Source organism: Dermacentor silvarum, chromosome 5 (assembly GCF_013339745.2).
Source record: "Dermacentor silvarum isolate Dsil-2018 chromosome 5, BIME_Dsil_1.4, whole genome shotgun sequence".
Taxonomy (NCBI): Eukaryota; Metazoa; Arthropoda; class Arachnida; order Ixodida; family Ixodidae; genus Dermacentor; species Dermacentor silvarum.
Genome location: NC_051158.1, coordinates 107,992,279 through 108,064,367, shown reverse-complemented (window position 1 = coordinate 108,064,367; position 72,089 = coordinate 107,992,279). Strand labels below are relative to the sequence as shown.

The window sequence follows — 72,089 nt, the reverse complement described above, 5'->3', positions numbered from 1 at the left end:
TGATGTTGATTCCTGCACAAACGGTTCTGTCGAGCGTTACTGGGCCATAATGCAGTCGGCCACAAGGTGGTCATTTGTTCGGGTAAATAAAACAGTAAATATTTTAATATCGGTGCTTTCACGTCTTCTAAAAGCACATACAACCGAGAAAGACAGACAGAGAGAGAGAGAAAGATAGAGAAGCTCTTTCTTCAAATACCGAGAATTCTGCCGGCGTTTATGTAGGCACCCAAACTCCAACCGTGAGTTTACGCACCAGCAACTGATAGAGGTTCGCCTGAAAAGCCATTGTGTGTTCATTACTGTCGGTGTTATGGTATGCAAGGTACAATAATACTTCAGTTTTTTTTTCATTTGTAAGCTACTGAGGGACCCGGAATAAAGTTGTAAATGTCATAATATCATCCATGAAGTAATGTAAACAACCCTACATCATTCCTTAATGAAAGGGACTACACGCACACTCTGTATTTCACAATGTTTTCCAAGCTATTTCAAGGCTGTTTGTCTAAGGTATTCGTATTCAATCGGGAAATTAAAGTGCTCGGATACCACTAGATTTAAACACTGTTCTTGCAGTATGTGTGAGAGAGAGAAAAAAATTATATGGGAACTGTGAGTGTTAGTATTCCGGTGGGGAATGGAGTCCAAATCGAAGATTCGGTAGAATCCTAAGTCGTAGATTTTGTAGAATAGTAGAATAAGATAGGCAGTTTGCTGGAACTGTGGTAATAAACGTTTGAAAAGTTCTGTATATGTGTTATGAGTATTGGGCTGAATTTCGTTTATGCATTTGTGTTGCAGAAGCTATACATCCCATAGGTAATTTTATTCCAATAACCTGTACGATGGCGGAGTGCTACTTGCGCTGGATTACAGTGTAGTCAGTGCCACTAAATGTCATCATCATCATCAACAGGCTATATTCATGTCCACTGCAGGACGAAGGCCTCTCCCTGCGACTCCAATTACCCCTGTCTTGGGCTTGCTGATTCCAACTTGCGCCTGCAAATTTCTTAACTTCACCACTCCACCTAGTTTTCTGCCGTCCTCGACTGCGCTTCCCTTCTCTTGGTATCCATTCTGTAACTCTAATGGTCCACCGGTTATCCATCCTACGCATTACATGGCTTGCCCGGCTTCATTTTTTCCGCTTAATGTGAACTAGAATATCGGCTATTCGCGTTTGTTCTCTGATACACACCGCTCTCTTCCTGTATCTTAACGTTAGGGCTAACATCTTTCGTTCCATAGCTCTTTGTGCGGTCCTTAACTTGTTGTCGAGCTTCTTTGTTAACCTCCAAGTTTCTGCCCCGTATGTTAGCAACGGTAGAATGCAATGATTGTACACTTTTCTTTTCAACGACAGTGGTAATCTCCCAGTCAGGGTTTCGTAATGCCTGCCGTGTGCACTCCAGCCCAATTACACTTTTAGTTTGTTTCCTCCCTCATGACTCCTACAATTAACTAAATGTATACTGAGGCAAACTGAAACACTAGAACTTCTACGACGGAGCGACAAGGTCAAGGAAGCGGTTCTCTCCTTTGCCCACGAGTTCAAGGGGCAGGATAATTATTTTTATTCAGTAATTAGCCGCATGGCGTATGTAGTAAAACGTAAGCAAACTGTACATGAAATAAACGCGCGCATCCTTGTACGATGCTCGGACTTCAGTAACGACTTGATGCATTTCCTGTTCTTTACCCAACGAGTATATTCCTCTCTCTGGGTCATGAGGCCCGCAATGCTTTATGCTTCTCGCGCAAAACTACACAGCGCAGCTGGATTTTCTTTTAAATCCATCGTCGTACCAGGCAGTACAAATGAATGCGAGTGACGTGTGCGTATCCGTCACCGTGCAGCTGCTTTAGAACGGGACTCGCATTTCTTGCTTTTGATATTATTCGATATGCGTAAGTAATGCGTGCAAATCGCGCACCCATGAAAAAGACATCGGATGGAACCAAACAATCTCCAATTTAAGGAGAGTGAGCAGAGACACATGCGAAATGTTTAAGCCACAAAGCGCTCGAGTATTTTGGCTAGCCGGGAGCCTACCGAGGAAACAGAAATCATCGAATATACTAATGAGCGGCAGCTCACATTCATGAGTCCAGTTCTATGCTTGACAAATTTAGACACTTGTGGTCGGATGCTCGTAGCAGTCAAAAATCCTGGCACGGACGGCACATCATGGCCAAGTTATGTGTTAGCAGTCTCTGATTGATGTTCCTAGCCCTGAACTTCCTTCAACGGCGAGTCTTCTACGTTGACGCTCGAAATGTCAGCAGTTCTTCGCCTACTCGCGTTTATGCTCCCCGCTGTTTAACAAAACGTGCATTGGAAGTACTTGTCAGCAAATGGAAATGCCGCCAAATGGGTGCGTTTTACGTCATGTGAATTGGAGTTGGAGCAAGTGTTACACTCACATACGCACTGAACTAATTTCTTCGCGTCCAAATATTTACACCATCGTGTCAGTTCTTCTGTGGCGAAGTGTTGAAATACGGGAGCCCAAACAGCTCGGGTTTAAAGTCAATCAGCGAGACGATGCATAGCGTAGCCCGACGCCGGTTCTCTTCGTCGATACGAGGGTCGGGAACCATAACCACCTGCATACCGGCGGCCAGAGCAGCCGTTACACCCATAGGCGAGTCTTCGAACACCAGCACCTGTGGTCAAAAGACGAGAGACATATTAACGTTTATTAAACCATAAATAATTTAATAGAACGGAGCCTCTATACGGTTTCCAGTGGGATTTATATGCGCGACTAACTATCTCAAAACAAGAATAAATTGTCCGCGGAACCTCTATGCCAAGTCAATGCTGCAACAACTGCACTTATTGTCAAGCGTTGAAGCGCTACTCGAAGAAATTGTGACTCTACAATAAAGCCACCGCGGTGTGCAACTACGTATTCTTATCGTTCTAAGCCCGTGTTCTTTCATCTTGCTAAAGTTTTTTTTTATAGCGCCCTATAGCCTTCTCCTGTCGCAAACTAAAAAAATACCCGAATGCAGTAAAAATACTGCAAATTGTATTTACGTAAGCTAACCAAAAATTCGAAAGGATGCAGGAGAAAATCTGCACCAAGCGAAAGAGCAGTTGTCAGCTCAAACGAGGAAGCTTACGCTGTGCCTGTAAAAAATGCTGAAATAAACAATATTGAGCTTCCTGAACAATTGGTTGCAATACACGTTTCAGTCACAGTGCGTCATAAAATTTCGTCCTATAATTGCACGCCACCTTTTCGGAAGGTGGCGTGTCAACAAACTTGGACGCAGCGACGAGAAAAATGTCCGGGTGAGGCTTCCCGCGCTTCACTCTTGAGTCTCCGCCAGAGCAGACCACGTGGTGAAAGAGGGCCACAATGTCTTGATGCTGCGTCATCTTGAGGGTGAATGAAGCTGGTGTCGAGCTGGTCGCAACGGCCATGGGGATGCCGTGAGCGTGTAGGTGGCGCAGCAGACGTTCAGCTCCTACATGCACATATTAGGTAGAACTTTGAATTAAGGTGTACTGAAGTTGCAGTTATCTATGATCGGTTATACTTGACGGAACTAATAGAACAGGTGTAGCCGCGAAGATGCCCACATATTAGCTGTGCGTGGTTTACTTGACCTTACTTTGTTTTTGTTTAATTTTGCATCGTTCTTTCTAATATGAGTGTTCACCAACAAGATCAAGACATCTGCTACATTTAATGGTCAGCGAGCTAACCGGAAAATAGATGAACGCCAGAGAAGGGGGCCGACTCAAAGATCAATTTTATTGTCACCTGCAGCTCATAGCGGAATAATCGCATTGCAAATACGCATCTATTTATTCACGGTACTTATTTCGGTGCGTATAAAAGTACCAGAATGTATAATAAATTGACGCCACTGATGTAGAGGAGCCGCTTGAGATTAAAACAGCTTAATCATTTGTGCAGGCCACCGTTTTCTTGAGTACTGATTCTGGCTTGGCCAGCGCGACGGTGAATAATGTCGTCTGTCGGGCATGTCTATAGCAGCTGTACAGTTTTCTGTGGTTCATAACCTTGACTGCAATGTTAGAACCGCTGGACGATCCGTTGAATCCATTAGGGTTCTTTCGTATCATGCGATGCGAATGTGATTAAAACAAGTATAAATGAATCGATAAGCAACAGCTGTCGTTGAAGATTAGTACTAGTTGAAGCCAGCGTTGGTGGCAAACGACAATGATGTCGTGTGGCTCAAATGACGGACAAGAATAAGAGGATTCGAGAAGCATAGCGTTTTGTTAGTCAAAAACATACGAAGAAGCAGACAATTAAGCTAAGAGAGCACAGAGAAAGTTATTTGTTATATTTAATTGAAATGCTTAGATAAGAAGACAACGGATAATGAAAGTTAATGCGACGGTAACGTATTGACGGTGGGGTAGGTACGTAGCCCACATATTTAGCATTACGCATTCGCTAGCTTACCACTTGCGCTTCCGTAGCGGTCATCCTCCCATGAACACTTTTCTGTGTTTGTGTACAGAATTAACGTTGGGAGTGCTAGCTAGCGCCACTCACGATGAAGGCACAGGACGTGGAACATCCTTTTCAGTAGCGGGCGTCCCATATTATAACAGGAATCCTAGGAGGAGGTGACCGGCTATTCGGATCAGCTTTGCTGCGTGGTCTTGGTCCAAACAATAGTCGCGGTGACTGTTCTATACCATTACATGGAACGCTCCGTTAGAGTGCTTAAGGATAATTTGGACTGTTCGGCAGTAATATGACAACATCATCATCACTGTTTGAGCTGTCGTGTCCTGTTGCTTTTGTCATCATATTCCGTTTGCGTGTTTTGTGCTGCAGACAACCTTTGTCATGCAAGCGGTAAAGACCGTTCAAGGCGTTCTTTCAGACCAAGAGCATAACCATATCTGTTGTTGACTTCGCGCAAATCAGCCCCCCCCCCCCCCCCTTTATAGATATTTAAGAATATTGAGAGTTTCTCGGACATGTCGGCCATAGCAGAAAAGGAGTGCATGCTGACATGTGACTCTCCGCGATACGCATATAAAATCTGTGCAGTTAAGTGGTGGCATGACATCGGTTGCTATTGGCACAACTTAAGCAGCATCTGCTCCAGAGTTCCACTGAATGACGTTACTAGCCCATCGAATATAAGGTAATAGGGAGCCGAACCGATGAGCTTTATAGGCAGCAGAGTGTTCAGCTTTAATTAAATATTTCGTGTAGCAAAAAATTGTGGTAGGACAGGGCTTGTCGTGGAAATCCTACTGAGGACAACTTTTATTCGCCGATCTGGTACCATTGCTGGATCTGTTGCGGGCACAGATATTGCATTGCAGTAGCGTGTTGCAAAATCAACCATTCTTGGTTCGAAGAGTGCATTACTAAGAGTCATTCGGTCGCCTGGTTGTTTGCCTGCTTTGCTCTAGGAAAATACACTTCAGCAGGCGTCACAGGGCCACGTATCTTCGGACCTCTTCATGTACGCCGGGTGAGCAGAAAAACTCTAAAATGAGCTCCTTCGTTTTCTTAGTGCCCTTCTGCTCAGACATCGGACATTGCTGTGGCACGCACAACACTTAACCGCGAAAAATTTAGCAACCTTCGCCTGTTGAAAGACTACTTGGGAGAGACGACAGAAACGGTATAAAATTCTTTTGTGAAAATTGATCAAGTGGCACATGGATCTCTTGCGAAGCGTTGTTGCGTCCACTTTTGCCCTGCATGCTTCCAAGGTAGTGCTATCTTCACAATAAGGCTCCTTCGATTGCAAGCTGTTAAAGTACACAATGGTCCGCTTTCGCCGTTGTCCCCGATTTTTGAATGGACAAAAATTACGGTCGGCGTTCGTCATCTACCCTTGGCATTGACCTCGCTGTTGGCTAAACTTTATTAAGTATTTCCCATTTCAATTGGGTCGCAGACTCTTTCCAAGTTTTGTCCGGCTCATTGGCTTCACGTGAGCTGAGCACTTTTACCACGATGATCATGTAAAGAGGTAATGTCATGTGTCACATACTTCACAGTCAGATTTCCCCAGAAAAGGCTAGGGAACGTTTTCACCTGATTTGAGTACATAAATGCAACTACCTTCAGTGAACTTAAGGGTAGCTGTAGCACCAGCAAGTGTCACATATCGACCAGTGACGAGCGCAGAAGCAACGTGTCTGTGCTAGTGTCTTTCTAGACACAGACCGCGTGTTCGAATACGTCACCCTATTCTTAATAGGATTATGTATTAATTACAGTCCTAATTAGTGAGAAAAAAAGCTCTAATTTTCTTGCCGCTTGTCCAGTATTTATGCCTGTGCATGTTGCAGCTGCGGTACCGAAAGACAATCGCGAGAAGTGCTGGCTCACCAGGCATGAGTTGTGCGGTATGGTAAACTTCCTCGCACATTCGATCCACTTCTTTCAAGAACTCGTCCGGGGTTAGCGGCAGACCAAGGATTTCGACAATTGTGCGAGCCGCGCAGGTGTCTGGGGTGCCCAGCACCCGCCTATTGAGCTCCCAGGTAAACGTTTTGCCGTAACGAGAGGCCACTCTCTCCGCAGCGTGCGTGTAGAGCTTCTCGGTGTCTTTAACAAAGAAAAGAGAGCGATAGCAGAAAGAGATGATTGCAAAAGCAGGATGCAGTAGGGTCACTCAAGATGACAGCACAAATGTACGGTGACTGGTCTGATTCAAAATGCAGGAGTAACTTAGTTCGCCCCAAGAGGCGTGCGGGGAGCTGATTCAAAGACCAAAGCTTTCGTAGCATTGTTTATGGATTCCAAAGGCATTACAGCGTGTGTTCTTCGCGAAGGTGCACTTCGTATCATATCAGGTCACGAAGGTGGCCTGATATGCGTAGAACAGCTAGTTCATGTGATAAATGTTTGTTTATTAATAGTGACGCTGCATAGTGATCTAAAGTGGCGGAACAAGCAACGCCTCAGCCTACAGCCAACGTTTTGAGATAGGAGCTTGCCGTTGTGGTAGAGGAAGTCGCCGTGTTGGACCGTTGTTTCATGCCCGATGCTTCGCTTTTGCGGACAATTTTGCTCGCGGCGTCTCCATTTTGCTGCGAACCTGTGCTCACATGGTATTACAAGAGGGCTTTTGCTCGTTGCCTTCTTCAAGATGTTGCATTGCGTAATAACGTTGAATAAGGCAAGAAATATCAGGCCTTTGCAAAATATTCATTCTTTACAGCGCAAGAAAGACGGAGACATACACAAAGACTGGGTACTCTCTTTTAGCTGAAAGCTTATAGGAGACATGCTGATGAAAGATATAACGTCCCAAAAACAACGCGCAAAATCATGCACATTTCTGTGTGAGCGAGCCATGTATCGCTCCAACTTAACAGGAGTAGGTTTTCTACACAAGACCTAACTTAATTTCGGTCATGGGGCTGCTGTTTTTTGTCACGGCAGAGTCAACAGTCTCATATTGTTTTTTTTTCTGAACTCGTATATTGGCAGATATTACGAATAAACCTTCTGTTGAAGATAAGCGCTAGTATCGCCTCTATGTTTATATGTCTGTCTTTCTGCGCTGTGAATCATTAATGAGAGTTACTGTGTCCAGTAATACTGTTAACAGTAATATTGTTGAGAAATTCGCTGTCAGAGCGAAGCGTAGTGCTACATCGGAGTGATAATCTTCAGTGCGAAGAGATGTGGCTTCTGGATAAGTACATCCTCCCATCAAACTTAATCTATAAATCTTTGGAAACGTTCAATAGGAACGCAAAAAATGCAATGTAAAAGTCATAGCGCAAACCGAGTGCATCCGTTTCACTGCACTTTGTGGAAGCTAGATTCGCGCTCCGCTGGTCACAACCATAGATTCAGCTGTAATCTTAATAGAATGGAAAATTCGGGTAGTTAGTTTACACTAAGCATGTACCGTTTCTTGTGTACTAAAGCTTCTTCTTTTCTTCCAATAAACTTCAGTTGAAAGTAGTAGTACGTGGTGTGTTTTTGTTGAGTTAGCGCTACTTAAGACAATGCTGAGCTTTGATATACATAACATGTTTACGTTTACATACATAAATTCAGTTTGACAGCTGGCCAATAAAAGCGCAAAATGAGGACCGTAACAGATTATTGCAGCAACATCAGTGCTAAGTGCGTTTTGTGGAAGCGTGTAGTTTTCGGTAGTAAGGTGTCGCTCACCTAAAAGCAGGCCGTCCAGGTCAAAAAGTACGTGCGAGACGGATTTGAAGGATGGCAGCGTGCCCTCGGGAGCATCAGCGCATGTTTCATCTCGCTTGTTCGCCGAACGGCTAGGACCTGCGATCAGTGCGAGCCATGGCTGGAGGCAGCCAGTACGGGAGACTGATGTATTGGTTGAAAATAATGATAACTACTGGAATTGGTTGTCTTATATATGTGAGCGACATTGTGCTCAGTGCCGAAGCAACACCAATACGGAATATTCTGAGTGTAGTTCCACAGATATGCACTAAAACCGGTTACCCTAGGAGAAGGTAAACTCCAAGAGCACCCGTTATGTGCAGTTTGGAATGGCAGTTGCAAAGAAGACAACACAAAACAGCAAAATTAATTCGCATGTTCTTTTGCTTCAAATGTGAAAGGTAAATGAAAACCTAGCCACATATGCAATATCAATGGCCAACGGACTGTCCTGAACTGAGCAAAATGATTAAAGCGACTGAAACTTCGTTAACATCGCTTCTTGAGCGCAGGAGGGGTTAGTTATTACCAGATGTCATTACTATATGAAGGCGCGGTGCAGCCTAGAAAAGAGAATGACAGTTGGTACGAGTCCATAGGCAAACAAGAGCAGTATTAAAGAACCGGAAGACTGAACAGCAGCAGTTAGCACATCTCACAAGACGGGATTGAAAAACTTGTCGGAAGGAGTGGATAAAGGTGTGTGGTGCAAATGTTTTTATGAGCGGATCCATTCCGTGCAATAGATGAGTGTACTGGCGTAGCAAGGTAAGTATGTTGTGCATGAAATTATGTTGTATTGGTGCAACTATGCAATGCACTTCATAGAGCGAAAAGTCATTTGCCGACATTGCATACTTGCAACGTATTCTTTTTACTAAAAAAAAAAAAAAAAAAACAGGAGTATTGATAGTGCCTGAGCCTACAGAAAAAATGGTTGAAAATATGAGTGCGGACAAGTTCTGTCATAAGCACAACGTGGTTTTCAAAGCCTGAATGCTTAGTTCATGAATATAGTGTGACAGAGTAAGGCCAGATTTTAGCAAACAGATATGCACAAGTGCGTATACGTGATGTAGGCTATTTTGATTATTGCAATACACCACAAAATGTTGAAATAGCTGCTGTGGAATTTCTTTTTTTTATTTCGATAGGTTGTTCGGGAGTGCCTTAAGTAGGCATATATGCACCACATTGAAAAAAGAAGCCTGCACAAACTGTTGCGAGCAGCTGTTCGCATGTTTTTGCCGCCTGGGTCAGAGCTTATATACAGATGCCTTACAGGCTCCTTCCAATGCGGCTCAAGAGCAGATAATATTGTGGAAAATGGAAATAAGTAAATAAAAGGTTTTGTAGCTGCACTAGAGATGGTACCTGTTACCGAATGCTAAAGAATGACGTTACATAGTTTTATGAAGAATATTTTAAACAACGATACACGTGAATGAAGATGGTAGCAATAGACAGCAAATTTGACTCATTACCTGAGCGGCAGATTCTCACACGTTGTGCCCTAACGCTTCCGTAGTTTTTTATTAGGTATGCTATCCAATTTATTAGGAGAACCAAGTTCAAAGAAAATGCCTTACCATAGAATATGCGCAGCACGTAGTCACGCGTTTTTTGACAATTTATTTAAAACAAAGCAAAATAAATCAATGTATTGACCAATCTACACAACACAGAACATTGCAGAGAAACAACAACGCAACAGACATTGCAGCTCAACAATTCCAGAAATAACATGTGGAAATACAGCACGTGTATGTTGAGACATTATCTTACGTGAGTTTCTGGTTGATAAATGTAAGTTCGTAGATATATAATATGGCAATCATTTCTTTCGTTAAGTGACCATGCTGCTTCTGCATTCCACATTTTTAATTTCTTACTTGCGTTTTCACTGCACATGGATACGGGTAAACTTTGAGCATATAGAAAGTCATGCTAGCTTGAGCTGAGAGCATTGGCGTTGTTCCGAAGTTATCAGGCCTGAATTTCATCAATATGTTGAGGCAGGGGGCTGCCCAACGTCGTTTCTCTGTGTATGGTAGGGTCAGGATTCAAAGCGGTCCACAAGCTGCCAGCGAGAGCAGTGTCCTTGACCTCTAGTACCTCCACACACGTGGTATCAACCGGTATGTCACGCGAGGAGTACTTCTAATGGTACAACGAACTGGCTGTCTTCGAGCAGACCAACAAACTTTGACGAAGTGCGTTACATTTTGACTATCAAAAATCCCGCCTTCGATTATTATTTCACAGCGCTGTGAACCAACTCAATAAAGCTTGTTGCTGGGCGAGTTGGTTCATACTTCGAGGAAAACAAATATACTGCGCAAGATTCAACCAAGGACGAATTGAGGGACACGGACAAGCTCTAACTTTCAACTAGCTTTATTCTTCGTCGTTCGTCATTATATACGCTTGTTTTCACATGCGCAAAAGCATGTAGTCACATTGACACAACCGTCCATTATATCAAGCCGCGCAAGAAACACTTCTCACAATCCATTAAAGTTTTGGATGTGTCACTAACGCAAGCTTTTCCTGTCACTAACGCAAGACGCTACTGCCCAGGAGTTGATGGAAGCCTTCTACATATCTCTGAGAGGCAAAGCTTGCATTAGTGACACAGCCGCATCTTTAATGGATAATGAGAAGTGTTTTGTGCGCGGCTTGCTATAATCGGCGGTTGTGTCAATGTGACTACATGCTTTTGCGCATTATGGGTGTATAATGACGAACGAGAAGAATAAAGCTAGTTGAAAGTTAGCGCTTGTCCGGGTCCCTCACTTCGTCCTTGTTGAACCAACTCAGAACTCTCGGAGGCGGTCTCAACTTCCACCTGCGTTTGCTACCAAGACCTAGCAGAGAACCATTCACCTAGCCCCTACAACATCCGTAGTTGTAAACAAAGCAAAACGTCTGCTGGCTTTGTTTTATTTACAACAGAAAAAGCTCCGACACGTTTCCGCTGACGTTTGGCTCGGGCCCGCTTTTTCTGACTTAATGCGAACCAGCTCCGCGTCGTTGAAATCCGAGTCATGTGCAATTGCAACTAGCCGATTGTATCATAAATTGGGAAGAACGGAACAGGATTCAGAAATTTTGCGGCGGCGGAATAAAATTTCGGCAATTTCCTCAGAAGATTAAACTAGTGAAAGTGATGAGCTAGGTTAACTATTGTCTTCAAGCTCCTCGGATGGTTTTCTAACAATATGCTCGGGCGATCTGTTCGAGTGGCGCAGAACTCAAGGCAGGTACTGCCTAGCGTGATTCCTTGGAGCGGAAACAGCGCCCTGGCAACGCCTAGGTATCTCACAAAGCTGATGTATTGAGGAATGCCACCACTGGCGTTGTAGGCTTCGCGGCTTCACGATGCACGAAATGAGACCGAAGGAAAAGCGTCAGCGTTTAAGCTTGAAAACTGCTGTGCATTCCGCTCTGACGTCTGCATGCATCAGGTGTGGATTACTAGTGTTCGTGCTAAGCACACAGGTGCTGAGCAGGGGAGTGAATGTTTGTGGCCACAACCGGAGGGCAGAACGCTGCCCTGGCTCCGTTGGAAAGCTGACTGAGACGAGCGATGCAGTGCGTACTTGACCCTATCAATACGCAGGACGAGTGGTGTTCACAAGTTATTGCTGCCGCATTTTTGTTAAAACTTGTGTACACCCCGCTTTTGTTCCATTTGTTGATCTGCGAACCTGTCGTTGTAATCATCCCGTGGTGAATTCTTACCATGTATGACTGATTATTCGTCACGGTGCAAGTACTCTACAGCAAAAAGCTGTCTCCTGTTATGGCTGTTGGGGTCCTTTTTTCTCTTTTTTTAGCCACGTGTCATCTTTTTGTAAACTCTGTTCTTCATGTAGATATATTTAGTTATATATGCTGCTCTGCGAACCTGCACTGAGACTGTTCGCAGTCTGGGCACAAGGGTCTCTGCTTCCGTGAATTTCAAGCGGTCCTGAAATCTCGCCATTGGTGTGATGCCAGAATGTGTATAAAATTGTGCACTTAGATCAAACACAACCTTTTGTTTTCTTTTTTTAAGGGGGATTGAGGAAGACTTTTAACCAGGTCGCAATAAACAAAGAGCGACGACAGAACGAGATGGAAAAGCCGCTGTTATGATGATGGTGCCGACATTGATGCGATTAGCATCGAATCAATGTAGCGACATGCCCTATAGCTAAATTCTTCAATCCTGTGTAGCCGACTACTTCAATTTATTGTTATAGACAAGATCTTCACTGCCCTATAGCTCAACGCTTTTCGCTAAATGCACGCTTTGATCCTATTGTCTTCATTTCTCTTTTCCCACTGTCGGCTGCTTCACATGACAAGTTGCACAAAGCCAATGGCCGGAGTTTTCTATTCCGAAATCGCCTATTAGGGCGCATACCCAGGTGCTCATACCTAGGACCCAAGTTGGCAGGAAATGAACTAGCAGCGGACATCACACCGAAAGGTACGTGATGTTCCCATAGAACGCATATAAAGGGCGCCCATCTTAAACTTTTTCATAGTGATCAGTGAGGGGTGATTCCACGAGAGATCAACACGGGTCCAAAAATTAATATTTTAGATTTCATTCAATATTTTATATTTTGTGCGCATATCACTCGAAAGTACGAAAGTGAACTTGCCTTCTTTTAGAAATGGATACTTTAGGAGAAAAAAAAATATCGAAGTTCTTCAGGTTGCAGGCGCCATTTTCATGCACCGGGCATTCTTGCAAATTCACAACAATGTGAAATACAAAATATTACGGCTACAAAGAATGCATTTTCTTCTGTAAAATGTATACGTAAAGAAGAGTCAGCAAGCGTTGTTTGAGGCTTCTGTGCAAAACGGAAGTGTTTTAGAAAAAATTCTTAATTTGCTACACTTCTCGAAATTTGCTATATTTACGAATTTTTATCTACTAAACTAATGTATGTAGCCTTTTGAAATTTGGTGGGCTATGAGACCTTAACCTGTTTAAGGATTGGGCTGAATATTGTTGCTGTAGCGCAAATTTCCATTTTTACAGTTTGCCTCAAATGTGAAGTTTTGAAGAAAATGAACACTATTTAAAAATCAAAATAAAAAAAACCCATCGTTAATTTTTCTCAAAATTTCGTAAACCGCTGTCCACAGACACTGGAAAAAGAACATTAAAAAACATCTTGCATTATTTTGTTTTTAATGACAATATATGTGGTAGAAATGAGAGCTTCGCCAGGATGCAGCAAGGTGCTAAGAAATAGGGACATTGGGGTAAAAAGAACGTCCATTAGCCTCTGACTTGCCTAAACTTGGCCATGATTGCGACAAAAGGGCAGTTTTAGTAAACTAGTATTACGATTTGCAAGCACGTAGTTCTCGAATGCCTAACTTTCTGACGTAAATTGTGCTGCTGGGACATCATTCGCGCCCATAATTTGTTAGCGCTTTCAGATGATGCTCTTCTAAAAATCGTCTATTTTGAACGAGTTGGTAGAGTGTAGAAGAATGGGCAGTGGGTCCGTGGGAGGCGGTGGCAAACAGGTGGTAAAGCGAAATACTTTGAAAGTTGCTGGCGGTGTGGCCGCCGCCTTATGAGGAAGCTTTAGCTTGGGTGCTCCTATCTAAGTACATGTAAAACGAGAATTCGTTTTTCTCGGCAACCACTGCACCACATTTGATGACGTTTGTTGCAGTTAAAAGAAAAGTGAAACTATAGTGACTGTTGGTTGCGATTTTTTTATTTAAGTCGTCAACTGTTTAATAAAATTGACAAAATAGCAGAGCTTCAGAAAACGAAACTATCAAATTTACAACTCTAACTCGGCAATGAAACATGATATCACAATCTTGTAAACTGCACCAAATAGTAAATCTAAAGTGGACAAAATTGCTATATTCTACATGGCTTTAAAATAGACTACTATTTTGTGTGTAGAACTTGTGCAAAATCCTTGTAAACAATGTAACAAATTCATGTAAGAAATAAATTGGCATATCAAGTTTGTCTGCTTTGAATGCTCTAATAGATGCCGTTCACAGGTCTGCGATATCTTTTATATAGGTGCAGAGCTACGAATTCGTAAACTTTGTGGCTCTATTTTTTTCAAACTTACCAATTCTTGAAAATTCCAGTTAAAATAATGCAGGCCAGAAATCGACATTTCGCGTCAGACAGTCACTAGAATTTACCTTTCTCTATCATGTGCAAGAAATTTAAGTAAAATCGGCCCACTGGTTATCCCAGAAAATCGTTTCTGCGTTTTACATGTATTTGAATAGGCGGCATCAGAGTTGGGCCTGAGCTAAAGCTTCCTCTTAAGAGCAAGCTTTATTAGATTCGCTACATTAGATCTGCGTGATCGGGCCCTCTGGATCAGTTGGTCTTATTTGAAAATGCGGAAAGAACCGCCATTACTGCAGTGCTTCGTAAACTGAGGACGTGTTCTCAGCACGCTATCATCCATTCGGATTTGTCAGCGGTGCTCCAACAATTATCCCGTACGTGCACTGTATGGCAGTAAGTTCGGCCGACAGTCATTGATGTTAGCTCAGGAGCTCAGCAATAGGCATTTCATTGTGAGGTTTCAGTGGATACCACCACATGTTGGACTTGCAGGCAATGATGCAGCAGATTACATTAAGAGTGCCAATGAATCACCCCTTATATAAAGACTTCTCAGCACTTTGAATATCACCTCACCATCCAGGAGTGGTTTAAGGAATCCGTCACGCAGAAGCTATACGCTGTTTCATAGAGTAAGAATTAGTTCCGCGAACACCCCCCCCCCCCCTTCCCTGTTAACGCGGAACAGTTCATCTGTGCCTGCCAATACTTCAATAAAAACAGAAACGCTCTACTTGAGGCTTCGCACAGAAGACAATTTCCTTAAGAGTGTGCGGAACAGGTAATGTTTCCCAAAACTCATAAATTTCTGAGAGAGGAAGTGTCGCGTCTCTTCCCACGTGTTCAAACCCCTTTTTAAAGAGGCGGCAGAAGAGAGCAACCGCTGGCACTATCTGCCAGCTAAATCAGCCCTAACCAACGCCACCGCCCCCCCCCCCCCCCCCACCCAACTACCGTATCTTAGGTTATACTGTATAATGACGTTGCCGACGGAGCCATGGCGAGTACGTTTTTTGAGACCTTTACCTGCCGTAAATTTTGTTACTTGTGTACATGCACAGGGAGTTCACCGTTAAACCTGCAATTATCTGCGCTGCAAGCTACGCACACTTGTTAAATAAAATGAGCCTTGTAAAGGTTGCTCTGTTGACGTTAATTACTCACATTCAAGAGAATGTGTATTGTACTAAATGGTATTTTATGCATAAGTACTAACCATAAGGGTAAAATTACCCTTTTGTCGCAATCATGGCAAAGTTTAGGCAAGTCAGAGGCTAATGGACGTTCTTTTTACCCGAATGTCCCTATTTCTTAGCACCTTGCTGCATCCCGGCGAAGCTCTCATTTCTACCACATATATTGTCATTAAAAACAAAATAATGCAAGATGTTTTTTAATGTTCTTTTTCCAGTGTCTGTGGACAGCTGTTTACGAAATATTGAGAAAAATTAACAATGGGTTTTTTTTATTTTGATTTTTAAATAGTGTTCATTTTCTTCAAAACTTCACATTTGAGGCAAACTGTAAAAATGGAAATTTGCGCTACAGCAACAATATTCATCACTATCGTTAAACAGGTTAAGGTCTCACAGCCCACCAAATTTCAAAAGGCTAGATGCATTAGTTTAGTAGATAAAAATTCTTAAATATAGCAAATTTCGAAAAGTGTAGCAAATTAAGAATTTTTTCTAAAACACTTCCGTTTTGCACAGAAGCCCCAAACAACGCTTGCCGACTCTTCTTTACGTATACATTTTACAGAAGAAAATGCATTCTTTGTAGCCGTAATATTTTGTATTTCACATTGTTGTGAATTTGCAAGAATGCCCGGTGCATGAAAATGGTGCCTGCAACCTGAAGAACTTCGATATGTTTTTTCTCTGAAGTATCCATTTGTCAAAGAAGGCAAGTTCACTTTCGTACTACCGAGTGATATGCGCACAAAATATAACATATTGAATGAAATCTAAAATATGAATTTTTGGACCCGTGTTGATCTCTCGCGGAATCACCCTGAGACGACTGACCACAGAACCCTCGAATGAGTAAGCGTGTTGCCTCCATCTTTCTCTCAAACTTTTTCTATGCGGAACAACAATGTATTGTACTCAAAATGAAGGCGATGTCTTACCTGGAGGCACGCTGCTTGCAACGTCGGAAAACAGAATCCAGGAAGAATGCTTATACAACCACTGCAATATTGTTATTGACGCAGTACAGTTTTTTCTAAGTGCTCCTAAGTGCTCACGCAAATGATCCGTCCGAGTGTCAAAATTTTATCGCCACCCGCATTAAGAATTATCGACGTGTGAACACAAAACATTTCCCAGCGAAAGACTATATGAACGCTCGTGTCATATGCAGATAGGTGTGCACATTGAATTTTCTATAGCAATCCCCGCTTAATGGATTATCTGACGACAGGACAGATTCTCAAACAACAATTTACGCTATCATATAGGAACCTACGCGTTCCAATTTACAGCTACTGCGGAATTTCATTGCTTAAGGAGATTCACCAACCCCGCCAATGTGCATTCCTCTCGGCAGATTTCTTTCCAATATATATTTCTCCCACCTCTTCAGATGCCGTTTTTTCGACGAACTTCGATGCGGTTACGTTGACGGTGTCTGAATGCAGCTTGCTTGGCTTCCCTAACGGATCCACGCCTGAACAGTCTAGGTGGTGAACCAGGACGAGGAAGTCGCGGTCCCGCGGCAGCTTGAGGTCGAGCGAAGCCGGTTTGGAGCTGGTCCCGTTAGTAATGGGGACGCCGCGCGCGTGCAGGTGGCGCACCAGTCGATGTACACCTGGAAGTAAGTTCGGGAATCTTTGTGACGTTGACGAATCGCGTTTGTACTATTTGTTTAAAGGCGCAGTGAGTACAACATATATTTTAAATGGAAAAACAGCGTAATGTAAAGGACTTTAGCAAGAAACAGGCGCCGTTACCTGGCTTTCCCGCACGTGCTGCCAATCATGCTGTTTGTTTTTGGTGCAGTTACAAAACAACGAGTCCAAACACGTACTGTTATGCGAAAATTAGCCTTGAAAGCATCGTACATGTGAGCAAAAACAAAAAAAGCCACAAACAAAACCAAACTAATTTTGCATAGCGGCCGCCTAGGACCGCGTTAACATTAATGGATTAGGCATAACTATAGTGAAACAGACACGCACATATATATTCGTTTGCTATACGCCGTATCTACAATGGAATCTGCAGTGGCCTTTGCATTGCGTTCAGAAAATGTTCGTGCTTGCTTGTAGCGCAGCACGGTCTGAAGAGACGCTTAAGGAGAGTACAACTGCAGACGAACATGGACTCCATTCTTATCACAAGGTGCGGAAAATACAAACCGAACGCACGTTAAACAGGAGGAAACATCTTAAATAGCGCTGCAACGTGATGTAGTCTAAACTAAAGCTTCGGGAGTGAGACGTTAAATTGCTAGCAAACCACAGTTGCAGTGCCGTGCCTGACAGCGCTGTAATCAGGTAAACATGAACCCGTGAACGAACAAAGAACGGAGTGGTGACAACCTTGTGGATGACGAATGCAAGATGAACTGGCGGTGGCTGTGTAGCACGTTGTCCCAGTGAGTAAACGGGAGACTTGTCGCATCCGAACCGCAGTGCATGGTGACCGGTGGACCGGAATGCCACGCGGCAACAACACACCGGCACTTGTATTTGTGACGGCAACTACCAGACGCCCTGGTGCCAACGCAGTGGTCATGGTACCAAGCGCAAGTACGGACTGCTGGACTGCCTTGACTGCTGCCAGACTGCGTGATCTTAGGGTGCAGTTATTTTTTGGTGCCACGTCGCCCTGAGCACCGCCTGGTGATGTTTATGTATTGTTTCTGATTAGTGACTTTTATCCACTACTGGAGAATGCTGAAGAGGCAAGCAATTTTAACGAGTAATAGGCAAGTAACAATATTATAACCAAAGTAAAATGGTTCTCAGGCGTATGAGTGTATGAGAAAGTGTATGAGAAAGAAAAAGAACAGTAACGAGGAAACAGCCACAATGAAATGTGATATAATTAATAGCAAATTGACGGATATAATGGAAGAGTGAATCGATAACTTTGGAAATTGGTTAAGATGGCCGATTTATGTCCCTAATAAAGTTGTAAACTGCACTAATGGCGTCGTTGCGGGTGATTCTCAGCGCAGACCGTTTATGCTCCGACTTTTGCTTCTTCGTCGTTTGGGGCCATCACGAGGCGTCGCTGCTGCATGCCAAACTGACAGAACTACTGTTGGATCCACTAAAGACTACGTCCATCGCCAGTACCATATACCTGCTATTGCCGTTGGGTTTGCTACGCAACCGTAAGGCAAGCGTAGGGCGATGGAATTGAATTGAATTCTGGGAGTTTACGTGCCAAATTCTCGATTTGATTATGAGTCACGCCGTAGTGGGTGGGGACTCGGGATTAATTTTCACCACTAGGGGATCTTTAACGTGTCCCTAATGCACGGGACACCAGCGTTTTTTGCATTTCACCCCTATGAAAATGTGGCCGCCGTGCCCGGGATTTGATACCGCGACGTCGGGCTTAGCAGCGCAACACCGTAGCCGCGAAGCCGTTATGACAATGCCAGACGCGATTCTTAAATTTTTTTTATTTTATATAAAAGTTCTTGTGAAACTCCAGTTTCGATTTTGCTTTCCACTTGTATTACTGTTGGTGCGGCAATGCGGCGCTTGCAGCTGCAAATAAAGAACAAACTGAAATGCAGTCTGCGATAGGCTACATTGACTTTTTCCTTCTCTCTTTCCTCATGCATCCCCTGCGCATATATTATGAGTGCGGGTTAGGAAACCGCCTATAGGGCTAACCCTCCACCTCCTGGAAAATAAAAGCTTTCCGCCTAGGCGATACGCAATGTTTTAGCAGCAAAAACGGCGATCCCCAGTGGACGCGCCGTCGCACTCTGCTCAATCGTCTCTGCTGCGGCTCCAACGCAGTGCTCCACCTTCCGCTGCTGGCACGAACGTTGTATCCTGTGTATCGCACAGTGGTCAAGCTACAAAATCCGTCCAGCTACAAAAGCCGACAGTTCCCTTTCGATCTCATCTTGTGCGCCATCAAAGTGCGACGCCTGCAAGGACGCTGGTGGCGCTTCTCATCACGCCAGCGTACTGAGACGTCTGATAGCTGCGAGGGCACTGTTCATGCAGGGCAGCAGCAGCTGGAGTTTCGCATTCTGCGTCGCGGCAACACGTCGCCTGCAGCGTTTATCAGAACAGATATTTCAGCGTAGCCGCTAGTACTTAATACCCCTTTCAATATTTCGCGCAAAACTGACTTGTTTTTGCGAGAAAAAAGAAAGTAAACTTGAAATTCATTGCTGATCCCTATATTACTCTGTGTGCGACATTCATGTGCTCCACAATCGCACGATATAACTGTATAATGAAGCAATATTTTGTTAGAGCCGTCTCGATGTCGGCCAAATTAAAGAAATCGGAGCAGCCCATGTTGGAAACAACGTAGACCTATTTATCGTTCAAAATGGCGCACTGATGGGTTCATTGGTATTATTTACAGTGTAGCGGAAGCAGAAACTAAAGGCGACAGAAGCACCGCATTTACATCCAGCTGTCGCGTTGTGTGTTAAGTTTCCGCCACAATGCACCTTAGATTTATCACTGTCACAAGAAATGAGGAAGCGAGGAATATGATCATATCTCGGGTTATTACTTAACCAGACCAATAATACCACGCTAAGGCGCAATGACGGCAGCCTTCCTTCCGTTTATGCCTGCTGTTTGCGCATCTATTCACACGGACATAGTCGTCTCCCCCTTTCGTTTTCTTTCACTGTGAACAAGGCCCCCCATGTGGGAGCCGAAACGCCTTTTCTTTCTTTATGTTTTTGGCCGGCGTCCGTTTGGCATTTGACTATGAGCCATCCCGACTAGACAAGCTCTTCACATCACCCTGATATTCATGCAAACTGATTACAAATGCTAAATACCCAAACAAGACTGTCCCCATCCCATAAGAACAAAGTTATGTCATTGGCATAGGCTGATACCTTTAGGCACTATATGGCATAGGAACTCCTCTTACAAGCGGGTTCTCACTAAAACGATTTAACAACAGCTCAATCGCAAGCAAAAACGCTACAGGCTGGCAAAAGATAGCCCTGCCACAATCCCCTTATCACATCAAGGGATTGGTGTCAAGTGCTGTTGAGTAGTAGTTCAGCTGTTGTTCTTCAGTACAAGCTGCGACGTATGTTTACAAACTCTTCGGGGAAGTTACAGTCTCAAATAAATACTGGTGTTCTAAGCGGTCGAACGCTTTGGATTTGCCTGTGCTTAACAGTACTCGTGAAGCTTCACGCGCTGATGTATTTTTTGTAATATCACGGGTTAGGTTGAGAGATGAAAATATATTCCGACCAGACCCGGAATATGTTTGATGTACACTGAAAATTTGGGCAATAATACCTTCATGCGATGTAGAAGAAGGATTATGATGTCTTATAGCTGGCGTTGAACAGCGTTATATGCGTCTATGATGGCGGTTCAGCATGAACTGAAGTCTAGCTTTCGCAAAAGCACCACGCGGCCTCGAGTAAACGATTTATGAATACCTTCACTTGCCAGAATTCTGTTAAGAAGATATACCAAGGGAATGCTGGCTTCCGCTCAGTAGGACCGGTAAAATTCAACTGTTAAGCCATCTCTACCGGGCGCTGATCCGTTGTTCAAAGATCTGATAACATCAAACTTGCAGGTTTGTTGAAGACATTCAATAATTCCCCTCTATGTCGTTAACTGGGGGTAAGTTATCACAAGAACTTAAAACTATTTTAACAGCGGAGCTGTTTACGCCGGAGGTTGGCCCGATAGCGTAGATCAGAAACTGGGCCTAGCGATGACGTCACCGCGCGTTTCCTAGCAACCACTTCGCACAGCTGCGGCTCTCTTCGCCGCCGCTCCGCACCGCCGCACCGAACTGCTACGACCGCGCACCTGCTTCGTCTAGCCATTATAGCCATTACGTGACTTTGCGTCGCATAGCAACCACACGTGCCTCGTTTCGTCTAGCTGATCCGGAATAGCGTGCCGAAGCTGTAGCCGAGAAGAGGCGTCGTCGAGTCGAAGATACCGACTTTCGAGGACGAGAACGCGAGAGTCTGCATTCGAGTATCCAGCGTCGTCGGGATAGGGACCCTGGCTGTAGCTTGGTCGACCACAAGCTCTGCTGTTTGCTTGAGCCTTGCACCACTAGTGCAAGCTGCGCTCATTTTTCTTTGCACAAAACTCCTTTATTGTAAATATTTTCCGTCGGGAATGCGCCTGAGCGCCAGTTACAAATCAATATTTCGATAACTTGTCTCGCACCGTTCTCTGTGCCGTCTTCTGTTATACTCTTTTTAAAAAACGAGCTGTCATTTTGCCTAATGATAGACGTACGAGCTAGCCGCTGTACCTCGTAACCATAAACCGGTCTTTTCGTAACCCGCGCCGAGAGTACCAGCTTATAAGCTTATGGTATCGTTCACGCTGATGATTTGCGTACTCGAACATTAGATCTGTTTGGGAACGGCCATCTCGTACTAATCTTATCCTCCTGAGACACAAAGAAAGCTGCTTACTCTCTGCTTTCCTGCATTTCCTGCAAGTTGCGATGCACACTAAAAAAAAAAAAGAGGCGATCGACATTCTTTCGCGGGAAAAATGGATGACTTCTCTCTGATTATCTCTGATGAGAAATGCTCGTACATTAAGTCTTACTATTTGAAAATGCATGGTGAATGAGTGACTTCGATACAGAAATCGACTAAGGCGAATGGCTTACCACAAATAGGTTGCGCAATATATCGGCGTCCTACATCATTGCAACACCGAAGGAGTAAAGTAGGACATAACTGCGCTAGAGAAGCGAACGTGAAACGGGAAATGCACATGTTCCTCACTCAGTTTATCAGAAAGCAAGCGGATTCATAAATATCCGTGGACGCGCTCGCCGTATGCTTCCTCACATCCTCGTCACACTTTCGCTATACTACACCCCTCCGCTTTCCACCTTGTGCTCTCTTCGCTATCGCCGTCTTTCATCCCTCGCTGCGCCCCGCATTCGCTCTTTCATCCTTCGCTGTGGTCGTTCACTTGGTTAGAGGGACGCCGACGCTGAACACAGGAATGGGCGTCTAAGTGCTGCCCTCTCAAAATCACCGCCCAAGCACGCCTTACAGATGGTTAACCAGCGAAGCTGAAAACTGCGGCCCCGGTGTTTATCCCTGGGTTAATCCCGATGGTACATTAAAGCCTTTCTCAATGATGGGTTACATCTTTGTGTTCCTTAATGAGGTTACACACACATTCAGCTTCGACGGAGAAAACGAGGTCACTGACGTTATGCCGACAGTCCGCCGTTGTCGCATTGCCGCTTGCGATTCTTCAAAATTAAATTGCTTCAAGATTATGTGTCCGTCACGCAAGACAATGAATTGCTCATACCCCCGTAAACGCCGCCTGCCTATTACGACGACAGAAGAGAAGTAAAATAGTACGATGGATTGATGAGTGGCAACGGTGCCAGCTGTGGAAGATGAAGACGACGAAAGCGGGAGAAGTGGCACGAGCGCGTTGGCGCGGTTACACCGAGGAGCGCGAACGCGCCAGCTGTGGAAGATGACGACGCTCAAGCTATTGCTCATAATGATAGTTTCTGTGTACAGGCGCCGGACGGACGAATCGGCTAGCCATATAGAACTTCGCTGCAAATAGCAAGGTTACAGACGCTCGAACAGCGACGATACCACGAGGTCTGCGCCAAGCATCGATCCACCAACGCTCTACAGCGTCCTAGTAGGTAGCAGGGGGCGGCTGAAGCACCATGTTCAGTACGTCTCCCAATCGGAGACAACGTGCGTGAGAGACGTGTCTTGTGGCATTTCCTTGGATTTCTTCGAGAGCGTCTCAGTTGGTTCTGATGATGTAGCACTGTGAAAAAATCACCGCCCCTTCCACTCCGTGAAGACGGTCGAATAGGGAAGCTGTGAACGGCGCTACTTGCGGGGGATGAAACGGGTCGGTTTCCACGGGCAACGGCGGTTCTAGCTAGCTCCAAGCGCTTTTAACAGCGAAGCTGTTTAAGCCGTTGTTTAGTCCGGAGAGTGTGCGCTAGAAAACGTCGCCAAGCGATGACGTCACTCCGCGTCCCCTAGCAATGCCGAACCTCGCAACGGCTGTGAAGGTGAAGCTAAGGCATTACGTCATCGGGCGCGTCGCATCGCTTCGCCCCAGCTTTGCCGAGCCATGACGTCATCAACCGAGCCCCTGCGTAGCCTTGCCGAGCCTTTCCACAGCTGCGGAGGCGGAGCTAAGCCGTGACGTCACTGCACTGATCCTCATAATGGCTTCGCAGCGGCGCGGCGACGACAGAAAGCCCCGCGTCTCCGCGCCGAGCACATCGCCGTGAAGATGGGGCGACCGAAGAAGTGCGTTACCGCCAAAGAAAAAGCAGCGCGGCGCGAAAACCGTCCTGCCGCTACGTACTCGAGAGCGGATGGGACTTCGGACCATCCCCGAGTATCGCGCCAGTGAAGCGGCGGCGAAACGTCGGCGATTTGCATAAGATTCGGAGTTACGTGCTCGCGTTACCGAGCAAACGCGTGTGTGCAGCCAGAAGCGTCGACAAAACTATCCGGGCCTGCGACTTAGGCGATCCGAGATAAAGCTTGACGGGATCGATAGCTTCGCTGTTTGCAGTCTTCGCACCCCTAGTGTGAAGCTGCCCTCATTTTTTCCTACGACGTTCCTAGAGAAGAGTCTTTAACCAAAGCTCCGTATATACAACCAACGCTAACGCCGAACTCCTCTCACACCCCACTCCTCCGATGACTGACTTTTTTTTCGTACACCGCCATTGGTTGGCGCGCCTCACGCTCTCCTCCTCCAACGCGAGTATTCGACGGCGCGACTTACGTCAACCCCACTCCCCGTTCTCCGTTTGATCTGTACCCTCTCACAGCATTCTCACAGGGGGACAGGGGCCACTCCTACCCGTTTCCCCCTGTTTAGCTGTTCTTTCCTCTTCTCTCCCACTAGGTCACGTGACCCCTTTTTAGCAAAGTCTGGCAACGACGGCACAGAGTTCACATAAGCAGCTTCGCTTTAAAAGACAGCATTCTCTTGACGTATTCAGCGCATCCGTCTCTCATTCACCGCAGTAGTGACACCACTGGCACGCGCCGACGTTGTCTTGACAACTGGCGCGATCATCCACGGACGGGCCAGACATCAGATATGCTGAGGTGGCGTCCACCAGCGCCCTCGCCAGCGTTCTACGTTGTAGCAGATGTAAGAAGACGTTCTCGCTGTTATCGTGTAATCTCGGCGCCTAACGCATGTAGTAGTAGTAGTATGTCAGTTTTATAGCAAGAAAATTGAAAAGTGCTGTGCCGTAACTGTTTCTCGCCGTGAGGACACCTTAACAGCATTGCACAGGGGAGGGCTGGGGGTAATAAAAGAAGGGAAGAGGAAAGAGGCTTCTGCAGTCGAGTGCAAGGCCGACCACCCGAAGAAGAGCTTAATGCAAGCTCCTCGCCGTTTTTCGCGGCAGAAGACGGTATTGAGGTCTGTAGCGTCCTTTTGCTCTCTTCGTCAGGCAGAGGAAGAAGACGCAGCGTCACTCGTTTCAGGATATGTTGGCGCGGGTACCTCTGGAGCACCGAGTTCGCGTTCAGCGGAAATGTGGGCCACGTTATGAGTAAAGTGGCCAGAAGGATTAACGTTCGTGACTCAAGTACGAGTTCGGCAATTATTTATTGTTCTTTAAAGCGAAGTTTTATATGTCTAGGCGAAATCGTATATGGCTAAGCGAAATCGCGCTGTGTACAGAAAACTATCATCATGAGCATTGGCTCGAGCGTCGTCTTCTTCCATAGCTGGCTGCGTTGCCGCTCATCATTGCAGCGTAGAATTTCACTTCTGTCGTCGTAATGGAGCGGCCGCGTTTACGGGGGTATGAGCCATTGCTTGAGGGCGTATGAGCCATTCATTGTTTACTTAACAGACAGATTTAATTTTGAAGCAATTAAATTTCAAAGAATTGCAAGGAGCAATGGTGGGAGAATGCTGCTAACGACGCCTCCGTGCAAAACTCGAGACATCGAACGCAAGCGACAACGGTGGTCTGCAGGCATACCGTCAGTGAAGTCGTTCTCTCCGTCGTAGCCGAACGTGTGCGTAACCTCATAATGGAGAATTACTTTAAGGAACCCTCGGAAATTAACACAGTGACAAACACCGGGGCCGCACGTTTCAGCTTCGCTGGTTAACCATCCTCACAAAGTGTGGGGACGACGATTTTTGTTTAAATACTTCCTTACGTTTATAACGAATTGGTATGTCATGCTTGCCTGAATTCAGATCAGCTTACAAATAACCTAATATTGGGGGCGAGCTCCACCACTGGAAAAGCTGGCGCCACCGTCGGCGTGACGTGGTATGAGGGATCACGTGTACATAGCGGCCGCGTCGTCTGCTTCGAAAGCGCTGAAGCGAGCTGAAAACTAAAGTTTGAAGCCCCACCTGTGCTGCGGTTCTGATTAAGTGGGGATGTTCTCCCGCTTCGGGTGTCTGCTTGACAACACTTGAAAGCACTATAATAGGTAGTGGCTGCCTTTGAAGGCGTCCCACATGGTAGGCTATTGCTTGGTACCACAGTGCGGGACGCGCACGCAACGGAGCCCGGTGTCAGCCTTCCCACGTACCCGCAGGCCGAGAAGTTGCGTGTAACTTGGATTGCGAAACTTAGAACGGGCAAACAGCCATTGGCTACAACACGGGTGTGTAGCAAGCACTTCCGCGAGGAAGATACGGCGTTGGGGCTGCGATGTTCGGTGAGTAGCAGACAGCGCGCACTGGGAACCTCGCCCGCGCGCGCTGCCCGGTTAATGTCAGGAAGATTTGGTCTATGAACTTGTTGATTCTAGATACTGGCAAGTTCACCAGAATGGAAAGTGAATGCTAAGAAGTGCATAAAAAAAAGGCATGGCACATGCTCATGTTTGTGTTAGCGCCAAACAATGAATGAACTGGATTAAGAAAAAGAGGCAGCGGGAAAGTCCTCGCTGAGAAGACCGATAAACATACAGTGCGACGCAACTTGAGAAATAACGATATTGAAACGTTCAAGAATTTAGAAGAAACGAAAAAGAAAGATTGAATCGTCGCGATGGCACATCACGAGTCGCCGTATAGCGTCGAAGTCCCTAGTTATAAAGCAATTATTTTAGAAAAGCTTTGATAGCGTCCACGCAACAATGGTTGCTTGTGTAATGTAAAGTGTTCATATGCTGCGGTCGAAAACTCACGGCACGGTGCGATAACGCGCTTGCAGGGAAAGCGAAATTTTGTGCGTGGACATGCATGCAGCGCGCAGTCGGTCGCTACAAACCCGTGCGATCCCTGCATTGAGGCTTCATTCTGTTATCCTCCATTTGGTTATACGAACAGCAAACTATAAGAACATAATTCACATAGTCTGCTCTCAGCGATTGCCTACCTTTCACGCAAGAAGCTGGTTCGGGGGACTCCATCGCGTCGACCGCGCGCAATGGGCGTTCACTGTACGTATTGGGTAAAGAGATAGCGTCTGTAAACTATTTTGCAATTTCTCTTTGCCCAAGATTAGTACTTTGACAGTAAGAAACATCCCTCGTTTGGAGAGTACTTACAGACATGGCCAGGAGGGCTCCCGCGTGGTGTTCTTATTGAGCGCCGACACCCAAAATTCCGAGGAGCGCGCCGCGTTATCCCTCATACTACGCAAGCGAGGCGCTTCCGACAGATGGCGGCGACTCCTTAAGTCCTCGCCCCCAATATCCGGTTTTACTTGCTACTACAGGCCTGGTTGAAATGCAATATCAATAACGTTCTACAACTCCCAATATTTTGCACGTTTAGTGGAATGAACTAAGAAAGGTGGAAATAATACTGCGCAATAATGCCAATGCAAAAATTCAGCTATGAATTAGCGTTACAGTGTTAAGAAATTGTATTTGGCATCGCATAATTAACACGAAAGAGCACTAGTGAAATCTCGCCCAACAATGCTAAGACGTCATCGTTCTATTTGCATTCGACTGTGGTCTTAACCAGTTTGAATTTATTTGAGGTGAAATTGAAGTACATGGACACCAATAATGGAGCCTGGAAATCTGGGAAGGGTTTCACGTCTGTGCCCGCGTGTCACAAAAACAGGAAAGTCATTTCACACGCAACGAAGTAAAATGGTTATGCCACCGAGCAAGAAAGGTTTAAGCCTATTCAATGCCTAGATGAGGTCGATGAAAAACGATGTCTTCCTTGGCGAGTTGGGCGTGAGAAGTCGCTGTATGAACCGTACGATTTATGATCGACGTAAACTAGCGATTCCATCGCCTTGCGTATCATCATCTGTTATCATCTATTATCATCATCACCATCAAAATTGTCATTGTCACAATTTTCATCATAACTTTCTTCATTCATCATCGTCGTTATTATCATCACAATGCTCATCGCCATCATAATCACAGTCATCATCATCATCACAGTAGTCACAACACAGTGCCTCCAGTTGCACATATCCCGTGGCACATAATCAATTAACCAGCCGGGCACGCACCCAGTGTCATCACATACGCACTTGCTCCCGTTGCACATTTGCTTGCTTTCTTGCTTGCTTCCTATACCATGGCGCGTATACGCAGTACGGGGGGTTCTCCAAGAAGCCGGCGGTTAAACGGGTGGGAGAAAACTCGAGGGAAAAAGTATTGTTGCACATTTACCCAGTGGTACATAATAAGTATGCCCAAGGGTACATACACCCTGGAGCTCATACCCAGAGGATCATACCCAGTGGCTCATGTGGCACTTGTATTTTATGACTGCATTACAACCTGTTCCTAGCCTCTTTCGGTCCACGAAAAAGGCTAGGAACAGGTTAGAATCGGGTTAGAAACATTCATACCGGATACTGAGAAGTGGTGGTAACTCGCCGAGCAAGTAATTTCCTTAAAGAATGGTCTCCAATCCACGCTGTGAAGGTTGTTCGACAGCGAAGCTGGAAACGGCAACTAGACACATTACTCAATGCGACGTAGCTTGCAATTACTCACATGGCGATATTTACAACCACTTTACCTAATTATTAACCTAAGACATTTCAACGGCGTGCGATTAGACTTGCTACGCTACTTCGTGCACCTACAAAGAGTAGACCAGGGAAAAGAAAAAACGCACTTAACCGCACTTTCACTACGCATCGTACGCACGCTGCTCTTCAGGAGTCCTCACTATACGTGGCCTTCGTATAGCACTGTCACAACACAAATCGGTTGCTTGGCGGGTTCTTCTTTTACATGCGAAAGTGTAGTTAATTAGCAATATTGTAGTTAATTAGCGGCAACTGCAGCATTAACAAAATAATGCTGCAGTTGTCACTTCCCGACAACTGCAGCCTATGTAACCGGTGAACCCTTGTGGCGAACGCTATGCGCGAAGGCGAGCTTTCTGGTTCTTTTGTTTTCTTTCTCCCGCAAGGCTGCCGCATATGCGTGGAAGCGAGCGCCATTTGCTGGTGCTCCACGGAACCCAGTGGCGCAGGCGGCGCGCCGCTCTCGAGTGTTTGTCCACGGAGACGACATACCCATTGGGAGGTAGAGCTATGCAGCTTGGCTGTAAAAAAATACCATGAAACTAGCCTGTGATGGGTTACTTCGGCAGTAAAACCTAACATATCAGACGACATGTATGCGATGGTTTTTGCATTACCGCCACGTGCAAGTACTGTGCATCACACCGTGTCTCTATCACCATCGACTTCTTAGAAGAAACAATCGGCTTTTAATTTAAAGGAAATGCGCTGAAAGCGGCCTATCCTTTACTTATATAGGAACATACAATGCGTTAAATTTGAGAGTCTGGTAACTCATTGAGCAAACATGATAATGTAGGCTTTTGATCAGCCACTCGCCCTCATAAACCCTAGCCCCTCTGTTCGAAAGTTTAGAGCAAGCAGGACAGGTGAAATGGAGCACGGCTACCACATTGCACAAGTACTGGTGGCAGCCATGCCCAAGGCATGGGCTATGCTGTAACTAAATTCGTTGTTTATGATTACTGCCGATTACTGCGGATTCTTTCATGGCGACTGCAGCAGTGTCTGCTACGTCGCTGTTTGAATTATTGGCAAAATTGTTTACCAGGTCGCATTTACCATGTCCGGGCGTTTAGTAAGTTGCGTGGTTGAGAATAGATCGCCGAACCTCAAAAGCATGTCAGAGGGGTGTGTTTTACACAACGTGCGCTGACTATAGACACAACTATTACACCACATAGGCTAAAAGTGATTTCCTCGACTGCGAATCTTTATGTCAGTGCTTCAGCTCTTCGGTGGGGAAGTTTGAAAAGACGGGAGCCCAAAGAGCTCCGGCTTGAATTCCAGCAGCGAGGTGATGCACATGGTGGCCTGACGCCGGTTCTCTTCGTCGACGCGAGTGTCCGAAACCATGACCACTTGCATGCCGGCGGCTCGGGCTGCTGTGACACCCATGGGAGAGTTTTCGAACACCAGGACCTGTCGTCAAGAGGTGTGACGTATTACTTTTTTTTCTTTTGTCAGGATTTTCAAAGCAAATGTTAGAATATATTTGTACTGAGCCTGTTTAGCCAGTAGTCAGCAGTCTTACTAGCAGTTTACACTGTGCGTACGGGACGAGATGTCTGTGAAACATGTATCGAAAGAGACGCCTCGTAGTGAAATATTTAAAAATGAAGCACCTACGTAAGTTGCAAACAAACAGTGCTTGCTGCAAACACATGGTATGGCACAGCGCGAAAAAAATACTATAAGATATTAGTGTCAAAATTTAAGTACACGCCACCTTTTCGGAAAGTATCTTCTCATCGAACCTGGATGCGGCAATGAGGAAGATGTCTGGATGTGGCTTGCTGCGATTTACTTCCGGATCTTCGCTCGAACAGACCACGTGGTGAAAGAGTGCCAGGAGATCTTGATGCCGCGTCATCTTGAGGTCGAACGAAGCACGCTTGGAGAAGGTCGCGACGGCCATGGGGATGCCGTGAACGTGTAGGTGGCGCACGATACGGTCAGCGCCTGCATGCACAGATGTTGGACAGAACTTCGTTTGAAGGCCGTCAAGTGTATAAAGATAATTAAAGAGCGCTACCAAACTTGTTCCAAAGAGACGACCTCAATAGGAAAAGAACGAAGACAGCGTGGGAAACATAAGGTTGACGTCATTCGACGTGTTTGTAGCCAGTGGTTTACGGAAAAATAAAATATGCCAAAATGTAGGCATGCATGCACAAGTTTCACCATGTTTCGGCGCGCTTTATTGCACAGATAGTAACGAGACCGTGAACCTGTCAGAAAAACACGTTTTGACGATGCACAATAACAGGAATACACCTGTATTTCCCAATATGACACTATCACAAAAGGAAAAAAAAACGACCAATCTTTTCTCTCTTTGTGGATATATCATATCATATATCATACACCATGCTTCATAAATTATCTATTTCCCAGTTTTTTTATATATGCTGGAGTCACTGGCTGCGAGATAGGTCGGTTGTTAGTCAGCATTGTCTTATCGCTGGAGTCGCTCAACGAATTGAGGAGTACCATGCTTGCGACTGCTGTTCCCAGTCATCAATTTATGGAATAGTCGGCAGAGGCAGGGGTTTCTTCTTCATAACCTTCGAAACATCGAACTTTTTCTTATTTGCATCAGTGCTAAACGCAAGAGCACATACACAACTAATGTCGACGACACTCGAAAATTCTTTAGGGCACTATTTTATGCCTTAAAAAATGAGATGCAAGGAAAATGAAGAATACCTCTGTTTTCCCTGTAGTTGTCAGAATATTAGGCTTGTATGTGGTTCTCGCGACTTCAGCGAAGTGGTGCCGAGAGGTACGAGCTCACCTGGCATCAGTTCGGCGCTGGGGAGAACTTCCTGGTATATTCGTTCCATCGCTTCCACAAAGCCCTCTGGAGTGAGCGGCAGACCGAGGTATTCGACAATCCTGCGCGCCACGTCGGCGTCTGGCGTGCTCAACACTCGCCGCTTCAGCTCCCACGTCAACTTCTTGCCATATTGGGAGACCACTGTCTCCGCGGCGCCCATGTAGAGCTTTTCGGTGTCTTTGACGGAGAAAGAGAGAACACGTGAAACAAGTAGTGCAGGGTTAACAGAAGCACGGCATGGTCGTAGTATACTCAACAAAACTGCGGAAATGTACGCTGGTTCAATAAGGCTCCAAATGTAGCAGTAACTTCGTATCCCATAATACATGACATGCGGGCAGATAGTGCAGACCAAGACGAAAGCACATGTAGCAGTGGTACGCGTATAGCGATGTAGGCACCACAACACGCGTGTTTCTTTAAGTTACTTGATATGCCTTACGCCTGCTACTTTTTACAGTACGCCTGTAGTGAAAGACAGAGGTTCTATCCAACCACCGGTCACTGATTTCTTTAGAGAAATACAGGCGGAGTTGACCCATTTGCGAGGCACAAAACAGAAAAGTCGACATGTATAGAGCGTATGCGATCGCGCCACTGTGCTCACGATGGCACATGTATCTGTAAGAGATACGTTGTACAGGAACGCCACATTTACAGATGAGGCTGTGCAAGGACGCTGGTCCTGCACGCGCGCGCAACTGCCGAGACGCCGCAACCATCACAATCAAAGTATGCTGTCGCATACACAAGGTTTTCTGGGTGCTTAATTGTGCCTTCGTTTTCTTTTAAAGCGAAGCCACATAGGTGAACCCTGCCGAAAATTGCTTACTACGTATGGCTGCTACCGTCGCTCGGAAGAGCTCACCTAAATAGAACAGCATTCATAGAACAAATGACCTTACTGATTTTCCAGGCAGGCTTGTAACCATAAAGGCCGACCCACGTAGAGCAATTTTCCGGCGAAAAAAGGGCGGCCGCACATGGAGCAATTTTCCGGCGAAAAAAAAAAAAAAACGGCGGCCAGCCGCCGGATGGCGTTCGCCCGAAGGCCGGCAACCAAAACGTAGCTCTTCGCCGCCGATCAAGCGGGGCTTAATATTTTCAGCCATTCCATTCCATTCCTTTTCCTTTATTTCAGCATTCCTATTTAAATGTACAAATGCTAGGACAGGAGCAAAAAAGCCGCTATTTTAAGCGGCTTTACAAAGGCCCCTGCCCCTACAATATTTGGCAGCAGACATTTTCTGAATTCTTTTCGCGCAACAATACATCGATACATAAAATATATTTTGAAAAGCAATTCGAAGGGCATGATGAAATGCGTTTTTGAAGACATACACTATAACCAAATTTTTTTACTAACAATACACGCCTTCTCCGAACAGAAATTACATGTTTATGTAACGTGGTGAAACAATACATTTTTCCAGGCACATAAGAATATATAAAAGAAATTTCACAAACAAGATAAATAGAAAATTCTTCCATACATTAGTTACAAGCAAGAAAAGGAAACGAAAATACAACATACACTATTCGCATGCAATCGCACGGCTAATGAAATATTCCTTCAGAATTCGACGTGAAACAGTCCTAAAATCAGTGCTTTCTTTTTCAAGACTGTTCAGTAATACCGATATTCGGCACAGTAGTGTGTCCTACTATTCGTCGGTCAAGCTAGTGCAGGAAAAAAATGGTCCGCACCACGTTGAAATATCCCACTGAAGCACATGAGAGCGAGCACGCACTCCAGCTCTGTAGTTGTCCTCCATGCAGTTGTTATCCACTACAGTTGCATGTAGGCGCATCTGCAGCATAGCGTAGATGCCGCGACAAGCCCCTTCCCTGAGCTTGCTGCGGCTTCACTGAGGACACCAGCGTGCTGTGATCGGTATCTGCGGGTGACGTCACTCGAGACCCGAGCGCCAAAATCTGACGAACAGGTCGTAGGTTTCCCAATTTACACACCCTCCAACTGCGTTGACACCACAGTCGACGTTCCTTACATTATGAATCTTTTCAAACCGAGTCCAGAATGCGGCATCCATAGCTTAGCCGATGTGCTCACTGCCGACGTTTACTTGCAGGAGCACATAATAAGTTTGTTCAACCCTCAGTAATTGTGCGGCTGTCGTAGACGTAAGGCGACATGAAATGTGCAAGTGCTACTCGTGTGACTCGCTGCGAGAACAGCCGCGCGTAGCAAAGGGATGACACGTCGTGCACTCAGCCGTAAACTCTGGGATAGCCTCTGAGTTTGGCACATCATGGGCGCCAAAATCAGAAATAGTGGCGTCTCTGTGAACACACAAAAACTGAGAATCACGGTGACGTTCGGAAGGCGGATCGTTGTGAGCACCACCCCGATCCGCCGTATACCCTTTGCAGTGAAAGGGAGCGCCGCGAAGGCTATTAAAGTCGATCATTGGTTGCCTATAACTCCGTTTCTGGCATAACACATTCAAGTAATTTTTGCTCGAAAGCATTTCTGAAATAGCGCATTTTGACGTCTAATACATTTCTAGACTTCGATAAAAAGTCGTTCAGGATCATCTAAAGATGAACATTGCGCGGTATAACACAGTGCATCGGGAGAGGATAATGACAAGTCTACCCAACTCGTTTAGTTTAGAGCAGAATTTCTTATGATGTGCGGAATGAAATCTTATATCTCTCACGTAACAAGCACCTTTCATGTCGAACATCTAGTATAATTGAGCACTTTCATGCGGCGAACCTTGATATAGCGGTTGCAGCTTCTCGAGTGTAATTTGGATGTACCAGCGCAGTGGAATAAATAACGCCTTTGTAATAACCATGTAAAATGACAAACAATTGCACCAGAGAAAGCATTCTAATGTTCTCACTGTATTTTCTGTTATTTCCTATGATTGTGATTGCCAAAATTCGAGTCCCTTGGTTGCCTTTATTCTTCGCACTTGCCAGTGTGATGTGCTTATTTTGTGTTGCGGACGTCATTACGGCCACAACGAAAGAAACTTCACGCAACGGTATTTCAATGAGACAGCTATAAAGCGAAAGTTTTCTTAAATCACATGGTTTAGCACTCACCTAACAGCAGGCCGTCCAAATCGAAAATCACGTGCGACACAGGCTTAAAGGACGGCACCGGGACCTTGCGACGTGTTTGAGCTCGTTTGATCCCCGAATGGCTTGGACCTGTGTTAGGTACGGACTCATTGAAATACGCAGACTACATTCATAACTAATAATAAAGCTCGGGGTGCATGAGTGGCTCATGTACGAATGCGGCTTGCAAAGAAAAAAAAAAGCAAAACCGCTAAATCCTGAAGCAGCACCAATGAGTACTGTTCTTAGGATACTTGCTTCAAGATCATCATCATGAGTACGAAAGTGGCTTGTAAAGAACGAAAAAAAAAAAACGAATCTGTGAGCACTTTCTTCGACTGCCAAGTCCTGAAGCAGCACAAATGAGTACTCTTCTTAGGATACTTGCTTCAAGATCATCATCACGGAGCCTATCTTTATGTCCAGTGCAGGACCAAGGCCTCGCCCAGCAATCCTCAATTGTTCCTGTCTTCTGATAGCTGATTCCCAGGTGTGCCTGCTAATTTCCTTATTTGTTCGCCCCAACTAAATTTCTTGCCTCCTCAACTGCGCTCCCTTCAACTGCGCCTCTTCAACTGCGCACCCATTATGTAACTCTAATTGACTAGTGGTTAATTTCCCTACGCATTGCAATGACTTGCCCAGCTTCATTTGTACATCTTATATCAACTAGAATAACGGTTATCCACGTTTGCTCACGCAAACACACTGCTCCCTTCCTGTATCCTAACGTTACGCCGAACATTGTTCTTTCGATTCCTCCTTGCAGGGTCGCTAACTTGTACTCAAGCTTCTTCGTCGACCACCAAGTTTCTGCCCCTTATGCTGGTACTGGTAAAATGCAATAATTGTACACTTTTCCTTTCAACAACAGCGGTAAGCTACGGGTCATGATTTGGTGTTTGTAATATTGCTTTTCGTGATTACGCCTCCCTGTGAGTAATGGGCTTAGATGAATGTACTCACGCACAGATTCTAGAGGCTGACTGCCAATCACCAATTCTTGTTCTCTTGTCAGTATATTAAAAATTACGTTCATTTTCCGCATATACATCTGTATCCCTAATCTTTCCCTTTCTTGGTCAAGGTCGTCAATAATTTCTTGCAATTCATGCCCAGTATTCCAGAACAGGACAATGTCATCTTGAAACCGAAGGTTGTTAAGATATTCGCGGTTGACCCTGACTCCTAACTCTTCCCAATTTAATAGCTTCACTATTTCTTCCACGCATCCCGTGATTAACCTTTGATAGACTGTGTCTCCTTGTCTGACCCCTTTCTTTCTATCCACTTTTCTTGTGGAGGATTAACCTAGCTATGGAGTCATTGTAGATATTTGCCGAGATATTCACGCATGCTTCCTCTGCTCGTTTATGACGCAATGCCTCCACAACGGCTGGTATCTTCATTGAATCAACTGCCTTTTCATAAGCTATGCTAGCCATTTAGAGAATTTCGTTGTACTTCGCAGACTTCTTAGTTACTGTTTTTATCAAATGGATGTGTTCCATGCAGGAATACCCCTTTCATGTTCACGATGTTAATCAAAGTCAGTTGTTGCCCTGATTTTATTGGAAATTACCTTGGTGTATATTTTACACAATCCAGAAAGCAAGCTACCCGCCTCCTATTCCATCATGTGCCTATAATTCTTCCATTCATTAACGTCTCCCTTCGTATGGATTATTGTAATATTAGCGTTTTCCCAACCATCTGGCACATTTAAAGTCAAGAGGCATTGCATATAAGGGGTAGCAAGCTATTCATAGCTATGCCGCGTGTCAACACAAACTAATAACAAAAATTCTATCCCCTCCATTTTAGATTAAATCGACTGTTATTCTATCTTTCCCTACCCCTTTCCGTGAGACGTGTCTTCCAAAGCCTTTTAATATCATCGCTTGTTAAACAGGGAGCGTCTGTATCTTGTTTGTTACTACTTCCAATCAATACTGCGTGGCTGCTCCGGGAACTGCAGAGGTCAGTATAGAAGTCACCTGCTAGTTTTCCTATGCCATTCAAAATTGCTGATCACCTTGTACTGCTCATCTTTCACTATATTCTTCTCGCTATTTGCAATTCCATGTTTTTTTGCCATGATTTCGTGCTGCGTCCATTTATTACTGCATCCAGATTTTTTTCGGCGTTATAATTTTTATTTGCAATTGCTTTCGTCTTGTTTATCTGCTTTGATAGATCAGCTATTTTTTTGTTCTCTTGAGTTAGACACTTTCATGCTTTGTCGTTTCTTTATTAGACCTTTTGTTACTCAAGAGAGCTTGCCTACTTGCTGCCTTGGTGCCGTACCTCCCACTTCAACTGCTGCTTCTGACATCAGTCAGGTTGAGGTTTCGTTCATTAGCTCTATGTTATATCTCTATCTTCCTGTTCTAAAGCTGCGTATTTGTTTGCGAGCACCAGCCTAAGTTCATCAGCTTTAACCTCGACTGCGTCTAGGTTGGCTTGTTTTCCTTTGAATAGTTTTACTTTTTCTCACATCCTATTGAGAACCATCTTAAACCCTTTACCGTTACCTAACACTTATAAATCCTGCACTATTCTGGGGTCGGCACAAAGTATGAAATCTATACCAGTTTTTCTTTCCCCCGTTAGAGATTTTGCACGTCCACTTCCTATTATTGTGCTTCCGAAAGAAAGTGTTCATAGAAATATTGAATGCTGGGTGAGTCGGTATTCTGTACTATCGGAGAACAACTAATGAACAAGGGACTACAAAGAAACACGACACTGCACATGAGTAGTGTTTCTTTCTCCTCCCTTTCTTATCGGGATATTCTTCGTCAGTAGTTATTCACTATTCGGAGTATACGTATTTAATAGGTGCAGTAAAAAAAAACGATCACTTGACCAATGTTTCGGATGCAGAAAAGAGCGGAGAATGCACTAAAACGTGTGCATGGGATATCAACAGTTTAATCAATGACATTTAGAAGTAGGACGTGCCAACTAATAGAACCTGCTACAAGTGTCCTTAGCTGTCAATTCAAAGTGAAAAGATGAAAGAGATAACATGATTCACTGTGCCGAGGTCAAATAGGCTTGCATGTCTCTTAGTCTATTTGGAGTACTACCCTTGATGTGGACTGGCGCAAGTAATTCGCGTATTAAATCGCGAATCAATAACCTGCGCTGGGACCAGCCCCAAATGGTGGAAGTCCGAAGATCTCGGGCTTGAAGTCCATCAGCGTATTTATGCAAGTGGTTGCGCGACGCTTGCTCTCTTCATCCATGCGAGGGTCGGGGACCATGACGACCTGCATGCCGGCAGCTAGGGCAGCCGTGACGCCCATGACGGAGTCCTCGAACACAAGGACCTGCACGTATAAGGTGTGTTCTAAAATGCCACGTGTCATGTTCTTCTAAATCTGTGAAACACTCTAGGTTCTTACAGTGCGGATTCTGCAGAATGAAGGAACTGTTTGATTCAAATGTAGATGAGACAATACAAATTTACTAATTCAAATAGGAAAGACTGCAGAAACCATACGGTTTAGAGAGATACGCGGATTTTATGAAAACAAATAGTTGCCAGAAGTGTTTTATGTTTACTTACAGCACAACAAGAGCCTACTGGACACAAAGGAAGGACGACACGACAAGTTAAGTGTCCAGTCTGTTCTGTTTGCGCTGTAGGTAAATACACTATGAACGCATCCGCAGTCGTTTTTCCTGGCCTGGACTTGCCACCTGCGTAGCGAAATACGTCGCTTCTTGCTCGCTCTGCCAGCACCGCAAACGGCCCACTTCACCTCCGGCTGGACTGCTGCAACCTCTTCCCTGTCCTGACGCTCCATTCGCAGTCATCGGAATTGACCTCTACGGACCGCTGCCATTATCAGCTAGCGGCAAGAGATGGGTCGTCACTGCAGTTGACCACTTGACCAGGTAGGCCAAAACAGCTGCGCTACCTTCAGGATACGCAGAGGAGATTGCGACTTTCTTCTTGGAAGCCATCTTTCTACGACATGAACCGCCACGCGTCCTTTTGAATGACCGTGGCAAGGCGTTTCTGTCGAAGCTACTCGAGGACGTCCTTCGCACATGCAACACCATCCATAAGACGACTACCAGCTACCATCCTCAGACTAATGGCCCCACAGAGCGCTTCCATCGAACACTGTCTTTGACATGATCTCCATGTACGTCAACGCTGACCACACTAACTGGGATACCATCCTGCCATTCGTGACTTTTGCCTACAACGCCGCTGCACAGCACACTACAGTTACTCACCATTCTTTCTAGTTTACGGGCGTCAACCGACCTCTCTCCTCGACGTCTCTTTTTTTGATGCCCCCGTGAACTCGTCGGCGTCAGTGAGTGAGCAGTTCATATCTCGCCTTGCCGCGTGTCGCCATCGCGCCCGCCTCAACACCGAGGCGTCAACAGGATAGGAAGACTCGCTACGATGCATTTCACCGCGTCGTTCTGTTCAGCCCCGGCGATGAAGTGTTATTGTCGACACCCACTCGAGTTCCTGGTCTGTGCGAAAAGTTTCAGTCGCGTTTTATAGGGCCCTACACTGTCGTAGGGCAAACTTCGCCAGTGAACTACCGCGTCACTCCCGCTGTCACGCCTTCCGATGGCTGCTACCGTGGCAGAGAAATTGTCCACGTTTCGCGCCTAAAGCCATTCCAACGACGTACCGCACCGCAATAACCAGCGGCCAGGTTGCCCGCTTCCGCGCTAGGGGGTAATTAGTGTGAGCAAAATATTCATCCTTCATCTTCTTCACCTGTACATAATCATCATCACGGTGCACGTCGTCTTCGTTCAGCGCGTGGCTCAGCCGAATAAAGGCGACGAGACAACAGCTGTGCTGCTGCCTTACAATACATTTGTACCGAGTCGCCCAACTAGCTGCCGTTTATCAGAACAGTTCTGTTTCACTCCGACAGGTGGAGCATCAATTTTCTCAATAGTGGGATATTTATGGGAACTCCATACTCTTACTTATGAACAATACAAGCAATTTACAGAGGCTTGTGAATACAGGTAGCCAGGAGGCAAAATATGGTGGCCCTAAATTAAGCACATGTAAATTGTAAATAAATGTTTAACGAAGATGGGAGTAATCAACTGCTATCTATTGAATGCTAATACTCATAGTCGAGCAGTATAAATACTTTGGTGCAGAGGTACACAAAAGAAGCAAGGTTGTACTGAAACAGATGAAGAAAAGGTGTGAATAAATGGGAAGCGCAACTTCGATTTATTACCGTAATGATTTGCATAATACATAATTGAACGCACAAACACATATTCCATGAGAAAAGAAAAAAAAACTGCATGAGCTAAGTGTTAAATACATAAGTACAACTAAATAAACACAAATAATGCAAACTAAAACGCACCAGCAGATAAGTACGTTATCACATGCAAAACATTGCGAAATGTACGCAGTGGCACTATCCATAACCGTACAAGGGCAGGTGTTGGCGGCAATTTCATGGGGCAGGGTGTTCTACGCTGTTGCGTAATGGCAAAAGAACGAGGTGGAAAAGGTAACAGTGCGTATGCGAGGGCGGCCCACTTCAAAAGTGTTCCGTGTACGATGAGATGTTCAGGCTGCGGGGAGAATATACATTGGTCGATTAAGCGAGGTACTTGTGTAAAAGGTAAAGTATTGAAATCCGCCGACACCTACAGAGGGGAAGCAAGTTTGATGCTTTTTTAAGGACGATATGCCCACGTCATCTCAATAATTAAAATGAATGAACCTTGCGGCCGGTTTTGAAATGCTTCGAGCGCGTTGATGAAATCTGCGTGAAACACGGCTATAAGTAAAGGTAGGTGAACTTGGGGTTACATTAAATCTGATGCTAGCACTATGATGCAGAACATCAATGATGCTAGCACTAACCTTCATAAACTCCTTTCTGTGCCAAAAGCTAGGGAACTTGCTTGGCTTGAATGTTGAACAAACATCGCTGAGCCGATTCGCACTGGTATCATGGAAAAGCCACAAATAAGGCAGTGCAGGGTGACATGGTCGCCGTTGTTTCGGAAGTTAGAGAAGTGCAGAGCAAGATAACGTATTGGAATATACACTTTTAGAAAACTGAATAAACAAAATGGGAGGCAGGAGTGCGCAAAGCGCCGGTACGTCAAGACTATAGAAAGGGAAAGGAGGAAAATGTGAACAATATGGGCCACAATGTACACAGTAACTGCAGGTACAAATATACAACACGTTGCAATAACGAATAAAGGGAAAGAGACCGACACGATAAATGGCACGTAAAGGGTGGAAAAAATAACCACAGAGTTTTACAGAGACAGCAAGGAAAAAATAATAAAGATTCGGAGTTTTTTTTTTTTGCACTAGCAGGAAAAAAAGGCGGCACATTACTTTTTGAATCCCGAGTTGACTGACCGTGTGCAAGAAAATAGTGGAGTAAATATTCGGCATAGAGTAAGACATGAATCTGCTGCAGAAAATTGTACACCTGTGAGTACATTGTTAAAAAATGGCAATATACAGGGTATCCCGGCTGACGTTGTCCAAGCTCTTAAAAATAAAATATACGATATAAGAGGACGTAACCAATTTGTTCCGCTGTTTGTTCAACTTTCAAAGCTAGTACCCACACATACAATTAATAATACTCGTCTGAAGATTGTGACATAAGTACTTAGGTGTGTATTTCACGTCATCGTTCTGGTGGCGTTGCCAGGTAGATTCTACAGTTGGAAAGGCCTGCGAATCTTTAGGATGTCTCGGTCAAAATACGCGTTTCTTTCCGCAAGCTCCCGCGAGCTTGTTTACAAAACTTATGTACGGTCAGTACTGGAGTATGCTGGTACGGTATGGGATCCGCCAACCATAAGTGATAAAGAAAAACTAGAGAAAGTTCAGTCTTTAGCGGCTCTATACATACTTAGGAAATCATTTATACATCCTAACTTCAGTGCTACAGCAGCTAAGAAAGTCATTATTATTATCATTAGATATTAGACCACCACAGAATCATTAGACCACCACAGAACCAAGCTAAGGCTCAAACTTTTCTATACTATTCCTACATTGGAATTGCACGCGAAACATATATCCTCAAACCATATTGCGTATCCGCACGCCTCGACCATGCTCAAAAAGTATGTACGTGAATGTAAATGCAGGACGGCAGCATACAGCAACTCTTTTTCCGAAAACCATTTGTCGATGTAATCGTTTGCCGTCTACTATTACGGCTATCGCAACAAATGAAGTATTCTATTCCGCCTTGAGCCAGGTCACGCGATTTCATCGTGAGATTCGAAGTGTACGCAGTTTGTGCTTATCTTCGCAACGTGTTCCCGCGTGAAATACCTGTTTTGAAGTTGTGTACCTGTTAGAGCACTGCACGGGCCGATTTTTTCAGCCCGGGCACGGCCCGGGCCCGTTTTTACGTTGGGCTGCACGTCCGAGCCCGACCAAAAGTTCTATGGCGAGACCCGGGCCCGGTCCGGGCCCGGAAATAATCTACGTTACCCGCTCGGCCCGGCCCACCACCCAGCCCGAGACCGAAAAAAACATGGTTTTCAGAGTCGAGACGCGCGAGGATAACTCGATGCACGTTACATGCACACCACCAGAAAGTCCGAGCCCGGCCCGGGCCCGCGTCAAAAAAACCCGAGCCCGGCCCGGGCCCGGGTCACAAAGCACATGCCGCGCCCGAACCCGGCCCGAGCCCGTGAAAAAACTGCCCTACCTACCCGGCCCGGCCCGAGCCACGGGCCGGGCCGGGCCTGGGCTTTCGGGTAAGCCCGAGCCCGTGCAGTGCTCTAGTACCTGTATCTCTGCGTTTACGTGTGTACTACGGTTATATTTTATTTTGCTTTATAACAAACTTTTGGGTTTTAAAACACACTTGTGTACAGCGTCGATGTATGTCATGTTTTTCGGTTATTTTGTTGATGACGATGCTGGTTTTCTAATTTTCTTGCCTCTGTTGCTATATACCTGTTTTTATGTGTTATATGTATAACGCCCCCCCCCCCCCTCCCTCCCCCGCCTCACTGTAATGCCACGTCGGCGCTGTGAGTAAAAGATCAAATATCAAAAAGGAAAAATGGTGATCTTTCAGCAGTGACGTACCGCTCCAGAACGATGTTTTTTGCATAATTCATCATCATCAGCCAATTTTTATGTCCACTGACGAGACGAAGGCCTCTACCTGCGATCTCCAATTATCCCTGTCTTGCGCTTGCTGATTCCAACTTGCGCCTGAAAATTTCCTAGCTTCATTCCCCAGCTAGTTTTCTGCCGTCCTCGTGCTTCCCTTCTCTTGGTATCCATTCTGTAACTCTAATGGTCCAGTGGTTATGCATCCTGCGCAGTACGTGGCCTGTCCAGATCCACTTCTTTTGCTGGCAACCGATGGATTGTGGTTGCGAATGATTACCTGACGGGATATTGCGAAACTGGAGGCTTTCAGCGAGCCGCTGCCAGTGACGTCGCGCACTTCAACCACAACATCGTCCTCCGGCATAGTGCACCAGCAGTAGTCGTAACAGATCGTGGTACAGCTTTCACAACTCACATGATACAAGACGTCATGACGCTCACTGGAACAGCTCATCGCAGAGCCACTGCATAGCATCCTCAGACCAACGCTCTTACGGAGCCGTTAAATGAGACAATCGCTGACATGCTTTCCATGCATGTGGACAGCGACCAGAAGAACTGGGGCGATGTGTTGCCTTACGTTACATTCTCATACAACACTGCTGTTCAAGAAACTACTGGGTTCTCTCCTTTCCGTTTCTTCCACGGCCTTGAGGCAACCTCTATGCTGGACGTCAACAATCCGACACTACCATTGACGCGGAGGAATTTACCCATGACATGTTGAGCGCAAATCAAGGACAAAGACAGAGAAATAGAAACACAAAACGACGACACGGGCGGTAAACACGGTTTTGTGTTTCTCTTTCTCTGTCTTTCTTCTTGATTAGCGGTCAACACGTCATGCAGTAAACACCAATTATGCCAAACTCAAGTTCTTCTCAAGGAACTTACCCAGGTCGCAGACGCAGCTCGCAAGCTTGTACGCGAGCGAATCCTGAAACAGCAATGCATAGACTCCCAGAGGTATAACGGTCGCCATCGCCAGGTTATCTACCAACCCTGTCATCAAGTGTGGGTATGGACCCCAATTCGCCAGCGCCACCTGTCAGAAAAGTTACTGCGCCGCTACTTCAGCCCCTACAGTCCTCCGTCGCCTCAGCAAGCTCAACTACGAAGTTTTCCCTGAAGACACGAGTCGGCGATCCCGATGTGTGCAGACAACGGACATTGTCCATGTTTCCAGGATGAAACCGTACCACTCACGTTGACGAGGCCATTCTCAAACTTCATCACAAACTTTATCAGTGTTGCCGTGTACGTGCTTTGCTTTTCCCCCTCTCTTTCGCATTTGAAGCATCGAGCCGATGCTTTCTGGAAGACACGAACTTTTGTTGCTATAGCTATTATATGGACACCCAAGGCGCATTTTTCCCGTCGCCGGGAGGAGCCATATAATGTGCAATGGCAACAAAATCATTTCCGCATGCCGTATGCTGTACGCGCGAGTTAAAGCGAACGAGGATGAGCCGGCGATCTTTTTATACTACAGTGACCGAAAAAGCTGATGTAATGGACAAAAAAAAAAAAAAAAAAGCTTGGAGGACGCTTAAGTTTCGCCTTGAAGAGTGGAATTCGATCGCATTCAAGGATCCTTGACTGCTTCACACGGTTCCCGGTAACTGCAGCCTATGTAACTGTAATGTTTACCGGGAAACGCTGGCAGCGAACGCTATGCACGAAGGCGAGCTTTCAGGTAAGAACGCGGCCTCTTCCGCGAGCTGTTCCCGAAGGTTGTGCACAGCCGCACCAAGAAAATTACATCACTTTTACGTTTTGTTAATGTTTCGCACTTTTCATATTTCAGTCTGAGTCCATAACGCTGCTGCGTTAAAATACTAAGTTTCTTAATGACAAGGTGGCGGTAAAATAAAGATAAGACATTGAAGCCGAAAGCACACGCACGACGGTTGCCGCTTTGCTAAACATTCCTTGGGATATCGGGAAGTTAGCTGCAACTGCTTGCATGGAAGGTTCTTGACGAAGGAAGACATAAATTTAAAATTATTTACTAAACATTGCGACCTTGATTCAGAAAGAATTCATACTTTGGATAGTTGTTACGGGCTTCGGAAAGACACTGTACTCGTATTAGAGAAATGAGAACGGACTCCGCGAACTATGGCATTACAGCGGCATCTGAAGCACTGATTTCACATTATAGTCATTTCTGTGCTCGAAGGTGCTTCAGAAATCGGAATATTTCCATGGCCGTCCATAGTAGGAATTTGCCATGCATTTGGACAAACATTTTCACCACAAGAAACTATACCGCAGCATTCGTGAAGCGTTGCTTCGTGGTGTTTCGGGGTGCTTCATAGTCTGTGCGATGATACTTAGCAAACTCGACGTTTTCCTACACGAACGAATATGTTAGGAGCTGTCAGGGGATATATACCTATGCCTTCGGAAATTATTCGGTGAAAGTGATATAGATAGATCTCGGGAGACTTGTGTCCAATATTTGTGTCCAATATTGTGTCTATGTTACCTTTTCCGACGTTGGTTTTTTGTCGAATCTGGAAGCGGCGACGAGGAATATGTCTGGATGTGGCTTGCCCCGCTTCACTTCCGGGTCCCCGCCCGAGCAGACCACGTGGTGGAAGAGCGCCAAGAAATCGCGGTGTCGCATCATCTTCAGGCCAAACGAGGCCGGCTTGGAGCTGGTCGCGATGGCCATGGGGACGCCGTGCGCGTGAAGGTGGCGCACCAGTCTGTCAGCGCCTGAAATTCATGGGTATGAGGGTATTCCTGTGATGCTGAGAAGAGAAATTGGGTCTGTTTATCTTGTACACGCAGTGAGAACTAAAAAAAATGGCAGTTTTGCTCGGCGGTTGATCAACTGACTGTGATAGCAAGGTTCCAGTGAAAAATCTTCGTACATAAGACATCCGAATCATGTCCCAATGTCCATGCACCCTCTTTCGACTACAAATACCACATCCGCTGGACGCCCAGTTTCGAAAATCCTATTACGAATGTCCCATGAATATCGCACGTGGACCATATTCGGATATCATACCATGAACGTCCCAAGGTTATCCCACATGGACGTTTTTTTTTACAAAAAACTTTTCACTTGACCTCCAATTTAGGCTTTATCTTTGAGTTTCCTTGTAAGAGAATTATGTTTTCTTGCAAGTTCGAATCACAATTCGAATTTATCATGTCAGCAGCGCGTCTGTACGACGTACTTTGCCAATTTTCAGAAGCAAATTACTTTGAGAACCTCAATTAGTATAAAAAGCTACTGGCGCTTGGCGGAAGGCCTAGAGGAATAAGGAGGATGCCGCACTTCCGCACACGTGCGTGCGCACGTAACGTGTACACAAAACGCATCTGTTTTTTTTTATGCGTGGGCGCTCTGGCCGTTGCATGTGTCACGCACTACATACTGCGACCGCAATCGACATTATGGCAAACACTCTGCAAGAGGCTCTGGCATATACCCGTAAAATGTACGCACCATATCTCCATAATGTCCTTCGCGGACATGCAAAGGATGTCCGCAGGGCAAGGAAAGTGCGGCCAAGCGATCGTGTGAGGGCCGACCGCAGGTCGCATTCGACATATCAAAAGGATATCCGTGTTCTGATAGGGAATGTCCATATGATATTCATAGGACGCCATTGTTGTCACTGGGGTTTAGCGTTGCTCTTGAACTTCTCGGACGGTCTTCCGACACTCTTGAAAGCTTTAACACGCCGTGTAGGGCCACACAGGTGTCACTATATGGCCCGTAAAGAGCCGCGCCACTAAAGAAACATCAGTTTCTGGTTTCCGCATTGACATTGCTTTTCACTTGTAATGTTCATTAGTCTGAAAAAATTTAGAATGAAATGCGTGCGCAGTGAATATTGTGTTTTATGACATTTGTTTGTGGGCGCCATTCTCAAAATTCTGCGAAATAATGTAGTCCAAAACATACGAGCCGGTACATGCAACTTTAGTGATCGAATAGTGTAGCAATGCAACCCGCATATATGGCATAGATAATCATAATTCATCATCATCATCTTCATTATAATCGTATTTTTGTGTCTACTGCAGGACGAAGGCTTCTCCCAGCGATCTAAAATTACCAGTGCCTTGCACCAGCGGATTCCCACTTGCGGCTACGAATTTCATAATTTGATCGCCCCACCTAATTTCCTGCCGTCTTCTACTGTGCTCCGAATTTCCTTCGCACCAATTCTCTGAGTATAAATGTCCACCGGTGATCTGCCAGTTAACCTGGTATACATATACCATACACATACCTCAATATATGCGGTGCCTCATAATGGTGCCGACGGCAAAAATTTATTTGGAGGTTCCATATAATGTAGCACGAACAATAAAATGACATTGTACAGACTAGCATGATAAAGTTCACCTCAGCATACAGATCCCGCAAGTCGTCGATACTTAATAACGATTGAAACATCATTTACAGTTTGCCGAACTGCAAATGACACTTCTATTTTATAGCATCGCTTCATAATTTCAGCTCAATTGCTTTACGTATCGCGCGGACAGCAAAGATGCCATAAACACAGCCGGGCCGCAAGCGAACATAAGCTGCATGCTTATCACAAATCAAGCAAACAAAGCTCGAAAACGCGTTACATCACAAAGTGTATTGAGGAGCATTGCAACGGTAAAATAAAAAGTCTCATGCATTCATCTTGAAACTCCTAAAGACAAACCGCACATCTTTTAAGGCGAATGCCTTTTATGTCTCGTATTGAGGTGACCTTGAAAAAGCGGAGCCAAAATTCGGACAAAAGTTCCTTAAAAATATGTGCAGGAAATCGATAACTCAATAAGATAACTAGAAGCCCTATAACATTGTACGGACGCCCATTCTGTGTAATCACGGAAAACCACGCTCTCTGCTGGCTATCCTCGCTCAAGGAACCCACGGGACGACTCGCTCGCTGGGCTTTGCGCCTGCAAGAATATACCTTCTCCCTGGTATATTAGCCAACGTGCGCTTCAGCGCAAGCGACATGCTGAATCTAATCATCCAGTAGATATAGCTAGACTACAGGCTGCGAAATCTCAAGCAAAGGCAAAGTTGGCTGGTGAAACACCAGAGCAAAGGGAGGCCAGATTAGCACGTTATAGAGAAGCTTACCAAGTGCGGAAGCGTGCATTAATGAAACACTATATATAGTATGCATGCATAGTCTTTTCAAAACCAAGCCAAACAGACCCTTTGCTCGTGATAACTAGGTTTACAAGAGTTAAACCTGAGCCAATCTTTAAAGCGAAGCTTTCTATGTCTCACTGATTCGTCCATGAGCGCCGAAAACGCACTGCAGGAAAGCCAACTTACGCAATGGAGTTATCTGCGCATCTGCGCACATAAGCGTAGAACACTACAGTTTACATTGGCAGTTCTAGCGATAAGAACAATGGGAACTGCAACGCCACGCTACCCGTACGAACTGTATATATCTGCATTGCATTACCACCGTCACGCAATGCATTCCTGGCCGTCACCATGGGATGGCCGCGGGTGCAGCGCACGGCAGAAAAAGAGGCTGCCGTACGCGAACGCAAGCACGAGCATGATCGTGCCCGTAAGGCCGACCCCGTGTATCGGCAACGCCATACAGTCCGTGAAAGTGTTAGTGCGTGCTTGTAATCAAAGGCCACATTATCTAAAATAAAGGCTATGCAACTTAACGAAATGTGTCTTCATTTAACTTCAACGTTCAAAAAATACAATCCTAAACAAGAAATCAAATCGCATATGCATCGCGTCGGGTCACTTATCATTTCTTGGGTTCGTTGCGCGGTCGTTGGCTTTAGACTTAGACTTTCAGCTTGCATGGGCGAAACCTTCGCGTCCAGCCACCTTTCTTTAAGAAAGGGGCTTTGATTTCCTGTTTTCTTGATGTTGCTCTACAATTTTCTCACTGACACTTTTCATCGAATTATATTTGAGAATTTCAATAAGAAATTAGGATTAATTATGTAATTTGGCGGAACGCTTAAATACATAATTAGGCATTCAAGCGACGGCAAAAAAACAATAACTTGATTCTGTCCAGCTACGTGGCATTTGCATATTTTTAAAAATCTTGGTGGATGGTAGTTGAGATACCCTGTATACCGGCCTGCTCATATTACTAGACACTCTTAGGTTGTCCGCAAACGTATTAGCGTTTGCGGAATGCGGGGATACCGCAGGAGCGTATAACCGTAACAACGCTCGTCTCCACATCTTGCGGCGCAGAGTTTAAGCACAGAGCGCACAAATAATGTCTAGCCACGGTAGCTTAGTGCCTATGGCGTTGAGCTGCTAATAGATGCCGGTGCCACGTAGCTTGGCCACTTCCGTCCATTGCGTCTATGGCCCTGCTCTCGATACACGGTAAAAAGCTTACCGACAAGCCTGAATTGTTTACTTTTGTTGTTTACGTAATACCCACAGACTGGGATACATAGGCAGTGGCAGCAGTGCGGTTGGCCGCGATATCTTGTGATGTTTTCTTGAACAACAGCGCGTTAGGAATGTTACGGCGTTGTGCGAAATTCGTCGCTGAAGTAAAATAAGGAGAATGACTAAACGTTAAAACATTAAATTATTGAGTCTTAAGTGCCAAAACCACGATTTTATTTTGAGGCACACCGAAGTGGGAGACTCCGGAATAAATTAGACACCTGGGGTTTCTTTAACGTGCATCTAAATATAAGTACGGGCGCTTTTGCATTACGCCCCCATCGAAATGCGGCCACCGTAGCCGGGATTTGATCCTGCGACCTCGTGCTTAGCAGCCACCATAGCCACTAAGCAACCACGGCAGGTGAATAAGCGATAACGGTTGTTGGTGCCGACGCCAATGCACCTGCATGTAAGTCGACCATGGTCGTAGCACTTATAATTTTGCGCCCATTAGTAAAACCAACAACCGTGAACAATTTTACAAAGATGTTCTATATTGGGAACTTAAATCAAAATGAAATAAAAGAAACGTCATTCACCCTGTCACACGCTGTGAACAAAGTAAAACGTTGGTTTCACTTTGTCACCTTGGCAGCCAAACGCACTGCACGTCTCTGATGACCTTCTGACCCTCCACGTGCTAACGGTGCATGCGCGTCGATATTGCTTCGGCACGACGGTGGCGGTGCTCTTTTGCTCGGTTGTCGGAAGTATTCTGTGCCTTTTTCTAAACTCTTAGCCTGGCGCCAAGTATAGGTACTCTCCTACCATGCTAGAACCCGCGTTCGATTTCTCGTATGGGCTAGATTTGTTAAATTCTTTTTAGACCGTCATCGTATCAAGTAAGCATATTAAGAGGGAGGAAATGATACATTAAAGGCAGAGAGGTTAACCAGGACTCAGCCTGGTTGGCTGCCCTACAGTGGGGGAAGGGAAAAAGCTTCCCCCACTGTATGGCAGCTTATGTGTATGTGTATTATGTTTCTATGTGTATTTTAAAATGCACATAGAAAGACCAAAGTGGGGTACGGTCTTCAAAGAAATGCTCTCGCATTTATTAGTTAGGCTAGGTGTAAGCTGAGGAACGTACGACGCAAATTACACGAGTAAGGCTGACTATCACTCGCTTGTTTCATTCTTGCGTCTTTGGCCTAGTGTAATCGGTGAATGCACGTTCTTTTGTGCGCACCATTTCTCGCGTGCACGAAATCTCATCATATCTGTGCATATATGCAATTCCGTAAACTGCAACAGCTCGCACATAGGTAGGACCTTTACAGTACTCACAAGTTTACGCGTAGGGTGTAGCTGCGTGACTGCGTTCATCGGCACTCACCCGGCATGAGTTGGGCGTTGGGGAACGTCTCCTCGTATATGTGGTCCACCGCCGCCATGTACTCGTCCGGCGGCAGGGGCAGGCCGAGGACCTCGACGATCGTGCGCGCCGCGTCGGCATCGGGCGTTCCCATCACCCGCCGCTTGAGTTCCCAGGTAAATTTTTTACCATACTTTGAGGCCACGCTCTCTGCAGCCCCGGTGTACAACTTCTCCGTGTCTTCAGGTGCCAAAAGTGGTCCGCGCATGTAGAAGAACCACGACAGCATCTTTCACAGACGTGGTCATCAGTGACATGTCTTATCGCTGTCAGATTTCAACTCATAAACATGGTGAAGTGTCACGAAAGAAATTACTCAGCACGTCGCGAGGAAGACGAGACTGACGCCTAATACATCGCGGACTAGTGTGCACTGAAGTGCTAGTCAGTCTAAAGCAATTTCAATGTATTGCGTAATAACACAGCCACGAACTGCCTGATACTATACCTGACAGCGAGCGCACTGTATTACGCGCCTCGCTGAATCACTCTCTAATCACGTCATTATGCACTTTAGGTTTCCGCAGAACTCTGCAGTTAAATCGATGTCATGGAAACAGTTATTTGTTTACGACTTCTCATCAATATGAATCGTTCTTTTTCATCATGGCGCAGGGTTATAATACCTAGACAACAAGTGACAACAAGCCGAAGAATATCGGACGGCGCCATATGTGTAACACCAAGAATTCGAAAGTTCAAGGGGAAAATGGGGTAAAAAGTCTGGCATCGAAGCTACTCAAAAATTGGTAATTGTATGCTCTACGAAATGACACTACTCGCAATGCCAAATTTTCCCGCATTTTTGCATCTACTGCTTGAGAGACCCCACATGATTTTCTTACACAGTGACAATTTTTTGGACGAGAATGTGCCGTTGCGTCGTCTCAACAGGACAAGGGGGACTTGGTTTTTTTTTTTTGGGGCGGCCACATGGTTTTCTCTAGAAAGCCTGACGCCTCCTTGTTTCGAAAGTTCAAGTCCTGTTGAGGCCACAATGAACAATGTCATCTTAACAAGTTGTAAGTAGAAAGTGCGGCATCAACTTTTACAGCGTTTTCGGCGTTCTTATCTCGTCTGTTTCATGTTCACGACGCGTCAATCTTCCTGACTTACCTAAAAGCAGGCCATCCAAGTCAAAAATTACATGGGTCACTGGCTTGAACGGAAAGGCCATGGATGCTGACGTATTCAACCCAAAGCTGCTTCCCGAACGGCTGAGACCTATATTAGGAAATAATGACACAAGCGAAAATACGTCTTTGCGGATTACATAAGGTGTGCTGATCGAATTGGCTAACATAGTGCAAACGCTCTGAAATAACGCTATGCTTGAATATAACAAAAGTTATGGTTAATGTGGTGGTTAGTTGAAGTCAAACGCAAATACAAAACAAACCATGCGGGGAAGTATAACGGTAGTAATATTGGGTTCGAAGACGTTTATATTTGAGCATCTCGCGAGATTACTCGGAAACAGTTCGCGAAAAGCGACGGAAGCTTCTCCAGTTCTCGCGAAATATGAAGAAAGACGGGGATCGAGTACGTCGTGTTTTCAACTAACTGCATTTGAACAATGACGTTTACGAGTGGAACACCAATGAAGGCCAGGCTGTTCTTGTTTCCCGGCGCAGGGATAGATGATGTTCCTCCTTCGTTTCCTTAGGCTCAGGTTCATCTACCAGCTTACCCGTAAAATTTCATCGTCGCACTGATAAAAAATTTCCCTTTTTATACACCAACGCTAGAAGTGTTGTCGCTAATGGTATTGCACTCTCATCGCTCATCGATTCATTCCAGGCGTCTTTAGTGTTACTTACCGAGACCTGGCTTAACGACACCATTCACGATAACAGCATCTTTACGAGTGAATCCACTTTCAAGTTTTTTCGATGTGATAGACAACAGCGTATATAGAGGGGGCGGTGTGCTCATCGCGATAAAGGAAGAATTCATTGCCGCACCCATCATTATCGATTCTTTTCTTGAATGTACTTGGATTCCCTTGAAGGGTACTGCATTTAGTGTGATCATTGGCGTTTTTTACCGTCCAACCGACATGTCTGGCGCGTTTTCTGATGAGTATCATCGGGTGCTGAGCGAGGTGTTCGCGCTTTTTCCGAGGTCGGTAATTATGATTTTTGGCGATTTCAATTTTCCAAATATCAATTGGTCGTCACTCTCCGTATCGGCCACAGATGCCGCCGCACGTTCTTTTCTGAGCACTTGTCTTGACTTTTCATTAACCCAACTTATTAGTCAGCCAACACGATCCACTGAAACTTCTGCCAATATACTAGACCTAGTTTTAATTAACAATCCTGATATATTTTTCGACATAACTCATGAAGAAGGCATCGCAGATCATGATGTTATAACTGGATGCATTAACTTTTCCATGAGCAAAAGAACAATTACCAAAAAGAAAATAAGATGTTACGGTAAAGCCAATTTCGACGCTATTAACAATGAATTAACAGCATTTTCAGATCAATTTCTGCATGATTTCCATTCACGCTCCATTGAACAGAACTGGGCCCTCTTTAAAGCCAACCTCAGTTCTCTCATTGACACGTTCATTCCTATGTTAGCCATTTCCTGCAAAAATAGTTCTCCTTGGTTTACCAACAAGCTTCGGCGGCTTAATAACAAAAAGAAGAGACTGTACAGACAGGCAAAACTGACTGGTCTCGCGAGTGCCCATGACAAACACAAAGCGAGCGAAAAGGCTTATAAGGCATTGCTAAAATCTACTCGCCATAACTTTTTTTCTCATGATTTACCATCCATGCTAAAAATAATACTCGTCACTTTTGGCGTGTTGTAAATCCTGTAACTCGCACGGACATCAGTCTTACTGATTCTCATGGAGTTCCTATCCCCGATTCAGACTGTGCTCAACTTCTTAATGCTACATTTGTAACAATTTTCGCTCATGAAAACGTTAACTCATTGCCAACTTTAAAGGCGTTAGTAGGAATCACAATGCACGAAGTAGTCATCAGTGAGTCTGGTGTTTTAGCTTTACTAAGCAATCTTAAAACGTTCATCTAGCGCCGACCATCTAGGCTTCAACAATAAATTTTTAAAGAATACATCGCAGAGTATTTGTCCTATGTTAACCGCTCTATTTTCCCAGTCACTATCGATAGGCTGTATTCCTAATGACTGGCGCATTGCTAAAATAATACCCATTTTCAAATCAGGTGATCGTGCTTGTCCGCTCAATTATCGTCCCATCTCCTTAACCAATACTATTTGTAAATTACTCGAACATAAAATACACACTCAAGTCATCAACTTCCTTGAAGACCATAACGTTATTTTTAAGTATCAGCACGGTTTTCGCAAGGGCTACTCATGCGAAATCCAACTAGCCGGATTTATTAACGACATACATGCACTGATAGACGCGGGGTTTGAAGTTGACGCAATATTTTTAGATTTTTCCAAGGCATTTGATCGTGTTCCACACCATAGGTTGTTACTTAAACTTTCACAGCTTAACATTCACCCTACTATAATTGCATGGATCACCGACTTTCTCTCATCTAGAACTCAGTTTACATCAGTTAACAATTCTAACTCATCTTATGCTGATGTTACGTCTGGAGTTCCACAAGGCAGCGTACTTGGACCTTTACTCTTTCTAATCTATATTAATGATTTACCCAGTTGCGTGTTATCCAAAATCCGACTATTTGCAGATGATTGTGTACTTTATCGATGTGTAACAAGTAACACTGATAATCACTTACTACAAACTGACCTGGAGGCAATAAGTGCATGGTGCTCTAATTGGTTAATGCCATTAAATATTTCCAAAACTAAACTCTTGTCTTTCACCAATACGCCACGAATTCCAACCACCTACTCTCTTGATAACAACGCTGTGGAACTCGCCACAACTTACAAGTACCTTGGCATCAATCTTCAGTCAAACTTATCATGGAATAAACATATTAATCTTACCCTTGCCTCTTCTAACCGTACTCTCGGACTTATTAAACATAACTTAAAAGAAGCGCCAATGCATGTTAAAAAACTAGCGTACACAACATTAATCCGTCCTAAACTAGAATATGCGTCTGCCATTTGGGATCCCGAACAAACTTATATCATCAGTAACATCGAATCCTTGCAAAACCGTGCTGCGCGTTTCATTTTTTCAGATTATTCACGTTACACCAGCGTCACCTCGTTAAAGAATAAAGCTGAGTTGGACACCTCAGCACTTCGCCGTAAAATTTCTCGCCTATCACTTTTCCATAAGCTTTATCACCATCCATGACTTCATGACGATTTCTTTCAGTCACAAGTTATCTGTCCACGTCGTGACCATCCATACAAAGTCAAACGCATTAACTGCCAGTCATTCCATTATGCATATTCATTCTTACCGCGCACAATAACTGAGTGGAACGCCTTACCATCAGACATTGCCACGGAACCTGGCTTGACTAAGTTTCAAGATTTAATACGCTCACGACTTGTCAACTAATCTTATTATTATTATCTTGGGACTTTTACAGTGTTTTCGATGTTTGTTGCTGTTTTGCTTTTCATTGCAAAAATTAAATTAAATTATGGGGTTTTACGTGCCAAAACCACGATTTGATTATGAGGCACGCCGTAGTGGGGGACTCCGGAAACTTGGACCACCTGGGGTTCTTTAACGTGCACCTAAATCTAAGCACACGGGTGTTTTCGCATTTCGCCCCCATCGAAATATTGCAGTTGCCTTATGTTCTCGTAATATGTACTAATGTTTTCTCTGAAATAATTGTCACTTAATTTGTATATTGCCTATGTATCACTCTATTATTATTTTTGTTATATTGTCTTGTTCTTTAATATGATGTATAATCTATGACAAGTGCCTGTGCGCCTGTGACCCCCCTTCCCCCCCCCCCCCCCCTCCATCATAATGAGGGCCTTTGGGGGTATTTTGAATAAATAAATAAATAAATAAATAAATAAATAAATAAATAAATAAATAAATAAATAAATAAATAAATAAATAAATATCATGCTTGCATTTAGTACTGAGGTGTTTAGAACATTGAAAAAAAAGTTCTGCTTGATGTACGCCTTATGAAAACTTTCAAAACATGTTCATTACACCAAAAAATGTTGTATTACGTATGTCCTTTTTTGTGATCATTGCACTGTACTGCTGATATTCTATCTATGCAACGTAGCTGAGATGACTGACCCTTAAACTGGCGCTCCTGAGCTGCTCATTTGTTGAATGGAAGAGCCACATTCGCTTCAAACTTTAGTTGAGCACTAGACGCTGCGAAGAGCAGTCTTACTTACTCACAAGCTAAAATTATTGCTTTATATTGTGCTAAGTCTACACTCTGGAGGATACACCGCAAAAAGAGATCCATAGCCTGCCGAGCAACACCAAGAGTATATGAGGAGAATGCTTAACTGAAGTGCGTGAGCACCTTGGAGCGCTTTTACGTTCTTTGCTTGTTCAATCGCACTGCGAGGTAAGGAACAAACAAAATGCAGTGCCTAAGCCAAGTCGCAGTACTGTAGAAGGAGACCACTTTATTGACAGAAATATGCATGAGGATTAATGCATGTATCGTAAAGTAAGGTGAAGTCAAAGTGGGTGAGAGTGCTATATGTCGCAGTGCTGATGTGATGGAAGCTGGTGGAATGATTTGATGTCGAACATACTTGTATTAGAGAAGTTGTTTTAGAGCGAAGCCGTCTTTCCGCCTCAAGGAAACTTGGTGCTCCTCGCCACTGTATCGCACAGTGGGTCGGTCAGGGAGATAGTGTAAACAGGTATAAGCGTCAAGCGAGCACGAACGTTTTCGATGCCCAAGGAAGCTTGATGTGTAAGGCAAGAGCTTGCTTGCAGAAGAGCAGCGTCGATATAGGCTGCGAAGAATGGCTTGCTGCACCAGTGCACGTTTGATGAGAGAGCAGTGTAATGATTAGAATGTGTCTTTTACAACTGCGAAAAAAATACGTTAAAATGTTTTTGTCTAGGACAAGTCTGGTTCTGTGCGTAGTGTGCCCGATAGACGGTGGTTCTGTGCCCACAATATTGAAGTTTAACGAGGTCACGGTGAGCGAGACGTTTCCCGGTGATAACATGCCCAACTTCGTTATGTGCGCAATGGTTGCAAATTGTCGATATACAAGACCGGCGTTCCTAGCAAACACACACAGATGAACACTTGGCTTAAACCTATTTCCACAGCCCAAGGGATCTCCGCAACGTTAGACTTTCCTTTTCTCTGGTGTTCGCGACAATGACGCTCATCAAGTTGTGGCGCGGTGAACATTGTGGTTGCAACATCTTCGGAAACCCACCTCACAGCGATGACAACTTGTACTGTGAAAGAACAATCAATGCGAAACAGAACTCTTCGGAACATTGGTGGGGACAGGACAGTTGTATAAGACGAAAGCGCTTCCACCCTGAAAGTAAAATTTTCTATGGACGTAACTGCTGATGTGGGTGATGATTTGCAAGTGCAACAGAAAGGGGGTTCCAGAGGTCCGCATGGTCGAAATAACTAAGACCGCACGCACCACAAGCCAATTTGATGATGGAACGCTAGTGATCTTGGAACGAAGTAACAACTACGACACCAGCTTATTAACCATGCCGCAAGTGCTAAAGCTCACACTTGTAGACAAAAGAAAGGCAGCTAAAGAAGATCGCACGAAAGACTAGCAGATGAAGTAGGAATGAAGTGCTAGTGCCAAAAAAAGAGTCCTTAGTGCTGGTGCCAAAAGCAATATTACCGGAACAGTCGCCTGGCATCATTGTGTAGGAAAACAGTGAAAGAGTGAACACTATGTGGCCCCAAGGGTTTTGGGTGCGTGTCCTCTGGAAAGCGGAGAAAATCACTTATCGTGAGAGGACATAAAGATCGGAGATTTATGAGGATGTACAGATTATAATAATTATTACCAAAGCATTTTAGGTTAAAACGCTGTTGAGATGTTTAGCGTGGTTGAGATATATTTGGGAACCGCAACGCACTTATGAGCAGATTGGTTTTAGTTAAGCATGCATGCAATGCGCAGGCAAATGTAAGCGCGGCCTATAGATGAGCCTGCGCGGTTCACAAGCTCGCTACCAACATCCTGCGCTAGACCGCACGTGTATACCCTTAACGATGATGGTGGAAACCCACTGTGCGCGCAGTTTTGTTGGCAATAATGTACGCGAGGAAGGAGGTACATTATTGACGACGTCTACAGTGCTGTGTACGTCGTCTCTGCTTTCGTCGCGCTGCTTTTACCCCCTTCATCATGAACCAACCAGCCCAATTCAGCACCCTCCTAATGTACTCGATATTCAAGCGACGCGATAGAAATCCTGTTGTACTCTCGCGTTTCGCTGCGGGACAAATTTATATACACGGGCGCGGCATCGAGGCCGACGTTGTAACCAGAGGGTACTACATCTGGTTTATTTGTGCCGCCATCGTCAGTAAAAACGCACTCCATGCAGCCTGCGGTAAATAATATTGCGCCACCTGAGAGCTAGAAATGAAAACACACTCTTGGCTCCATGGCATTCGAGACTGTGGCGCGCACGCTATATCGGATGATTTGTACTGTGTGAGATGAGACGAAGCGAAGGCTGATTTTACCCCTTATTTCTCGCTGTCATAGAGGAGAGCAAGTGTCAGGGGTGGTGTATTGGTGACTGCTGTTTGTTGATCATGTGGAAACGGGGGAGCCGCCACGCGGTCGGCGCGGACTTCCGGGCGAGAAGTAAAATTTGTGCAAGCAGCGGAATATTCCGCGTCCCTATAATGTCGTGGCATGCTGTGAGCTGTGTCCCCGCTCGGTTTCTGGCCATGCTTTTGCCTCTCACGCAAAAAAAAAGAAAAAAAGAAAAAGAAACCGTAGTGCGTCTAGTCCCGTGAATATACTAAAGGTAGCTACATTCCTCCTTTGCTGGCCCCTCCTTCTCCAAGTCTCCTCGTCACACGTGCCTTGACTCGCCCCTCACCCTCCCAGTTCGCTCTTATCGCGGTGCCGCGCGGCTTGGGCGGCCAGATAAAAGGATGTCGCTATCTTTAGCTTTATTCAGGGTAAGTTCAGGGGGCTTAAGCGCGCCGTCTGTCGGGCGCAGTTTTACTGACCGACGGTAGTAAATGGCGGTAATGGCTTATAGGCAACGTCCGATTTAAATTGCGTTAGAGGAATGCGCACCTTTCACACGCGATTTTCCTTTAAACTAAATGTTTTCATGGCGCAAAACATGCGCTTCATGGTTTGTGGAATGATATTTTAACAGTAAGTTGACATAATGTTTGCTTTTGGTGTCCCTTTAATGTACATGTGTGCTCCATAGAGGGCACATGCTAAATGCGCAAAATATATGGTTGTTCAACAAGACGTGTGAGACGTTGCGGTTCCTTCTGCAGTCGACAAAAGCTTACTTAAGCCGCCAATTGCCTTTTGTCTTTTCAGTGAGTCACAAAAGCAATTATCATTCCACTATTACGAGAAATTTATGGCTCAACAAACTCGCAGATAAGGTTGTTCTTACTCCTCTTGGGGACTTCCTCGAAGGGCGGCAGTCCAAACAGCTCGGGCTTGAAGTCCAACAGCGAGTCGATGCACAGGGTTGCCCGGCTCCGGTTTTCTTGGTCCATGTGAGGGTCCGGAACCATCACAACCTGCATGCCGGCTTCCAGGGCAGCCGTCACACCTGCGGGTGTGTCCTCGAACACCAGAACCTGGTAGCAGAACACGGTGTGCGCAAAATGTTATTATTATGAATGAAATAACAATTTTGTGATTTGTTTAAGGTCAACTGCAACGATATTTCACTTAGGCTAAACTGCGTATAAATGCTTAGCATATACTATTAATGTAATCTTGGGAAAGCCGCGCCACTGGTGATTGTCTGACTTTCACATTAGCAGCCTTTAAATAGCGCGTAAGCGGACAACGCGTGCACCCGGCGGCAAAACGGTAACGATGTGGAAATGTCGAACATTGGAGAAGCATACACAACTGCTGATCTCTTAGTAGCGCCTGGGCGGCCTAGGCTCTCAGGCGCGTGGCTCGCTGAACATACGGAAGTTGATGGTTATCTTCCTGGGCGTGCCGTGGGCACGTTATTTGAGCTGTTGCAAAAACGCGGACACGTTTCGTGGCAGTAGGGTGCTCGAACACGTGCTCGAACACAAGCGACGGCTGTGCAGTACGCAACGCGCACCAGCCAACGCGCACAAAGCATGGGAACTGCGGTTGACGAAGCTGCACAAGCTGCACTTCAACAGCACAGTCACTTATCAATGCAAAATCTGCTTGGCAAATGTTTTCTCGGGATGACTGTAAGTATTATAAGCTGCGAAGGCGCACGAAAAGCAAAGGCAAGTTGTATTCACGGGTGATATTCTCGAGAGATCATTTCCGGTAGTGCATCACCTTCGAGACATTTCGCGCGTCTCTACATCGGACGAATCGAAATAGATGAAAGGAAGCCTTTCTCAAACAGCGCGAGAAACGCTGTCAGCAGGAATCGCATGCTGCATTCGTCACGAAGGAGAACGCGGCGCGTCGGGCATGGTGTACCTGCGGCAGCAAGCCATGCAGGAAAGCGATGCCACCAGAGCGAAATGGGCGAAGCTTTCTCACGGCCAGAGCCCGGCCTGTCTGGCTGTGAGTTTCCGCGCGCTTAGCCCCGAGCCCATGGCCGTGCTAGAGGGCAGACCCCTCTAACTCGGCTCTGCCGAACCTCAGCTACTTATCATCCTTTACTACAGAGGGCAGTAGTTGTCCTGATCGGTCGACTAGTCCGGAGTTTACAGCTTGCCATGCATCCGGTGAAGTTGGTTACGTCATGCCGGAGACTCTAAGATCGGAACAAGGCGGCCGCGTAACGGCGTTGGCACAGCGCACGAAGCAGTTAGCAAAGTATACTAATTCTGTGGCTAGCAGACATGCGATACCTGTTCGGTGATACACAATAGAAGCAGACGACGCGGGCGCTGGTTCTATAGTCTCGAAAGTACGTCACTTACAGCGACTGGTAATGGCGGCGTTATGAAAAACATCAGCATGAAAAAGTTTAGGTATGAAAAACATCGATTTTTCCGAGCGTTTTTTTGAAACGGCCACTCGCATTTCAAGCGTGAAATTTTCTATAAAGGCTCCTGTACGTCTAAATTATCTGAAACATGGCTTTTCACGTGGTTCATAATTTTGTTGCAATTGGCCTTTACGAGAAAGTGCAGCGCTGCTCGTGGCGGCGAAACTTTAAGGTGGTAGTAACCTTTGCGTGTTTCCTAAATAAATTCAAGAAGGCACAGAAATGATACTGCGTTTTGGAGGCTAGTCAATGATACCTGGCAGATCTGGATATTCAGTTGAATTGAGAGTGCAGGGTGATTCTACCTTGCCGGGTGCCGGATCCTCCTCGAACTTGGACGCTGCAATCAGGAAAATGTCGGGGTGTGGCTTGCCACGTTTGACCTCGGGGTCCCCACCCGATATGAACACGTGGTGAAACAACGCCAGAAATTTCCCGTGGTGCGTCATCTTTATGCCGAACGAAAGCGGCTTGGAGCTAGTGGTCAGGGCTATGGGAATACCGTGCCCCTGCAAGTGTTGCACTAGGCGCTCGACACCTGGAAGCAAATAAAGAAAAAGAACTCGAGGATTGGTGCTGAAAGGTGAAAGATCATACAATGTATGCATTGCCAATTATTCCTATGGAACCCCTGTTGCAGCATCTATGCGTAAAGGACATCCATGCACCCACTTGGTGCACCTGCCCGTCTATTCATTCATTGGCTCTATTTAACTTATTCCTATTACCATATTCACTCAATATTTCATCTATTCATCCACATAAAAAAAACAGGTAAGGTTGTGCCTGCGGTTGTGTACTGTGATAATCTAAAAAATTGTTAATAAATTTGGTTAACCCTCTCTTCACGCCGTGCATGAACCGTTGTCTTGAGTAAATACGCGTACAGTCTGACAAGTCCGCTTCATCATACATCATGCGCTAGCTTAGAAATGTACAGAAAGGATAAACCGCGTCCATTATAATTTTGCACTTTGCACTTGGATATGGCTCTACAGCTGGCTGCTACGTCGCGCATATGCCTCACGTCCTAGAAATCATATAAGGTGTCAAGCAACATATAAAGGAAAAAAAAGAAGAAATCGAAGCTTCTTTATGGTGGAAATACCCCTCGTGTTTTACTTGACATGAAGGAGCTTCCAGTATATTTAGCAATTTTAACAGCGGAGCTGTTTAAGCTCTTGGTTAGGCCGCGTAGTGCGAACAAAAAACTGCGCCTGGCGATGACGTCATCGCGCGTTGCCTAGCAACGCCTCGCACAACTGGTCCGAGGCGTTGCAAGGCGACGCACGTGATGTCATCGCTCGGCGAGGTTACCACCCTCTCTCAGGTTACCCTCGCCACAGTGCGAGGCGCAGCCGACGTATCCGGTGTAGAGCACTGCACGGGCTCGGGCTTACCCGAAAGCCCGGGCCCGGCTCGGCCCGACCCATGGACCTGGCCGGGCCAGGTAGGGCATTTTTTTCACGGGCTCGGGCCGGGCCCGGACACGGCATGTGCTTTTTCACCCGGGCCAGTGCCGGGCTCGGGTACCTTGACGCGGGCCCGTGCCGGGCTCGGACTTTCTGGTGGTGTGCTCGGACCGAAGTCGGCTCACTCGAGAGCGAGTGAGACGACTTCGGTACGATCAGCGAAACGTCGGCGATTCGCAGAAGATCCGGAGTTACGAGCGCGCGAAACCAAGCAAAAGTGTTTGAGCGTCCAGATACGTTATTGATCGAGTGTTCATTGCCCTTGGGCTGTCAATGATTCCGGGGTGATCTTGCGCAAAACGTGGCCGAGTCTCGAAGCATAACTTCGCAAAAACTTGGCCGAACCGCGATAAAGCTAGGTGAGGTCACCAGCTTCGCTGTTTGCTCAGTCTTTGCACCACTAGTGCGAAGCTGCCCCTAATTTTTTTTTTTGTGCATGAAGCCCACATTACAGGGTGGCCGCCCATGTCGGGAGCGAACCCACGACCTCGAGCTTAGCATCGCAACGCAACTGGGCTGTTTGGAAGAGCGGCGAAAAGACTGCAAAAGCCAAGTCATGAGAAATAGCCACACAGGCTGTCTATTCACCGCGACTCGAATAAAGTACCTCGAATAAATCAGCGCGAATAAGTTACACTCGCCATAATTATGACCATATTACACCCGTGCCCTAAGTTCGTTCTTTGAGTTTGTCAGAGCAGAACTCATGCAGCGCGCAAGCTAAAAGCTGGGCCGGATGTTTTTGTATACAGCGGGCTTTGTTTTGATCTGCGGAAAAACAGTCAAGCAAAATATAGCAAGTAGCAAACACCTGAAATTTAAGTTTTCGAATGTCTTCTGAAACGTAGCTTGTACACATCTGTCCTAAGAAGAATAATTAGGAAGGCAATTAATTACTGATTACAAAGTAAATTAGCTGAGAACAAGACAAAAAAACCTCGGCGCTAATGCAATGGTAAACTCGGTGGTAATACAGTTCCACTCAACGTGAAAGCTGGGGAAGCGCGGAGCTGTGGTTCACTTGTGTTTAGCAATCCATCATTCGTTTTGAGACCTGTGCTAAGGCACAAGTGGTGGGCAACCGCCACGCACATGGAACCAAACCACGACGCACATTGGGATCGAATCCCGGCCACGGCGGCCGCATTTCGATGGGGGTGAAATGCGAAAAAACCCGTGTACTTAGATTTATGTGCACGTTGAAGAACCTCAGGTGGTCCAAATTTCTGGAGTCCCCCACTACGACGTGCCTCATAATCAAATCGTGGTTTTGGCACGTAAAACCCCATAATTTCATTTTCATTTTCACATTGAGACAAAGCCTTTGCTGATCATAGGTAGAAGCGATATTAACGAATTTCTGGTAATTATTGCGCTTAATATACGATTATTCCTGCCTCTTAAATTATTATGAATCATGTTAGTTTAATTTGAACCGGTTTTGATCAATTCTGCACTTGTTCTTGAGCGTGATCACCTGGCAGACGCTGACGCCGACAGCCCGGGCCCCAAAAGTGTTTCGCACTTAAACCATTGCAGGCTTCATTAAATTGCTGCTAGCAGCATACATTTGGTATTTTCCCCAAGGCAGGCTTTGCTTCCCTTTAAACGTGGTGCATGACAGCAGGGACACCTTCTATGTTAAGCTCTCTCTGCATTTCTGGCCGTAGTATTATTCGCCAAACGCAGCCTGCCGACTATAGCACAGCGTACTAAGCGAGGGAAAGGGTACAGCTGGCGTCGAGCAAGCAAACTGTACCACTCGAGACAGACAATAGAATGATACCGCTAGTCAACAAAAGGCCCTAGAAATCTGCGTTCCCGGCTGGTGTCCTGTCCATGTACAAGAATGACCGAGCTGGATGCTGCCTACTTTTGATGCGCCTGGTACGGGAACGTTCAGGATGGCATGACTGATGACTCTATTCTAGCAAGAATATGCTGACGGGGTAATAAGTCTATGATTACAGAAAAGGGGTGTTAGAAGACGGGAGGAAATAGGAAGGAGCACACAGACACTGCGCTAACAACCACATGCGTGTGGTATCCAGTGAGGTCGTTACTATCACTGTATAGCCGCTGTATAGCCGCTGTGTATAGCCTCTGTGTACAGTCTGTCTGCGTCTATCGCGCCTTTGTGTGCTCCATTCTATCTTGTACCCTCTTCCAGCACCGCCTCATCTGTGACGTTTAATCAGTGACAACTCACCGGGCATGAGCTGTGCGTTGGGCAGCGAAACCGCATACAAGCGGTCCAGCTCGGCCAGGTACTCGTCCACGCTGAGCGGCAGCCTCAGGGTGTCGATGACGACGCGGGCCGCGTCGCTGTCCGGAGTTCCCATCACTCGCATCTTCAGCTCCCACGTGTACTCCTTCCCGTACTGCTTAGCCACCGCTTCCGCTGCGGCTGTGTACAGTCTGTCTGCGTCTTTTGGGCGAGATGTGCGCACAAAGCAGTAAAGCGCGGAATAAATCGTCCACACACTTATTGTAGGGAGCTCATTAACTCCGAATGAAAAATGCAAATGACTCACAACCATTCGATTTGCGTGAGTTTGTTCTCGTTCACAGTGTACGGCGTGTCCCAGAAAACATTCTGCAAGGACCAGAATGCTTAAATTTATATGCGCGTGCACAAAGGAGAACGAGACTAAGAGCATGTGGTTGGCTACATGAATAAAACAATTTCGTTTTTTATAGGGTTACAATTACACAAGAATAGTAGACTCCGCAAGTGTCTATATTCAGAAAAAAACATTGATGGAGGAATGGGCAGATAATTTGATAAAACATTCAACTTAGCAGCTGTTAATTTTTTTCGTTTTATTTAGGGGAACAATTGTTTAATTAAAATGCGCTCCGCAAGTGTTTATGTACAGAAAACATTGACTGAGGAAGGTGTAGGTGCAGGCCTCCGTCCTGGAGTGGACCTAAATATAGGCTGATGATGATGTAACTACGGCTTGTAGTGCGCACATTGGGACATAGTCTGTAGGTGAAACAAAGCAGTAATTTGGCTCACGGAGTACAAAACTCCACCCACCTCGATTGCCTTCAATGAGAAATTACAAGGCTATGATGTATATCGCTGTTAAAAGGGTGAAATCGCTAGCTCTGCTTCTAATTACTTACAGTTACAGAAGGCGATACGCTGTTGCGTAATGATGAAAAAGAAACTAGACTAACAGACCACATTCCCGATTTGTTTTGTGTGGTTTGGAGCGATAAGTAGCAGTGCCTTATCTAATCGAAAGCTCTTGATGAATTGCACCATTGAAAAACGGACGGCTTATAAGTCTTGGCAGCCAGTTGGTTCCGCGTTGTATACAGTTCAGAAGTAATATTCAAAGGAAATGGCAACTTTATTGTTAAGTGACTAGTCGAAGAACATTCACATCATTTGAACACTGCCACTCTTTACATTATTTCTCCACAAGCAGCCTAATAAGTAAATGCAGATTTAATTGGAGTAACGCCATTGCTGCCATAGCTGACTTCACATGGGCAGCTGCGGGCAGATAGTGAGACACGCGGCAACGCCTTCAAATACAACGAACAATTTCCTGCGACGGGAAAACGTATCAAATTATTGCTTCGTCATTTCATTGCACTGCTTCTGTGACAATGAAAGTATTTCTTGCGACACACAAATCACACTAACACCGACGTTTTCGGGGAAATGGGCTGTGAGAATAAGAACTCTCCTTGTTAGACGTATTTTTTATAAGAAAATTTCAGCCGAACCATCTTGATGGTCGCCATTACAGGCTGATGTCTGTTACTGCTGACAGTTCGTTCGTACTGGCAGCTATGCAAATAGGGCCCTGGTTTCCACCCTTTCAATTCCAAACGAAGCTCTCGGACAACCATGCATAAGGGCACTTCCACTACACCACAACTATTGTGGGCACGCTTGTAGATGTGAAACACCCTCTCGTTTGCTGGGCACACAGAGCTTGCTAGTCCCTTACCAATGTGGAAAAAATCGAATAGCAATAAACCGTCCACTGATGTAGGATATAAAGCCCCTAACTTTTTATCGAAGGAAACCGATTAGGCTGACTTGAAGCGCAGAAGCTGAACTGCCAACGAAAGGTGTGTCTCACCTAAAATTACGCCATCCAGGTCGAAAAGAACGTGTGTCACTGGCTTGAAGGTTGATCCCATGGTCTCAGCATTGACTGCCTTCATCTTCTTGTTCTTCTTTACGTAGAACAAGGCATAGTCAAAGATTTGTTCTTCTTCTTGTTTGCCAAGAATGGCTCATACCCGCTACGGACGATTGACGGCAAAGGAGGGGGTTTCGCAAGGGTTTTTAATAGTTTTTTGAGAAAGATAAAACTTGAAATATTCCAGCGTGGGTGAGATAAAAATGCACAATTGAGAACAAATTCATTTTCGGCTTTGAGATAAAATAACTTAAAATTACAAAATAAAACTACGAATGAAGAAATTTTAATGAAAATATAACAAGGAAATCATTTGGTATTCATATAAAGTTGAAAATTAAAAAAGAAACATCTCTGCCTGCATGCCGTTGAAGATGCCTCAGTGCAGATAGATGGCGAAGGAAGGAAAGAGTGAAGAAAAGGCAGGTGAAATTAGTGATAGACCAAGTATACGAAATGTAACTTAAAAAGTTATTTGGCTTCAACATCGGCGGCAGGATAAAACAAATTTATTGCAGAAATCATCAAAGATGAACGACAATATCGGCGATAACTTTTTGTGTCACCCGCTTCATATCCCCATGCCCCACGTGAATCACGAAACGTTATGAGCACATCAGTACACACATGACGTGCTAATCTCACTGCCAGCGACAATGCCAAATGATACCACGACATGCTTTATCTTGTAATCAAAGCCCTCCAATAAAAACTCCGTAGCAATCCAAACTATGACCAGTATTCTAGCTGCAACTTCGTTGCAGTGAGTACCCATTAAGCAGCCGCACTCGAGGCGGGCATGTCCTGTTGCGGTTGTGGTCGCTATCGCTTTAGCTTAGCTAAAATTACATACCCCTTGTGTCACCTTGGCGCATCAGTTAGGGAAGATCAACCCAAGAATGGGCACACTAATTTCACATAAGCAGTGCCGAAGTTGTCCGTTTGAGCCCATGTCCCGTGACGTAAGTTATCTGTTTGATCAGTCAGCAGCCAGGAGCAAGTTGTCTATTTGGGCAGATACCTAGTGGCAGATGACATTTACTCGGTAAGACAGCAGCCAGCACGTAACTATTCGCCAAAGTTAACTCTTATCTCATAAATTGCCAAAATCATGCAAACCGCGACGTGGCAAGGGGGAGCAAAGTGGTAAAGAGGCGGAGCGAAGTGGCAGAGGCGGGAGCAAAGACAGCAAAAATGATGACAGGCGTCGGCTATATCGCAAAAGTGACAAAGAGGGGACAAAGTCAGGCCAGACCTGTGTAAATAGCATTTTAACGGCTGAATACGGATTTGTTGATGCTTAGGCCTTTTGAACATTGGTCTAAAAGGAGGCCGCGTGAAGAGCTTATTCTGAAACGGCAACTTGTCATGATAAACACATCAGCACGTGATTTGCTTTCGAGTCGCATGTGTAGTCACTGAAATCAGAATTCCTGAAATAAGTGATTTCCAGAAATATGTCTTTGCTGTTCCTCGGTATAATAGCGTACCAAATTCTGGAGAAACCGCTACGAATTTGGCTGTAGTAGGAGTCCAGCAATAGAAACAATTTTCGTAACTATAGGTTGAAATGTAAATAATAACTTAAGAAATTGAAGTAAATAGTCAGTCAATAAGGCCTGCTTACATTAACATCAATAGAACAAGCGTTTCTGCAAAGAAAATTAATATAGAAGAAATCAGCCAACAGAATACGCATTTCCTCATATGTGGCTAGGAGATAGAGAATCGTTTCCAGAATATACCTTCGGCTAAAGAGCAGAGCGACATTAAAGACCTATTGGAGTGATACTTGACATATTTGGTATCGGGCCATTCATTTATTGTTTCTTTACGAGCCTTAATTTTCTGTGCTGCTACCGCAACTAATTGGTTTGGTTACAGCTCACTGGGCCAAGGACCGTATCGACAAGATGGTCGACACAGAATACTCATTTGAATAAAATGATTAAGCAGTTTGCAACTCGGTCAATTACCCGAAGTGGGCATGTGCCATTGGTTGAGAAAAAGAACATAAAAAGGGACGCAGGGGTGCAGGCCATGGCAGCGACCTTCAAGCCGGTGACACACGTAATTTTCGACCTGGACGGCGTGATTTTGGGTGAGCGAGGAAGCGTGTTAACAGGACGCGCGTTTCATGGTAGTGGACTTCAGGCATTTATGTCAATACTTCTCATGGCAGTTTCACAATGCACATCTAACTTAATGGCATCTCGGAGGCGACAACCTCATCTGCTCAGAATATTTACGAAACATTTGCAATATAGCAGGCCTGATTAATGGCCTAGTTTGGACATGAAATGCCATTGCTAGAATAGCGCGAAAACATGCGTAAAACTGCAGCGGACACACAAGAAACGAGGACACAAGGTAAAGGTAGCACCCCAGCGATTGTGCGTTACCTATGCCTTGTGTCCTTGTTTCGTATGTGTACGCTGCAGTTTCATAACGAATCGCTACCAACTCCCCAAACTTTCAGTACCTTTACAATACGTAAAATGCAACTATTCTTCCCTTGTGAGGGGCGGCAAGAGCCGGCTGCTGGCCGAAACGTAATTAAGGCTCGAGAACCATTAATAACAAACTTTATTACAAGGCATGGCGCCTCCAAAAACGCGACTAGACGTGACGAAAGCCAACGCGCGCACACTTCTCACGCCTAGGCTTGGCTTCGGGGCTGGCTGTGTGTTGAGGCTGGTAGGTGGCGCTGCTAGTCAGACTACTTACATCCGGCCCCTTTGGTCTAGGAAAGGGCACTGCTTGATGTCTTCACTGTGAGAACAGTCCAAGCGCTGGGGTCGACGTCCGGGGAGTGGCGATCGCTGTACGTCTGCTGAGCTGTGGTTTGTGCTGAAAGCAGTTTTTGCTTGGTCTTCTTCACGCACACGAACCTGCCAGTAAGCAAACTTTAGGTCCAGGCAGGCAAAGTACCACGAACCAGCAATATCATGCATGATGTCATCTGCATGCGGAAGTGGCTGCACAACACTCACAGTCATCTTATTTAGGGGCACGTAGTTGACACAAAGGCGCTTCTTACTGCCTCTGCTGTCAACTACTGCGGGGAATGCCCAAGGTCCTAAGGCTCGAAGAATGATGCGTTGGCGAAGGAGTATGCTTCTCTGGGCCTCAAGAAAACGACGGTCTGCAGCCGAGTACCGGTAGGGAGATCGACTGTATGGCACGGCGTCAGGAAGAAGGTCAATTGCACGTTCGACACCTTCGTACAAGCCCAAGTCATCCTCTCCATGAGCGAATACTTCAGCGTATTTTGACAAAATGCTCGTATGTTCCTGTTGTTGAGGCACTGGCAAGTGGCTACCTAGCTGCGCAGCAGGCAGGGATGGGTCAATGTGAGCCTCAATTGTAGAGGAAGCAGCTCGGTTGGTCGCAAAAGAGAGGCTGTAGGTGTTTGAAACATCATTGTGGCAAGATAGTGCCAACCACGGGGGCTCGTCTGGTCCTGTGAGTGGCGACCGCTGTAGGCCTGCTGAGCTGTGGGGTCCAGGCACACAGTGACCGAAAGATGACCCTTGGATCATAACAGCATTCGACATTCGTGGCAGCAGTCGTTCATGGCATGGCACACTTGTGGCTGTTGGATAATGGCAAATTTCATTTGGCAGGGGCGGCTGAAACACCAACTGTGCTTGGCTTGAAGAAAACCAGACTTCACCCAATATAAGTGGCACATCATTATTATCGAGGGCGGCTGCTTCGACCAAACCGGTGATAGGTCCAACAGAAATTTTCAAACAGATGGCACCAGCTGGGGTTACTGATGTTCCTCCAACGACGACTAGATGAGGTCTAGTCCAGGGCAAGAGGGGCAAAGAGCTGACCAGGCGACGTGAAACAAGCGTCACTTTAGATCCACTGTCTGGAAATGCATGCACTTGGCAAATGCCAGCAATTGTGGCGCCGATAAGGGCACATTGAACCAGTGATCCATCAAGGGTCTCGGAAGGGCTGCTGTGGAGAGCTGGCGAAAGGTGTGTTGTAGATGTTGGAGCAGTAGATCTAGACGGGCACTTGGATGCGAGATGTCCCTTTTGACGGCACTGAACACACAGCTTCGGCCAAGTTCTGGCCAGAACGATAGGCAGGAGCACCATGCTTAGCCGAGATAGTAAGGTATCGAGCGTCTTGTTGGTCTGGTGGTAGGGCTGAAATGCGCTGTGGCGGGCCGGTTTTGTCTGACACAGCCTGGGGGTTCGTGTACTCTGTGTTACGTGGGGGTGCCTGTGGGCTTGGCGTTGTTAGTTTGGCGCTTGGATACCCTGTGCGTGGGGCTCGAAGGAACGAAGGGCTTAACGTTTGATCAAGCCGAGTTACAATGTTCATATACGCTGAGACTGTGTCTGGGCGCTGCGCTGCAATAGTAGTGGCCAGGTTCGCGTCGACGATGCCCTGAAGGGCGTACTCTATGCGCTGGTGATCGGTGAGGATAACTGGGCATCCAGAGATTAGCTTAAACTTCGCCAGAGAATAGCTGACAAGGTTTTCTCCGTGCGCCTGCAGGCGACAAGTGACTGCTTGTTGGCACTGTAGCAAGGTTTGTTTGGCACTGAATTGATCTAGGAACGCTTGTCTGAAGGTTTCCCATGTTGGGTATTGACGGCCAAAGACGGATTTGCAATCAGCGGCTGCTCCACGAAGTTTTCCCAGGGCGACGGCGAGTAGGGTTGAAGGTTCTCACGAAGCCAAGTTTCGAGTTCGTTCCAACTCTTCAACCCAGTGGGACGCTGAAATGCTGCCGTCTCCACTGTATGTAGGAAGCCATGCGGAGAGGTCTGGAAGAGTTGTGATTTGAACTGGGGCTTTGGCGCGTTGCGACACGTGAAGGAGCTGTTGAAGTAAACCCGTAAGCAACTCGGTAGTTTGGGCTGCATCGAGGCTTGGCGGGAGCGGCGTAATGTTACAACGCTGGGTGGACGCGGCGGAGTCTGGGGAAGGCAAAGGAGGCTTCGTTGGGCGGTTTTCGGCGATGTCGGCGATAGGGCGACTTATTATTTCTTCCTTCGACCCGATAGCGTCGAAATTTCGGCGAGCCAACTCTTCACGGAGGTCATCCACTGTAAAGCCTGCTAGATCCGCCGGCGTCGCCTCACTCCAATTCACGAGCGGCATGGCGGTTGACAAAGCAGCACAAGAGTCACGAGAAACGATAAGGCGAGTAGGGCGAACCGTTTGGGCACTGTAGGCAAGCTACCTTATCGGACGCGCAGGCGTCAGCGTCAGCACGACAGTCGGCGAAACACAAAGGGCGAAGGCGCGAAAGGGCAAGGACGAAGCGGGCGAGAGGCTGCGTCGGGCGGTAGGAGCTGCACAAAGGAAGGAGCGTGGGCTGGCGAGTCACTTCACGAGGCGGGCAAGATGCGATGTTTAAGGCATGGTTCGGGGTCGACTGCGCCAGTTGTGAGGGGCGGCAAGGGCCGGCTGCTGGCCGAAACGTAATTAAGGCTCGAGAACCATTAATAACGAACCTTATTACAAGGCATGGCGCCTCCAAAAGCGCGACTAGGCACGACGAAAGCCAACGCGCGCACCGCACTCTCGCGCACACTTCTCACGCCTAGGCTTGGCTTCGGGGCTGGCTGTGTGTTGAAGCTGGTAGGTGGCGCTACTAGTCAGACTGCTTACACCCTAAGGCATTATGAGTAAACCGACTGGTGACTAAAGTATTCACAGAAAAGAGAGGGAGTGGGTTGCACGACTCAGCGTGCTTCTTGGTGCGTGATGGAGATACGTTCGAGCCACGTATGTGACGGACCAAGTCACATCTTTCTGTGTTTTTCAGGTTATCCCTCTGTTTAGTTGACTCAAATGCAATTACTCGTACAGTTCATGACGCTCTCATAAAAAAGTTGAAAACTGAAGTTAAAATAGCGGTTGTTTGTTGTGTTGCGTTTCTGGTGTCATTTCGCGCATAGCATTGCAGTGTTGTAAATAGCAGGAACTGACGTATGTGCAGAAAAGCAGTGCAACTAAACCAAC

The 72,089-nt window shown here is 45.7% G+C and overlaps 3 protein-coding genes across 3 annotated transcripts in view; 1 reads left to right on the top strand and 2 right to left on the bottom strand.

Moving 5' to 3' along the window:
• Nucleotides 1–2,478: 2,478 nt before the first annotated feature.
• LOC119454313 (pseudouridine-5'-phosphatase-like) lies at nucleotides 2,479–10,094 on the bottom strand. The gene is made up of 5 exons (XM_037716278.1): nucleotides 10,076–10,094; nucleotides 8,163–8,279; nucleotides 6,360–6,578; nucleotides 3,251–3,483; nucleotides 2,479–2,673 (listed from the first exon to the last, which is right to left on the bottom strand). The coding sequence occupies exons 1-5, from the start codon at nucleotides 10,092–10,094 to the stop codon at nucleotides 2,479–2,481; spliced, it is 783 nt and encodes a 260-aa protein (XP_037572206.1).
• A 19,600-nt stretch (nucleotides 10,095–29,694) lies between these two features.
• Nucleotides 29,695–64,332, bottom strand: LOC119454312 (uncharacterized). The gene is made up of 10 exons (XM_037716277.2): nucleotides 64,133–64,332; nucleotides 60,757–60,989; nucleotides 58,901–59,090; nucleotides 50,323–50,541; nucleotides 45,042–45,274; nucleotides 37,565–37,754; nucleotides 34,402–34,509; nucleotides 31,285–31,503; nucleotides 30,217–30,449; nucleotides 29,695–29,909 (listed from the first exon to the last, which is right to left on the bottom strand). Exons 1-10 carry the CDS (start codon nucleotides 64,272–64,274, stop codon nucleotides 29,715–29,717), a joined length of 1,962 nt encoding a protein of 653 aa, XP_037572205.2. The 5' UTR covers nucleotides 64,275–64,332; the 3' UTR covers nucleotides 29,695–29,714.
• A 3,800-nt stretch (nucleotides 64,333–68,132) lies between these two features.
• Nucleotides 68,133–72,089, top strand: part of LOC119452546 (pseudouridine-5'-phosphatase) — a 20,960-nt gene continuing 17,003 nt past the window's right edge. The window contains exon 1 of the mRNA XM_037714624.2: nucleotides 68,133–68,193. Coding sequence (XP_037570552.2) covers nucleotides 68,133–68,193 — 61 coding nt within the window. The remainder of the gene's footprint in view (nucleotides 68,194–72,089) is intronic.

Excerpts from the sequence above, each read along its gene's own strand:
- LOC119454313 (XM_037716278.1), bottom strand. Across the intron at positions 6,579-8,162 it reads CCTGGACGGCCTGCTTTTAG|ACACCGAGAAGCTCTACACG; the intron begins GTGAGCGACACC and ends TCTTTGTTAAAG. Across the intron at positions 2,674-3,250 it reads ACACGCCACCTTCCGAAAAG|GTGCTGGTGTTCGAAGACTC; the intron begins GTGGCGTGCAAT and ends TTTTGACCACAG.
- LOC119454312 (XM_037716277.2), bottom strand. The coding sequence starts at position 64,274 with ATGCGAGTGATGGGAACTCCGGACAGCGACGCGGCCCGCGTCGTCATC. Across the intron at positions 59,091-60,756 it reads AGGATCCGGCACCCGGCAAG|GTTCTGGTGTTCGAGGACAC; the intron begins GTAGAATCACCC and ends TTCTGCTACCAG. Across the intron at positions 37,755-45,041 it reads AAAAACCAACGTCGGAAAAG|GTCCTTGTGTTCGAGGACTC; the intron begins GTAACATAGACA and ends TTATACGTGCAG.